At 38.3% G+C, this 64,027-nt stretch overlaps 3 protein-coding genes across 10 annotated transcripts in view; 2 read left to right on the forward strand and 1 right to left on the reverse strand.

Moving 5' to 3' along the window:
* The window catches only part of LOC122660814 (probable prolyl 4-hydroxylase 3), a 17,307-nt gene extending 2,014 nt beyond the window's left edge, over positions 1 to 15,293 (forward strand). Inside the window, exons 3-8 of one of the 3 annotated variants that reach the window (XM_043856052.1) lie at positions 8,238 to 8,335; positions 8,433 to 8,530; positions 11,365 to 11,494; positions 11,607 to 11,794; positions 12,004 to 12,092; positions 14,881 to 15,293. In XM_043856052.1, the coding sequence (XP_043711987.1) occupies positions 8,238 to 8,335; positions 8,433 to 8,530; positions 11,365 to 11,494; positions 11,607 to 11,794; positions 12,004 to 12,077 (588 nt within the window). In that variant the 3' untranslated portion in view covers positions 12,078 to 12,092; positions 14,881 to 15,293. Of the gene's footprint in view, positions 1 to 8,237; positions 8,336 to 8,432; positions 8,531 to 11,364; positions 11,495 to 11,606; positions 11,795 to 12,003; positions 12,093 to 14,878 lie in introns of all 3 variants that reach the window. The other 2 variants (XM_043856053.1, XM_043856051.1) reach the window with 2 other exon arrangements.
* Positions 15,294 to 19,516: 4,223 nt separating this feature from the next.
* Positions 19,517 to 39,187, reverse strand: LOC122661047 (INO80 complex subunit C). 6 transcript variants are annotated; one of them, XM_043856354.1, is made up of 5 exons: positions 34,531 to 34,535; positions 32,314 to 32,318; positions 28,972 to 29,153; positions 23,230 to 23,297; positions 19,517 to 19,856 (listed from the first exon to the last, which is right to left on the reverse strand). In XM_043856354.1, the coding sequence occupies exons 3-5, from the start codon at positions 29,144 to 29,146 to the stop codon at positions 19,725 to 19,727; spliced, it is 375 nt and encodes a 124-aa protein (XP_043712289.1). In that variant the 5' UTR covers positions 29,147 to 29,153; positions 32,314 to 32,318; positions 34,531 to 34,535; the 3' UTR covers positions 19,517 to 19,724. The 6 variants fall into 6 exon arrangements, with proteins under 6 accessions (XP_043712289.1, XP_043712290.1, XP_043712284.1 ...); XM_043856355.1 differs by lacking the exons at positions 32,314 to 32,318; positions 34,531 to 34,535 and adding an exon at positions 39,183 to 39,187 and having other exon boundaries at positions 28,972 to 29,165; XM_043856349.1 differs by lacking the exons at positions 32,314 to 32,318; positions 34,531 to 34,535 and adding an exon at positions 29,269 to 29,399.
* A 6,255-nt stretch (positions 39,188 to 45,442) lies between these two features.
* On the forward strand, positions 45,443 to 52,497 carry LOC122662057 (zinc finger CCCH domain-containing protein 40-like). The gene is made up of 4 exons (XM_043857614.1): positions 45,443 to 45,701; positions 47,222 to 47,491; positions 48,925 to 49,148; positions 51,486 to 52,497. Exons 1-4 carry the CDS (start codon positions 45,597 to 45,599, stop codon positions 52,306 to 52,308), a joined length of 1,422 nt encoding a protein of 473 aa, XP_043713549.1. The 5' UTR covers positions 45,443 to 45,596; the 3' UTR covers positions 52,309 to 52,497.
* Positions 52,498 to 64,027: the final 11,530 nt, after the last annotated feature.

A 64,027-nucleotide genomic window follows, 5' to 3' on the forward strand; every position in this document is an offset into this window, starting at 1 on the left:
CGACATAGCTAGATAGCTGGTTTGGCATGCGAGCTGCCTTTAGAGTTGAGTTGGTAGTTGAGGAGTTCTGAGTACCTCTGTGATGCATGGTGATGGTGTAGAGCTGCTGTGAGGTCAGTAGGCATGGTTATGGGCTGGTGGCAAGTACAGTGGTTTGCAGTTGCTCTTTGCATGAGCATTACCCTAGGGACAGTTCTAAGTAGATGGTATGGCAATAGACAATAGCAGTGAGTGTCAGTGTCAGACAGACGTCTTAGTTGGCATAGCTGGTGAGTTGGTTGATAATCATGGTTGAGCTAATACAGTTAGTAAGGCATTATGTACGATTGTCGGTGTCAGTGAGATGGATGGCTTAGTTGGTATGGCTGACAGTTTGCAGTAGGACTGATATAGTTGACATAATCATCATGGGTTGCCCGTTGATAAATGTTTTGGCATGATGAGGAGGCAGGTTCAAGTCTTAGTGTGTCTGATGCAACATTACCGAAGGTGAGAAGGTGTTGCTGAAGGTGAAGGTTACTGTTGTGTGGGGAAGACTATAATTTTATGTTGTAGCAGTGGCTTCGTGGATTTTTTAAGCTATCTTTTTGTTGGAATTTGGAGGAGCTCAAAACATGAGAAATGAAGATCTCTGAGTTAGCTTTCCAAGAAAATTTGAATTAGATCAATTGGAGGAGTGGGAATTTATGGTGTGATCTTCAGACATGACGCATAAGTTAAAGGTAGCAGTGTCTGCACATCAGTTGGGTTCAAGCCCCGTTTTGGGGTCTGTGTACTGATTTAGGGTTGATGGTAAAATTCATAAAAGTTGTAGCGCTTTGAGTTGGCTTTCATGTGGAAAAAGAACCGGGTCAATCGGAGTTCACACAAGGAAGATATGGAAGTTTGAGTGGACAGACGTCGGATAATGATGAAGAAAAGGTGCTATTGGGTTCTGATAAGAACCGGCTCAAAAATGGTTTTGCCCGGCTCCAAATGGAGTCTGGCCAGCACTGTAATCTGGGCAGTGATATGAGTTCGGTTCATATGAATTTGGATGGATTTTTGAGCGTCTTCCAGGCAGAATTAGAGGAAAGTTGTAGATATTCAAGTCTTCTTTTTAATGCCGCCAAAATCTAGTCAATCTGACTCCTTATGAAATTGTTGTATAGTCAACTGGTCGAAACTGGGTGGTTGGACCAAGCACGGTTCAGTCCATTTTTGGCCTTTTTAAGGGGCTTTTAGGGCTCAAAATCATATCTCTTCTTGCACATTATAAGGAGTATGCTCTCAAGAGATTGATGGTTCAAACCTTCATGTGAAGCTTTGGTGTTGTGCTTTCAAGAAGACATTTCAAGGGTTGAAGAGAGAGAGAGAGAGAGGACCTTTGAGGATTACCTTCAAGCCGATCATCGATTTGCTCCATTGGAAGGATTCTTCAAGCTTACAAGACATCATCAAGGGTTTTGATTGAAAGAAGAGAAAGAGAAGGAGACGAAGAGTGTACAAACCTAGTAAAATGGAGCTTGAAGGCTTGAACCATCAATGGAGTCTCAAGTGACGACTTGAATGAAGCTTCGTCGGTGAAGAAGACTCGAAAGGAGTGAGCTACATAAGAGGGATTCAACGTTGGTTGGAGGTAACCTGTATTTGTATTCCCATTCATATTCATATGTACTAGTGTATGGCAAGGTGTTTGATAAAATGTCTAGACTAGTTTGGGCTTGTATTTGGGGCATTATTTATAAGCCCATTTTACTTATCGTACTGTGGTGTTCAGTGGGCGCTGGACACAAAGGTTGTAGCTCCTTGATAGTTGTAGCCTACTCAAACTTTGGCGTTGTAGCACCCTCCTAATTGTATGCTAGGTAAACCAGGTGTTGTAGCACTTTCACAGTTGTAGCTGTGTAAAAGCAGGGGTTGTAGTTTCTGGGTCATTGTAGAGACCAAAAGAAAAGTGTGTTGAGCATAAACGAAGCCCATTTGAGGCATTGCTCTGTGGATGTGGGCATGTGCCGAACCATGTAAATATTTGTGTTGTGGATGTATGCTTGTGGATATATTGGAGTATCTTTCCTGCAGGATGGGTATGCACACCAGGTGGACCTTGCCACAGGATTGAGAGTACCTATGGTTGATAGCCAAGGTGTGCCACATGATTGTATGTGTGAGTGTGTATGTATGCACTTGTAAGGTTGTATGAGAATGATGCCAATGACTGAGTTAAGGAAACGAGCGAATTGGGTTCAAGTTTTTGAAGGTCACTGATTCACCCCCCCTCTTAGTGATAACCATTGTTCAATAGAAGGCTCATAATTTACAATTAACACTTTATATGAAATTAACAAAAGTTAAGAATAAGATGGGTTGCAAGTCCATACCAAAGTCTAGTAATGTTCTTGTTCTTTATTGCACTTACAACTTTGCTTTGACTTGGGAGAAGTTTGATTAGGAGAAACCCATAGCAACCTTCTATCTTCACCACTGAAAGAATCCAAGAATTCAAGGAAATCGCCAGATTCTAGGACTACCATGGCTTGCCAGCCTTTAGAGAGGTACGAAATGGGAGAACTTATTTTACGCTATTATTTCCCTCTGTTGCCCCCACCCTCTGCATCTCACCTGTTGGATTTATGTGTCCATTAAACCCGGTTCGGTCCGGTTCAATCCTGTTTTACTTTGTATTGAACCTTTATACATTTTGGTTTAATATTATCACATGCGATATAAACTTTTTGAGCATTATGTGTCTGTAAGTTTTACTTAAAATGGTAGTCAGGACTAGGGTTTGGGCTGGGCACCCTTATCATATGGTTGTCACATTGGGTTTGCCTAGACATGTGATGCCAGGGTACGAATGCGAGCACTCACATGATCGATGTATGTATTAGTGAAGAATCTATTTTGTCGATTCCCTCATGTATTACTGCTAGATGTAGGAAGGAATAGATATGTGTCACCAACACCCTTTACCTGAGGGAACCCTGTCGTTGCAAAGTGTGACCACGTTCTTTGATTCATCAATGACTGAGACTCAAGTGAGTCAAAGCCGGTATTCTGGGAATGCGCGAACACTTTGTGAGTGAAGGAGTTACTCAACATGGTCACCACTGCCCGATTAGGAAACACCAAGATTGAAGATGTCTATGTATGGTCGGATCAGAATCTGGATCCGGTGCCGTTTTGGAAATGGTTTTTGCAAAACCTATTTTACATAAAATAATAGATTATATGAACTTATTTGAATAAAGTGTTTTATCGAGTTTTGTGGGGCCCGATTACATACACAGACACTCTTTTATGGACATGTACTATGGAATGGGGTTTGGCAGTACAAGTGTACATGCCCTAGATTCCATAATGATGGTGTTGATTAGTGGGGGGGGGTTGTACATGATAAGTTATTATCATGTATGGAGTTATTTGGAATTTGCTAAAATAATTGGTTCTTTATTTAATTAATGGATATGGTGCTAATTGTAATCATCCATAAATTAAAATAATTAATTAAGTATAACATTACCTATTAGATTCTGCTTCTTCACCAATTAGAAGTACTTTGAGTTTAAACAGGACAGCCAAACAAGGAGAGAAAGAGTCTGACTCTCACTGGGATTTTAGTTTCCCATCTAGGATTTTTGAAACCCTAGTATTATATAATAACAAAAAACGCAGGAGGGGGCAGTGCTCCATGTTTTTGGCTGCCCCCCCCCCCTGTGGATGGTTTTTGGTTTCCCTCTCTCTCGCTTGTGATCTCTTCTTCTCCTTCTTCTTGCTATATACTTTGTTGGAGAGTTAGGGTTTTGGAAACCTAGATTAATGCTTGAAGAACTGAAGAGCATCTAGGATTGGCTTGAAGAACCTTGGTTGCACCATTGGAGGTTCAGATCTGTTTGCTTGGAGTGCTCATCGGGGGAAGAACCATTGTCTATTGGAGGAGCAACACTTGAGGCTCATCAGGTTAGCAATTCTATGTTAATTCCTGTTGATTTAATTATATTGATGATTCATGGGATGTGAAAGTATCCCGAATCGATTATTTTCCGCTGCGCATTTGGGTATGGGATGGATCCTTCTATCCATGAGATGGAATAAGGATGATTATTCTCTATGACATGAATCCCAATAATTTTATGGGACGTCAAAGAGAGGGACTGGGCATTGGTTTGTCAAACCAAACCCTAGTAGGGTTCCTGTAGGGCACCATGGGCGACCATGGATAACCCTAAAATTAAAAATAGGATGCCTAAGCCAGGTTAGGGTGCCCTAGGGCAACCCTAGGGTTCCCTAGGGACAACCCTGGAGTTCCCTAAAACGGGGAACTCGAACTTATATTACTATTGGTTTACCATGGTGAACCATTATGATCCCATGGACCGTAGGATCAACCTACATCACCTGCCCTCTACTCACTACCCTGCCTTCGCCCCCTCCCTTGCTTGCATTTCCCTGCCCCTAACCTGCCTCCACAACTTTGTAATCCCCACTGCTCTAGTAACTCTAGTGTAAGACTAAAACTAGGTCAGAATTAGTCCCAAGTAAACCCACAATAACTAAGTAACAAACCCTAGTAGATGGGTATGGACCAACACAGGTTCATAATAGAGGTAAGTGCTGGAACACAGGTTTTGGCCAGTTGAAGGGGTTAATATTAGGGTCAAATTCAAGTCTGGGCCTGCACAAGTGACTCCCAAAATTTGAGCCAATTCTGATGGCTAGAAACAGCCAAAGAGAAAAGTCACCAAAATAGAAAGTAGGGGAGTTAGGTGTAGAAACCAAACCAAGCAGCAACTTGGACCAATACTTGGATCCAGTGGGGGTCCAGTTGAGGTGCACCTTTACTGTAAATCTTGTGCAATTTTGATGGCAGGATTGAGAGTTGCAGGGGTGACAGCAAACTAGAAGGTTTGGATGGAACTTGCAAACCAGAGGGAATCTGGCCTCCAAACCAGGAGCGAGTGTAGGGCCTGGTGAGGAGACTTTATGCTCCAAATCTCTGCAGAATCTGATGAGGAGTTGTGGAGTTGTGGGGCCTTGAAGTTTGCAGCCAAACTGGAACAGATCCGGAATCCGCAGGGGGTGAAACTCTCCTTGTTTAGTCAGCAACAGTAGCAGCAGCACTCAGAATTAGAGGGGGTCTCAGTAGTCTTCAGTTGATGTCTCCAGAAGCAGCAACAATCACAGGCAGCAACAGTCACCAACAGGGACGCGAGCAGGGTAATGAAAAGGAAGAGAAGAGAAGATAGAAGAAGGGGGTAGGGGGAATGGCTCTCTCAGCCTGGGTCTCTCACCCACAGCTATCTCAGCTGTTGAAACAAGGAGGAACTCCCATACTTGATGGCTAATTTGGCCAGAAGATCCTTTTCTCAACTTCTGTTCCTTTAGTAAGATGTGATGCCTATTAATAGCTTAGGCAAGCTTACAATAGAATAGAAACTAATCTAAAATAGAAACTACTAAATCCTAACTAAAATAGAAGGTGACTAAATTAAAACTACTAGGCTTTACAATTCAGCCACATGCAAGGAACAAATTAGAAACTATAAAATATAGAAACTACTTAAGTGCATCAATCCTAGCTGACTGGTCAAAGGAGAATCCTATCAAAACCATGGAACATCTTTGACTGGTCAAAGGGGGGGGATCCTATCACAATTGTGGGGTAAAATAGATCCCTGCTTGGCTGGCTCGAGCTGGTCCATCTCTGGCCCAAAAAGGGGCCTGATCCAATGGGTCTTTTGTCTCTTCCTCTGGTCAGAATCGACATCAAACTCCCCCTGCAACCTGACGCTACCCCTATCACTCCCCTGTTCTACAGCCCAACCCCCGCCCCAACCCCAGTTTCGACCCCTCTGTGACTCCCCCCTACAAACCGACCAATCACCACAACCTTCTCTACCTTAAAATCTGGCATCCGTGCCCTTATTCCACTCAGTTCAGAATCAGAGTGAGGAGAATAATTGGCTTGTCAATAATAACAGAGGCCCACTTTATTTATAATGAGAATTACAACCCCAAGGGCAAACTAGTCCATTAGGGAAAAAATAATAAAATAAGAAAAACCCTAATGTAAAGAGAAATTATTCCAATCCAACGGATCTCAACACTCTCCCTCCGCCTTCTACTTTCTCCTCTCCAGCCACTACCTCCCCTCTGTTGTGAGCCGTTGTCGCTCGCAGAGAAGGCTAGTACATTGTCCCTCAATCCATCGACAATGGCTTGGTATTGGCGTTGGCGTTCTCGAGTTATCCTTGTCAAATACTTGGACTCTACATCTCCCTCAACTGGCTTAATTTGTAATATCTTATCTGCTTCAGCCTTCTCATTTGTTGCCACCCTCAATCTAGCAGCTGTCGTGGCATTCAAAAGATGGTGGACCTTTTTTCTTCCTGAGCTAGAGGCCATAGTTGTCGGCTTGATATTGGGAGTTTAAGTCTCTGAAGAGCTCCCCCTGATTTTGGCGGCCTTCGCTCCTCTTCTGGTTTGATTATGCTGGTCCAAATTATCTTGTACGTCTCCTTAATTTTGATTATTGCGTATTACTATTTGGTCATATTTTGGGTCCTCAATGTTTGAAATACTCCATTTAGATGGTTAATTTGTCGCTTTCTAATTCAAGCTCCTAGGTAGGGGAGACAAAGTGGGGGAGGAGGTTGTTGTGGGGAGTGTGGGGGAGACAGAGCGGTGGCAGGAGAGAGAGAGAGAGTCCAGGGCCGGTGTTGGAGAGGAATGGGAAGGATTTGGTACAGTAATATTTTAAAGGTGATTTTACAAAAATTATACCTCCACTCTAACTTAACAAAAGTATTAATAAGGATAAAAATGTCATAGTGAATTGAACTACTTCACTGGACACGGCGACGTGAAAGATTACCCTATGTATTAATATTTATTTTCTAAATGTGTTGAAAACATTTTGAGATACCCAATTGGAAGTTCAGATTCTCTGTGTGAGATTTCGACAAACCTGAGTTGTGCCATTTTTTTGGCTAAAAGATTTGTGATTTGTTGTTAAGTGGAGAGACCAAGTCCATGGTTGACTACTGCAACTTTAGGAGTAATAAGAGTTATGTGAACTTGCGATGTATTTATTGGTTAATGTTTTTAATTGGGAATTGCTGACATTCCAATAGGCATCTGTGGTGGATGTTCTTATTGGGATCATACCTTTTCCCAATGTGTAACGGTAAGGTTGCTCCATTGTGAACAAGTGATCATGGTTTGAGTTTGGAAACAGCCTCTCTGCTGAAAGCAGGGGACCTCACAATGGCGGGAACCTCGTGCACTGGCTACGCTCTTTTTTTTAATTATTATACCTTTTCCCAATGTCGGCCACTGAGTGTTTTATATGCCGCATGATTTTTTAGTTATTCGAGAGAAACGTATTAATTAATAAGTTGTTATTAATTATTAGAGTTTGCATATTATTAGTTAATGAGATTAACTAATAATAAAAAAGGATAAAGATGAGGGAGCGCCGCCTTTTATGCATTCGTCGCATCTCTCAGCTGCTAAATTGGGGAAAAGCTACAGTCCCTTGGAGGTGTTGCATTTGTGACACTCAAGGTAACTGCTCTCCCAATCTATGAGATGGAATTTTGGATTTGATATCCCTGTACCTGCAAAATGGTTTGATCTTTAACTCCAATTAGATTAGAGGAACAAAATTTAATTTTCTCTGCACCCTGAAACACCTTCAGTAAAATACTATCATCATACTTGGATCTATAATGGAAAATTCAGAAAATTGTTTGCATGTTATGAAATGCAAAAGGAATTCGGTGGAACTGCAAAAAAAAACTGTTTGCTTTTAGTAGTCATGTATACCTGTTTGTTAAGCCTATACTGAAGCTGCAATCAGTATCATCCAGGAACTGTACTTCAGAGTTTCTAGGGGCCATGGAAATGCTTTGACCTGATTGACTGTTTGCTCTTGGCAGAGGCCATGGGTCTATGCAAGGTTTAGGGCCTTTTCATTTGAAAATTCACCATGGTTAATGTGCAGAGAGCTTGTGGCCAACAGTCTCCTTTGCTGACATTGACATTTTGTTGTTTGCGATTGGTTATGCAGTGAAGTAGTTACCACATTCTTATTAAAAAATATTCATCACCTCATGCAGATAATGATCTACTTTTCATTTATCAGTTAAAGAAAGATCCAAATCGGGGGATGAGATTCATATATATTACATTCCCTGTTTAGAGACATTATTTTAACTGTCCAACTCAAAGAGTTTTCTTTCTACTCCTTTGAACAGTCTAAGGAAGAATGCGACTACCTAATTGAACTTGCGAAGCCTTTTATGGAGAAGTCAACAGTTGTTGACAGTGCCACTGGCAAGAGTAAGGATAGCAGGTCTTATTTTTCCTCCCTCCGTCTCGCTCTCTCTCTCTCTCTCTCTCTCTCTCTCTGTGTTTGTGTGTCTGATGCTTGACATACCTTTGGTGTCTAGGGTACGCACTAGCTCTGGAACATTTCTCAGGAGAGGGCGTGATAAAATCATCAGAGACATTGAAAAAAGGATTGCAGACTTCACTTTCATACCTGTAGGTATGCAGTTTGGAGAATACTTATGCATTTTGATTTTGGTGATGGTTGACAGTTCCTATTCTTTTTCTCTTCACTGTATCTTGTTCTCGGACCTGTCATCGTTCTATGGTTTTGCATGCTTGACTGAAAGTTATGTATCATGGCGTTTGGAAGAAAAGTGGAGAAATTCCAGTACACAAATATAAAGAGAAGATTTTATGTTAGTGGAATACATATTTCTATTTCCATAGCTGTCTAATGAAATATCAGAAGGCATCTTAAGGAAAAGTGAAAAACTCTAAAGCTAATTTATGAGAACAAGATTTTATATTTAGCATTTTTTTCGCATGTCTCACTATCTACTTATATACGAATTAAGCTCCAGCTCCGATTGCTATATCTGCTCTGGTGGCTTGTAGCGATTGAAGTGGCGAATAAAGCAAGAGTGGAGGGTTGTGGTTGAAAAACATTTGAAAGTAATAGTCCTTCGGTGACTGACAACTTCTAAGAGTTCTAAGTTTGCTGCTTTTCTAATTCTGTCTCATAAGGTGAATGCTTGGATCTGCCTTGATTCTCTTGAAGTCTGTTGGAAGGATTACGAGAGAGGGACTCATTTCGATCTTCTAAGCCAATTATTATTTTTTTTTTCAAGGATGCGGCTAGGTATAACTAGTTGTATTTATTGATTACTCCCTTGGTATACAGCAATGCCGACTCTTCACCATTCTTAAAGTTTGGTTTCTGAAGCTGTTGACTTTCTTTCAGTACAGCAATGCTACAATCCACCTTTCCCCCTCTTAGTATCATTGATATTTTTCGTTTTTTATGAAGAACCAAGGAAAAGAGGAAGGAGATAGCTACAAATACCTTCACAAGCAGAACCCAAAAAAAAAAAACGGAAATCTCTATTACATTGTACTAACCAATATAAAATCATCCTCATATTCCCCTCTGCTATCTCCCCCCTCTAGTATCATCAAGGTTCCTCTTTTCCTTGTTTGAGTAAACTGATCATTCAGCTAATTGATATTAAGACTTGGAAGGTTCTCTGTTCCTTATGACCACTTGCAATCTGCCTTTGATCAGTTTCCTACTACTCCTATGTTTCTTATCCTATTATAAAAACTTTCTTTCCATGTAGACTGTACAAATCCCTCTATGGATCTCCTCCTCATTTTCTTTTCTTTTCCCCTCATTTTCAATTCAAGGAGAATCTTGCTGTGTGGGAAGATGTTTTTACGTCGTGATACTTGTTCTGTTGCTATGATTGTTAGCTTGTTCCAACAGGTACTAGATGTTGATCTTGTCTGTTATTATTTGCCAGTTGAATGGTCCACATTATCAAACATGTAAAAGTTAACTAAGCTATAGTATTATTTAAAAATTGGTTTTGGAGGTTCTGGAAGCAAACTTTGTTGTCAACCAACCCTTGTAAATGATTTTTTTACTGGATCATTCTAGATTTTGTTGAGGAATTCTGCCCCTACCTCCATAAGTGTTTTGATGATAACAAACATATTAGACATGGTCTTGTATGTGTCTTTATGTCAATAGGCCAATAAGACACAAAGTAAGAAGGCACAAAGTAAAGACGTTCAAGACAAACCTTGAAGATCAAGGTCTTGAAGACGTGACAAAGCTTGTCAAGTAAAGAAGATCTCGAAAGATCTTTTGAAGATTGACGAACGTCACATGAAGAAAGAAAGACAAGATGCTCGTGTGCACATACTTAGTAGACACTCACACTGCATGCTTGTAATTGCATTTGCATAATATAAATGAAAAATCATATGCATCATTTAAGGACCTTAGGATGTTAAAATTGAACCCCCTCTGACCTTAGAATATGTTAGAATTGGTTGGAGAAAGTCCCGGACCAATCCCCGCAGTCAAACTGTCAGAATCATGCCTTGATTGGGATCCGGTCTGTGATCCGGTCGACCAGATCACAGGGTATGGATCGACCGGGAGAAACAGTGGCCTCACTGGTACATTCCTATAATTGATCCGGTCGACCAGATCAAGTAGGACGATGATTTGGTCGATCGGACATCGACCGGATGCTCCTTTGGCCTTCCAACGGCTAGTTTCTCCAACGGCTATGATCCGATCGGATCAATCTTTAGGTCGACCGGATAAGTTAAAAATAGATCCGTTAGAGCACATTTTGCACATGTTCTAAAGGCCATTAATGTGTCTATAAATAGAGAACATGTCAGACCTTTTCACCTATCCACTACAGTCCAAAATCCAACTTTTGTGAAAGGTGAAAAGTAAATTATTGCTCTCATTATTGAAGTCTTCTTGTCCACATCTACATCACTCAAGGATTGACTTCAAATCTCAAAGGACCTTCACATGCTCACTCTCTAAGGAATAAGTCTTAAAGAAGGTCTTCATTTACAAGCATTCACTTGCATCATTTGACACTTGCAAGGAGTACACATCACACTCCTTGCCTAGGTAATCATTACCTTTTATCTTTTGTATTAGTTTATGCTTTTGAGTTTATAAAGCATTTTTGCATTAGCCTAGACTGTACTTAGGTTTTGCAAGGATCCTCTTATCCTTAAAAGATTGGGATTCTCTTATCCTTAAAAGATTGGGATTCTCTTATCCCGTAAAAAAAAATTGTAAAGGTGTTCTTCCCACCTACTGTACTGAAAGGAAGTAACTAGTGAAATTCTCTCAAGATTGAGAGGAGTGGACGTAGGCTAAGTTTAGCCGAACCACTATAAATTTTGGGTGTCTTCTACTTGCGCATTTTATTTTTCTCTATCTTATTTAATTCAAGGAAATTTTGAAAAAAGGACAACACTGATTTTGGTACAAAAGTAACACATTAGAATTGACAGAGCATGGGGAAGGGCTGCAAATTCTCCATTATGAAGTTGGACAGAAATATGAGCCTCACTACGATTACTTTCTTGATGAATTTAATACCAAGAATGGGGGTCAGCGAATAGCTACTGTTCTTATGTATCTGTTAGTCTCGCATCCCTCCTTGTACATCTTATGCATTTATTCGATCCCGATATTAGGATTCATGTTTTAGAGGCAAACTCTTTTACCTTCCTACCATTTGCTATCAATGCAGCTCTGATGTTGAAGAAGGTGGTGAGACACTGTTTCCTGGTTCCAAAGCAAATTTCAGTTCTGTCCCATGGTGGAATGAATTATCTGAATGTGGAAAGAAAGGTCTCTCTGTTAAGCCAAGGATGGGTGACGCATTACTTTTCTGGAGCATGAGGCCCGATGCTACTCTGGATCCTTCTAGCTTGCATGGTCAGTTTTTGTTTGCTTACCTAGTTGGTCAGTCCTCAGGCGTAATTTGTATTTTTCATTTTTTTTAACTCTGACAATTGGAGTCTGGTCCCTTCTGTTGTAGTTAATATTTTCCGATTCGGTGTTATTTTAAGAGCTTCAGTTTTCTTTCAGTCATTTGATACTGACTAATTCTAGGGGTAATTTATTTTCAACATGATTTATTTCAGGTGGTTGTCCTGTGATTAGCGGGAATAAGTGGTCATCAACGAAGTGGTTACATATCAACGAGTACAAGGTCTAAGCTACTGTGCTAAAGGTTCCTTTCTTTATCTACAAATTGCCAGTTCTATTTTGTGTTAAAGCTGTATTTTATTATCCTTTTCATTCTATCAATGCTCCAAAAGGATGGAATAAGAGGTCTGTCTTTTATATAGCTTAAGAAATGCACCTCAGTTCACTATGCCATCAGGATGGGTAAGGCTGATGTATTCAGCTACTTGGAACTCCATATCTTTTGGGAGTTGGAATTTAATTTTATATCAAGTAATATAGGAACTCTGTTCTTTGGTTTTGTTTTGTTTTGTTTTGGTGAGTATCTAGGAAAATATCTCAGTTTAATGTCTCTAGACCACAAAATAAGAGTCTAAGCTTTTTCTGCAATGTCGTGTTCAGACCATTTCATCTATTAAAAACGAGTAAATTACACTGACCTCTTCTGACCTTTCTAACAATTACGCGAACCTCTCCTGTGTTTCTGACATCTATTCAAACCTTCCCTACTTTACAAACTTTTTTGCACTCAGCCCCAGTCCGTCAGTGTTTTAAGGTTATTTAACGGCTTAATTTGAAAATCAATTTTTTATTGATCATACTACCCTTGATAGGGTTGATGTTACCTTTTTGCCCCTTAAGGAAGTTACCCCTTCAACCTTAATGGAATGCTAACTCAATCCATCGTCACTGACCTCTTGTCTCTGCTACCTTTCATGAAATCTCTCAACCCTAACCTACAAAACCAATCGATCTCCCATCGTTCTTTCACCCTATGCACCGTGGCCAGCACCTGCTGCTGCTCCACAAGGTACTCCCTGTCTCCTGTTCCTCTTCCTTAAACCCTGTTTCTTCTCTGCAAACCTATCCCAAAACCAACAGCCCTTGAAATACCGAAATACCGCTGCCTCCTCCTATCTGCAATCTGCATCCAAAACCCCTACCGCACAACCGACCATTTCAAATTTTCAACTTAAAGAAGGCTTCTGGTGTTGCATTGATAGGGGCAGATTTGTAGGGGGTTGTGCGCAGGGTAGAAAAGGAACCCTCCATTTTCTGAGCATCATTGATCTCCTCCAATCTTGCTTCGGAAGAACCCCTCCATCCCACCATAAACCTGAGTCCGGAAAAGATAAAAATAAACCTCTTCAGTAAAAGCGCAAGAACAGACTATCTACCATCATGCAATTGGAACCTACAAAGACATCTTCCCAATCTCAAAAATAAAACCTCGTTTGATCTTTCCATATCATGTAGTTGATGCTTCTTAGGTCAATCAGTTGATATATCATTAATGATCTTGACAGGGAGCATCAGAAAATTTTCCCTTTCTAATTCGGATATTGTTGGAGGCTGATGAGTTCAATGCCACTGATGATAACTAGTGTTTACTTTGAATTGGATGGATTTCCCATAATTTGAATCTGTAAGTTGGAAAAAATCATTGTAATAAAATGCACTTCTTAAGATCACTGGATAACCAATTAACCCAATCAAACAAACCATATAACCAAAACCCAGAAAATGGGGCAAACTTCTGGAACACAGGAGAAAAATCTCTGAGCACTTCGGGTGATGATTCTGGAAGTTGGATCCACAATCTTCGAAAGCCATCTATTGTTGTTACCTCCTTCCACAGGGTTCCTCAGTGCGCTCACTGGTCGATCATATGGCGTTGCTTGTCTTCAGAACGGTCATTTTCGAAATTTCCCACCTGCTCCTCCTTCATATCCGTCTGCCGCCGCAGTAGACATGAAAGAAAGCTCAAACTTCGCAGCTCAGGCATAAAGAAGATGAAACAGAGAAAACGAGAGCAAGAAATGTGAGATTCGAATTTAAAGGCATTTTATCTCGCCGGACGACCATGCTGATTCCCGTATCTGAGTCACAGCCGCAGGGTTTAGGGTTTCTCTGATCAGGAGAATGAAGGAAAGTGGAAGAGGAAGAGTGGAAAAACCAAGTTTTGTTCGTTTATATAAAAGGGCGTTTTAGTCACCGCAGATTTTTTACTAACATCGTTAGCCTTTAGGGGGTATGAGTAATTGTCAGAAATGCAGGGGAGGTTCGTGTAATTGTCAGAAAGGTCAGGGGACGTCAGCGTAATTTACTCATTAAAAAATGGTCCATATCGAGCAAGCAAAAGAATGCATCCTAGGCCTAATTGTTGTCTACTGTTTCTATTGGAGAGCAGTGAGCATATTTCGATAGATGGTTCCGGTATCTGTGGCTGATCTTAAAATGAGCGAGAAGATGGTGAACTGAATACTGCAATCCTTCTGTGTCAAATATTTTGTTATGTAGATAAAACTTTTCTCAATGTGATGTATGGTCCCTGGGATTTGTGACTGGTGTGTGTCTATGTGATGGACCAGTTGAGGTATGTGATGTAGCTAAGCAAATGTGACTTACTGCATCCGGAAAAAAAAGAAGCAAATGTGATGTAGATAAACACCTTCTTTATGTGATATATGTGCCCTGAGACTTGTTATGTAGGTAGAAGCCTCCTTTATGTTATGTGGATAATAGCCTTCTTTGTATGATGCATGGCCTTGAATTTGTGTCTATCATGTGTGTGTGTATGTGTGTACATGATGACGGACCAATAGAGGTATGTTTTCTTTCAAGTGGTCATGTACATATTTACTTTGCTTATGACGAATATTTTACTTTGCAAAGAATACTACTTTTTGCTGCTTTAATAAAACGGCTTTTAGACTTGTCTCGCTGCAAATAGCGTTGTATAAAACAAGTACATTTATCCAACTAATAAACTTTCTCTACCTTGATTTATAACTAGATAAACATTTTTTCTTATTTTTGTATCCATTTGGCAGGTTTTGGGATGAATTTTCCCGGATGGTTATTGCTGTAGTGTACGTAACAAATGGTGACAAAATTTTCAGCCACAGCTCATGTCTTGTTGGGCCCTGAAATCCATGATGTATCTTACGACTCAGGTGGCTTTAATTTTGATAGACTACTATATCTCTCCTAACTAGCATTCAAGGTTGGTTGACGCCAGCCCCTCATCCAACTAAAGAACAAGAATTGTTATACTTCTGGAGGTGTTGATCTTCATCAGAGTTAATTTTTGAAAAGACTTTAGGGGTTAGGGTGCTGATAAACAATACTCTAATACTGAACTGTAAAGCCACATGAACTTTCATATGAAATTTTTACAATTTGATGTTTGATTTGTTTCTTTTGGCTTCTTCCTCGTTAGCCTACACTGATTGCTTGCCTTCCATTTGTGGGATGTAATGTTCTTCCCCTCCCCCCCCCCAGTGCATCAGGAACACAATAAAGGATAATAATTGATTGATAGGTGAAGGTTTCCTGGTGATAGGCTTCATGAGGCAGTGTAGTCTATCAAGTGGCTCTAAGTCTCTGACTGTTCATTTGATTTAGGTAAATAACAAAATCTTGATACGGAGATTGGCCCGGAGCTCGGAGTAACATTGTCCCCTAAGTGCTTGTCCCCACTATTCAGTGGCTACTCTCAAAAACTAGTCACACTTCATTTTTGCTGTTGTGAGCTCATGCTAACCTTGTTTTGGTGCTCTTTTGTCTGTTTGAACCCAGTTTCTGGTTCCTTGGTTGTCCCAGATATTCAATAGGCATATGATCTCTGCCACAAAAAGATGGAGTAGCTGGTCCACTGTTTCATCACGGCGCAGCAAGGTGATGTTGATGCTAGGGCTGTAAAAGGACCGGTCTGACCATTCCATGCATTTACCTGGACTTGGATTTTGTAACAAGTCCAGTTTTGGGTTCCATTGTGCATGAGCTCACAGTAATGAAAATGATGGCACTCTTCAAACCTTGATAAATAATCCTAGAGTAAAAGAAAAAAATGACGTAAAAACAAAAAAACAACAAAGTCATTTGAAGAAGAAAATATTACTTTTTTGTTTGGGTACTTCTTCTAACCTTGATAAATGATAGCAGTCCTTAATCCTTCCACCGTGCTTTAACCCCAATTCGAGTTCAACAAGAGTACTCGATCTGGTTCTATGCACAGGAGACACAGAACGGGGGATGATAAGGAATCAGCAAGAAAAAGAAGTGAAAAGAAAAATGAAAAAGTGGAGAAGAGGAAGAGGAAGAAGCAACATAGTATAATGTGTTTCGTGATTTCCTGCTTTTTGAATTTCATGTTTTATTTTATTCTTTTTTTAAGTAGGAACTTATCTGGGTACCCTGGCCAGACCCTTAGATTTTTATTATGAAAAAAAAAAGAAGGGAGGGGGGGGGGGAGTTGAGCTCAGCTCCTCGATTGCTCCTCGGGAACCGACCTCTATTCAGATGGAATCCACTTTGAGGGGCTAGTGGATTCCATTTGAGTGGAGGCCAGCTCCCAAGGAGCAACCTCATACGAGGAGGTGAGCCGGGCTGGGGGGGGGGGGGTGGGGGACGTAGCCTGCCTTACCCTCACCCAGCCTAAACATTAAAACAAAAACCGTACCTGGAAAATAAACCAAATACTCTCCTAAGAAAAGATAAATAAAAGGACGCTGAGGGGGGGGGGGGGGGGGGACGTAGCCTGCCTTACCCTCACCCAGCCTAAACATTAAAACAAAAACCGTACCTGGAAAATAAACCAAATACTCTCCTAAGAAAAGATAAATAAAAGGAAGCTTTATACACCAGCCTCACATATAATTAGTTAAACCTAAAAGAAGGAACTCTTAACTTGTTATCTCATATTGCATGCTTAATAGAGTCTGGAAAAAAGCTGACTTCAATGTAACAAACATTAGTTTGATCCCTAATATCAAGGTTAGCACAAGCATTTGCCACTCTGTTAGCTTCACACATTGAATGATGAAAAAAAATCAAAATATTTTGCAACAGCTTGTTCAAAGAAGTCCACCAATACCAAGCCCTCCAATGAATATTTTGAGGTAGAAATGGACTGAAACAGTATGTTTAGAATTTGAAATAATAGCAAACTTGGTAATGTCCAAAGAAATACAATATTAATACCATCTAGAATTGCCCTTAGTTCAGCCACATTATTGGTACAAGAATCATAGTAGTGAGCAAAGATGAAGTTAACCGAGCCATTTCTATCTCTCAAACCTCCTCCTCCTCCACCTGGACTAGGATTACCTTTATGGCTTTACTTGCCCCATCTATATGTAGCGTGACGAATTAGTCATAATAGGTATCCATTTAATGAGAGACTATCTTCTTTTGTTTTACTTTGGCAATTGGAATCTTCAAACAAGATAGCAGCTGCAAATCTTGTTCATTTAAACCTCGTAAGAGATTATTAGGCATCAGGATAATGGACAACCATTTCAAAACCTTTTTAATCACCCGGCTTGAGGGATTTGCATTTCCCTCTAGCCATCTGAAATTGCGTTCCCTCCATATTTCTCAAAGAATAAAGTTAAGAACGATTCCAAAACAAAGTCCAATTGGTTGTGCTTTGAATATGCTAAGTAGTGTAAGGACCAAACTCTCTGAAAAATTGATTGCGAGTTGTGAAAAAGAATACCGAATGTGTAAAAATAAAAATCTATACCTTCTCATCAAGAACGCTGGTAATGAAAATATGATGGATGTCCTCTATCTTGTGATTTGCACAACAATTGCACTGCGATGCAAGATTTACTCCCCAAAATTGAATAGCATTGTCAATTGGATTCCTGTCTATTAATAGCTTCCAAACAGAGAAAGATATCTTAAGGGGAACTGAGGAATCCCAAACCCATTTATCCCAATCTATCTTTGTTGATCTCATTCTAACACTTTCTCAAGTAGACTTAATAGAAAAATCACCAGATAAGGAGAGCATCAAGATAATTTTATAATTTTCAATAGAAATAGGGATACTCATTGAATTCAACAAAACTAGTAGGCTGTTTGGAATACTGTGTTGTTGCAACAACTCACTGTTCCAAGAATCCAAGATCCATTATTGATAATGACATCCTTCACTTGTAGAGACAAATCAATATAATCGCTATTGTCAAGTCACTTAATAAAAGGGCCATCATTTGTCCATTTGTCCAGCAAATAATTTTATATTCCCTTAGTCCTTCACCCACCAACCATATGATGTTATCATGGAAAATATCCCACAGATCAAAGACCTTTTCAAAGTGTTAACACCATTAGTAGGGCATGTAGCAATAAAGAAGTGATTTCTTCGTCAATATTTTGCTTTGAAATAGGAGGACCAAATAGAATCATTTTCACGTTTTATTTAAACCACCCCCCCCCCCAAAGTAGAAGAGTCGGAGATCGCATTTTCCTTCGATTCTCCTACCATTGTGGTCACGACCCTATGGAGTTTCAACACTGGGAGTCTCTCTCTCTCTCTCTAAAAAAATGGCCTTTTGATTCATGCTTTCTAGGCAGAATAACAAATACAGAGATGAAACACAGCCCGAGGCTTCTTAAACTCTTAAATTCAAGGACGCATGCAAAATTCTCCTAGTGGGAGAAATGGTTTCTTTCAGTAGGAAGTTCACAAATTGTCTAAGGAGAGAGAGTGTCAATGCGAGATCCATAACTAAGGTGTGGCCATGTGAGAAGAGGAATCCCCACATTGCCTGCATGGAGATCTTTTTTCTCTTGAAATATAAACAGTGTAAAAAAAGATTTTGAGATCTCCTGATGTCAAGACATTGTTTGATCTATTTACGTTGGCATCTGCAAGTGATCCAGCAGTGCTTTTTCTACACTCTTGGTCAATGATACAACTAAGGGCCACAGTGAACACCAAACCCATCATATGGCTGGATTCTTTTCCTCAAAAAAATTCACCACTTATATACAGTACATCAAATAAACAAATGGCAAAGAAATATGTCATAACCTTTGTGGCAAAAGGTTTTATGCATGGTCATATACGTACACAGTCATATCATCGAGCATCAACTGTTGAATGGTAAGAGAAGGAATATATTATTACACTTCTGCCCCCCTCCCTCATCCAATGGTTGAAAGGTACGACCGTGAATAAAAACTGGGTACATTTTTATAACTAAAAGTTGGTTTTTTAATTCTTTAGGTTTTCTGTTGAAATAAACACAGCCTTAGGGGAAGAGGTTTTTATTTTGGGTGGGTGGGGGGGGGCGGGTAGGAGAGGGGTAGGGATGAGGTACTAGAGCAGATAATAGCCAAAACAGTTTTACAAAACCAGATCTTTGGCACAGACCAGAAGCCCACGAGAGTTCAGAAACCAAAAGCTGACAACTTCAGGATAGTAGTTTTATGAAGAAGATAACCAGACTGGAAGTTAAATTAATGCAATTGCAAGCCATTAGTCTCCAACTCCTAGTTCTATAGCAAAGTTGAGTTTACTTGACAGTATCTCCAAGTCGCTGTTTTGGTATAGAAGTTGAATGAAACCATCACCTCGAGTCAGTCAATGAATGGTGTAATGGTGGCAGGTTAAAACTGTGACTCATGTGCACGAAAGCCTGCAATTGTCAAAGCATTTGGAACAAGAACTTCAACACTATCAGATGTGTAAATTTATCATCCAGTTAATCTCTTAGTCATTCAAGCTTTTATTTCATATTACATAGTTCAGTATTACTTTACAGCAAAGGGACATCAGGTGATTCATAGCCGTCATTGCAAAATAACCAAACATCAGATCTCCCTAGTGATTCCCTCAAAAGATAAATTCAGCTAACTCCAAATTTCTCATGCCCTCAATCTACCTCAGGACAACTGCAGCATTTCTGAGAGCCAGGTACCTTTGAACATACTCATTGGGTAGTGATCTTATTCTCTTGAAGACATCCACATTTGCATAACGGAGATTTGTCCTTGGGTCAACATACGGTGCCTGCACACAATAAAGGAGGAAAAAGAAGTATTTTTGTAAACTCAGGTAATGGCATGAAAGATTGCAGTTTCTTTCAATAATGATTTGCAATAGGTTCAAGAAGGGTATTGACGTAGATAAAACACAATTGGGCTTATTTTAATGAAGGGGCGCTGTTCTCTGTGCCGCAGCGCAGCCTGCGCCCAGGCACATGGGGGTGGACGCAATGACCACCCTGCCCCCCCTGCACAGGCTGCGCTGCGGCACAGAGAACATTCTCCCTCTAATGAAATAATCTTTGGGTTGGATTATGTATGCGTTGGGCCTTTGATCCAATGTGTTTTTATTGTAATGGACCTATAATATGGGTAGAAGCTAGGCCTACGAAATTAGTTAAATGTCTTTATTTTTTATTTTAATTACTATTAAGTGTTTTAATTAGGCTGGATTAAGATTCTTTAAGTCTAGTCCTGTTTGAGTCAGTTTTCTTCACTATTTTAGTTTCCTACCCAGTTTATGTTCATCTTATTGGTTAAGTATCGGTTTAGGCCTTTCCTTTTTAGTGTTTGAGTATATGTTTTTGAGTCTTCTATATAAGTTTGTACGGGTCCAGCCTTGTATACATATTTGATTAATGGGATTTTGGCTTGAGCCTTTTCTTTATTCAGATTTGTTGTGAGATGCAGTGTTGTATTGTTGGGATTCTAGTTGAGACTAGGTGGGGTGCTTAATCACATCTTCTTCTTCATTATTCCTTCTCCATCAATATAACAACAACAACATAGCTTTATCCCAACTAAATGGGGTCGGCTACAAGGATCCTTGCTCTCCAATCAGCTCTATTCAATTATTCCTTCTCCATCAATATTCAAGATAAATTCACAACTCCTAATCTAACCATCGGATCTGCTTTATATTTTGGTATCATCTTGCCTATGCTTAATCTAAGAACTGTTGTTGACCAGAATCTTATCTCTATCAGTTCATTATTTGATGAGATATCTGAGTTCCTAGTTTTTAGGATCTTAAGTTACTAATTATGTATCATTGTTGATTCTTGAGATCCAACCATTGGATCGAGCCCATCTTTTGAAGAGTTGTTCCTTGTTATTTTATCAAACTTCATATCAGAAATTCACATTCACATGAGTTGTTGATCTATTGCTATTATTTGACTCAGGTTCAATGGTTAGATTCAAAGTAAATAAAGGAACTTCAGGTCTGAAACAGAGAACAGGACAGATTCAGGAGGATTTCAGATATCTCCAAATCAAAGGTTCTGATCAACCTAATTCTCTGGTTGAAGAGTACTCTTGGAAGGTCCTTCGAAACCCCAAAAGAAGGGAGGAATCTGATAATCAGATTCCTCTCTATAAGGAATCTCGTTTCTGACAAAAGAAGGTCAAAAACGGGTATCCGTTAGGTCTATTTAAAAGGGTTCTTGCTGCAATTTAATTCCCAGTATGAACAACATATAAACAGTAATAAAAGGAGATGAAAATCCCTCTCAATCTCAAATTAAATCAGATTTCAGGAAGCACACAAACAACAGATGATAACAGTAATTAATTGTAGGAAAAACTGAAAATAAGAAAGAAGAATGATAACTATGGCTTCCCACCAAAACAAGGAACATAACCCCACAGCCTTCCAAGGATCTCTCATCCTCTTACTGAATCGCACAATACTTTATTGCAGAGAATTAAACTTCTATTCAGCAAATCGTCTGGAGTCTTAGCAGTACAAGCTATTTATAAAAACTAAAGCACATTCCTAATCTGAATAGGAAAGTAAAATCCTATTGCCAAGCACCATAAATAAGAAGCATAATATTCAATCCCCCTCCCCAAAAGAAAAAAAAAAAAAGAAGCATAATAATAAAAGGAAACCTTCTCACGCATGGTGAGGGAATTCAAAGCCTTATTAAACAACTTAAAATAAAAAAGAACTAACTAACTAAGCCAAATCCCGTATGCTACCTTCTACCCATATTTTAGGCCCATCACAATGAAAACACATTGCTTCTACCCATACATAACCCAGCCCAATGCTTATTTCCAATAAAATAAGCCCTATAGGTGACTTATCTGGATTAGCTATTTTATCAACTTCATATAAGAATTTCACATTCATCTGAGTTGTTGATCTATTACTATTAATTGTTCTTGAATTCTGGTTGTTTGTCACATCACTGTGATACTGGTTAATCTGAGTTTCTGAAGGTATGCATCATTTACTAGTAAAAAATTTGGTAGAGTGACCCTCTTCTTCAATAAAAAAGTAAAATGACTCAGATAATTTGCTAGAGACTTGTAGTCAACCTTTGCTTTATTTGGCATCAAATTTGTTACCATAAAACGTATAGTCATTTAGCAGTTTAATGGTTGTGCATCGGATACAAGGACAAGATGATTAGTGCATGGGAAGTGCACCCACCTGTCGTTTGGGGATTTTGAAAGAAAAGGAGGAATTTTTTCCGAAGATAATTGCAAAGTAACAGTAAACATAATAAAACCAACATCTGCCTAGTGCAGTTGGTGAGCTGCGGTGCGCTTCATGCCCATGCTCACCAGGAGGTCTCGAGCTCGAGTCTCCTGGCTAGTACCTTCCCCCCTCCCTATTCCACCCCCCCTAAAAAAAGTAAAAATAAAAAAAAAATAAACATCATAAAAAACAAAATTGGTGGTTAAGATTTTTAAATGTGCCTCCCCAGTCCACACTAATTGGCAAGCTATTTTTCAATCATTGGATTGGTGGAATTGAATGGTGCTTCATCTAAATCGCAGCTAGTCAGAGTATGAAGATTCTTTTCAGGTCAAACTTGTTAGCAAGGGCAAAGAAGGGAGGGCTCATGATGACCTATTTTAAAGGTTTCAATATGCTTCACATATCACCAATGAAACTGATAAGATAATAGATATAGGTTATGGTACTCTTTACACATAAGCTAAGGGATGAGAAACTGCAATCAATTAACAGAGCTAATATTTTTACTAGGTAAGTATCTCCTTATCCCTTCCCTTTCTCCACCTCCTGCCCCAACAAAAAGCAAATAAGGCCATGTTGATAACTTAAAAATGTCAAAACTCGAAAGGACTATGACTTATATTTCTGTTTCCTTTGACAAAACAATTAGTTCTGAAATTGAGCTTGATGATGAGGTGGGTGTTGGAGGGGGAGAAAAACTGTCTTTCTATTACCACACACGATTGTTAAAGATAAGTCCATGGTCCATGTCGGACTAAACCACAAAAAGTATTTAAGAAGAGACCATATTATTGATATAGACATTAGGGGTGATGGGACCCATAGTTTAATTTGAAAGAGAGAGAGAGAGAGAGAATGAAACAAGTTTGCATAGTCATCAAAATCACCAAAAGGAAAACACACATACCTCAAATCCTGTTATATCACAGAATTTCTTTGATGGATACATAGAGGGAGGTGACTCAATATTAACATCTGAAAGTAAAGACCAGAAAATCAATCAAATCTGAATCTCTAGGCTGCCTTGAAGTTGATTCTCAAACATCATAAAACAATCCAGTCCATTAAGTAAAGAATGCTTTCTGCAACTCGATTAAGTAAATAATGCTTTCTACAACTTGAATGAGTAAAGAATGATTTCTATAACACTGAAAGTTTCCTGATGAGACAAAAGCCATCTTTTTTTTTTTCTTGTTTGAATAAGAAATTGAGTAATGATTCAGTAGACATAGATATTGATGAAGAACTACTTTTCATTCAGACAAGAAATGTTGTCACCATATCAGAGCTAACATAATCCCAGAAACAGAATAAATACATTCGTCAATCCAAACTATAAACCCACAAAGACACCTTCAAATTGCTCTCCTACAAAATAAACAATCAAAACCTTTGCTTATAATTTTTCATACATGGTAAGTAATGAAATCCTTCATGAACACTGTTATATGGTTGGAAGGAATCTCTTCTAAACTAGTACTCATACAGCATCTAAATGCTTGCACTATTGTATTGCCTGTTAGATTATTGAGTGAAATCTTATGGCTTAACATGAAAAGCATTGGAAGGAGGACCACAAACTCTCATAAGTATCAACCAGTAGCTAAAAGTCCTTGCATTCTCTATTTGAGTTCACTATATTCTCTTTTTGATGGTTAGAGAAAGGTGGACCAAAATCTCTTTTACACGATTTATATCAAACATCACCACCATCAAGTTTACTCATCATTAAAATCCTCCTGTCACTCACACTTAAGTCTCTAAATGAAAACGAAGCACAAACAATGATCTGTTTTACTTTAAGAATGCCATGTCATTGCATCAGTGTATGCAAGGACATACAGGCAAACATACAGAAGGTTTCATAGCTCAAAGTTATTTTTCACTACAATACAGAATTACTTGTGACTTAACAGTTAGGATCGAAATGTGTGCATCTGTAAAAAACTTAGCTTCAGACTACAGGTTCATTGCAGATGACAATACTGAATGACTTCGGAACTCGCAATATGATACTTGTAACTCATGAATCTTGACTACATGGTGGATGGTGTACTTCACCAACAAATAATTGAGCCCGAATTCTCAAGTGCACATCACCAAAGATGTTTAAGTACAAGAGATTTCACAAATCTTAAAGCAGTGAAAAATAACTACTTAACATGGACTTTACCATTTCCAGTTGTATGCTCACACATGCATGATGGGAATAGGAAGTTATCATATATACGCTTCTTTCCCCAGTTTACCAATTGTATATTCTTTGTAAGTAAATTTATCAGATATGTTTTTCTTTTAATCATAAATGAAAAATATGATTAAAAAAACTGTGGGGATCAAGGTAGTGAATTCCCAATTACAATTGGGTTACATCAAGGTTCAACTTCTAGCCCTTATTTGTTTGCGCTTAGTATAGATGAATTAACCAGAAACATTCAAGATCAGGTCCCTTGTGTATGTTTTTTGTTGATGATATTGTTTTGGTATATAGAGGGCGGACCTCGGGACAACGGTAAGATTGCAACATTGTAACTTAGTGGTCGCAGGTTCGAGTTGGAAAACAGACACTCCGCGAAGTGGGGTAAGGCTACGTACATTATGAACTTCCCCAGACCCCTCAGTGGCGGGAGCCTCGTACACTAGGTAATGAAACAAAAGCAGGTTTAATGTCAAGTTGGAATTACTGAGATCAACCTTGGAATCAAAAGGTTTTAAGATTATTAGAATGAAAACGGCATACATGGTGTGTAACTTAAGTTAAACTAGGACGGAAAATGAAGTGGTGACAATTGATGAAAGGAAGATTCCGCTAAGTGATTATTATAGGTATCTAGGCTGAACGATAAATAAAGAAGGAGAAAAGAGGATGATGTTACACAGAATTAAAATAAGATGGATGAAGTGGAGAGGTGCGCCTGGAGTATTGTGTGATAGAAGTATTCCTTTAAAACTTTAATGCAAATTTTATAGGACAGTCATATGACCGGCTGTGATGTATGGCGCAGGATGTTGGGTAGTTAAAAAACATCATATAGATAAACTCAGTGTAACTAAGATGGATGTGTAGCAAAACTAGGAAGGATAAAATAAGGAATGAACAAATTAGAGCTGATCTGAATGTAACTCCGTTACATGATAAGCCACGAGAAAGTCGTTTGAGATGGCATGGCCATGTACAACAGAGGCCTTTAAATGCTCCAGTATGGAGGAGTGATTTGATTTAGATTGAAGGAACTAAAAGAGACAGGGGCAGACCTAAAATGACTATGGGAGAAGTGATGAGGAAAGACATGAATAGCTTAGGCCTTGTATCAAGTATGGCTTTGAATAGAGCTGATTGGAGGGTAAGGATCCATGTAGCCGACCCCATTTAGTTGGGATAAGGCAGAGTTTAGTCAAGTTCGAGTTCAGTTGAGTATAGATGAAAAATATATACAAAAATACACATGTTAGAACTTACAAATACAGCTGGCATGGAAATTTCAGCATTTTAGATTAGGATACTTTGTCTGCAACATGAGCTGATCATTAAGAAAACAACATATCCATGACAAAGTCACGTCACTGCCTGACTCAGGCATAACAAACCGTTCCTACTACAAATCATAGGGGGACCACCTTATTGAAATGTCAGAGTACCTCCGTAGCATTACTGATAGTGGTGTCAGGTTTCTTTCAGTAGACAATAATATTAAGAGAGAATCCTAATTTCCCTCTTTTATGACCAGGGAGTTCCGCAACTTAAACATATTGAATTAGATTTTTAATGGGAATGAAGTCTAAATTCATTTGGTGATTTCTTTCTTTCATTTTTTTTCCTTCTGATTAACAGTGACTTCTCAAATTTTGAAACTCAATTCCTTGCTCGGATATAATATCTGATGAAATATTGTAGAAGTGTACTTTTCATTTCAGTTAGATAGTTTTAAAGTGAAAAAAGGCTGGGTCCTTGCTGTCAATTGGTCAGTGATAACTTATACTGCAATCTAATGTTTCCAGCAATGAAGTCAAATATCTGAAACTCCGTTTGTATTGTACATTCGACGGTTTCTCCGTTGTCTTCCATTTCTTCCTAATCCAAAGTCGACCTCAAACCAGGGAAACCAGTGGGAGATCGATTGCAGCAGGATCAATACAATAAAAGGAACAAACTGAATAGCTGAAACTCTTTTTTTATTGCTATTTTCTTTTACATATGAAGAAGAACATAAAGGATATGAAAAAAGGGATATAGAAGGGGGGGGGGGATAGGATCAGCTATCTCAGCCAGTTTATCTCAGCCCATCATCCTCTCACCCACGGTATCTCACAGCTTCATCAATAGCTCCTTTCTCTTCAACCTCTATCTATTTTCTGTTCAGCCACATACATGTATTTATAACTTATAATAAAACAACCCATCCCACTCTAAGTAAGAAACTAATTAATAAAACCTATAAAATAGAAACTAGACTCTAATTAGGATTCCTTACAGAACTAGGATTCTCAATTAGTATTACAACTCAAATAGGAAACTAAATAAGTGTCTAATAATAAAAATAACACCAAAAATCAACTCCTCTAAGCCAGCAGTTCATATCAGCCCTCAAATCACTGTTCACATGAACAATGTTATGTGAACAATGTCACGTCTCACGAGGTACAGTTCACGTGAAACAGTAACTTTATTTTTTTCCTGTGGTCCTTTTCATGCTCCAATCTACATCACTTCCCCTAGGAAAAAAGTTTGGTAGAATGGATTTGCACATCAAAAATGTTGTTAAAACCTAACTGGCAGTACAGGACCAAAAAACCCTTTCTTAAGATTTGCTTTCTCTACCTCAATTCAACAACTAGTCTAAAACTGTAACTGGGTGATCTTGAAAACAATCTATTAAAACAAAATAAGAAATGAACCTTCAAAAACTACAAATAACAGAAGGGGAGGAGATCACACGCCAGCTGCATGCGATGGAATCCCCATGCCCAGAAAGGGGGGCACGGGACGGGGTGCTGTTCATCAACAGGGGGCACAGGAAGGAGCGCTGTTCATCAACAGGGGCCGACATGTTAAGGAGAATAGAGAGTGTCAGGTGGAGTGATGATGCAGAGCTTAAGCACTTCCGCAAGAAGAAGAGGAACAAGAAGCTGCTGCCCAAGTAGTAGTAGAGTAGTAGTAGTAGTAGTACCATACTTGCCCAACCTGACTTAAGCGACTTAAGTCACCACTTTTATTTTATGTAATTTTTTCTTTTTTTGGGTCCACTCCACACTCTCACGATTTAGAGAGGGATGTGGACTAGTTGAGTAGGCTAGGGGTATTCATACTCCTTGGCTGAATAGGTGTAAGGCTCTTAGGCCATTATTTAAGCAATAGAAACCATGGAGCTCTTCATTCTCCACTTTTGAATTTAAAATTGCACTTGCAAGCTGCCGCTGCTTATCTTCCACCGTGAAGGATTGGTGTGCGATCTAATCGATACCTTGCGGTGTGAAGCCCAGGTGGTTCGTTCAATCTCTCCTTCAAGTTTTCAGTCCAAGCTTCGATTTTCATTCATGCTACAGCCAGTACAAGCTGCTGCCAATTATTCTCTGCAACAGCAAGTAAGTTTGCGACATCCCCAACCCCATATTTCTTCTCCTGATCCTTCACAGCCCCAACCCTAACATCCCCCTTTTGTTTTTTACTTTCTCCACACTCTTAGTTCTGTCCAGACCTATTCCTCCATCAGAAATAAACCAAACGTAAACCACAACACCTCCAGCATAGTCCCTACACTCCATCCACACTTTTGTACCCTTTCATCCAACCAAACCCTAGATCCTCCATCACCATACTAAAACCCAAAACCCTGATTTTCCCGCAGAACAAACCAGCCGGTCATTTTGCCCCAAATTTGGATCGAATAACCCTCTGCCCTAGAGGAAAACTCGACCCAAAGGCTTTCCCCATATACCCACTCTAAACCCTAGATCCCCTCACTTTACACTTTCTGAAAACCCGAAACCCTAACCTGCTACCATCCTAGTTTACACACTTCCGCTCATCAAACCATCTCAGGACCTTCAGTGATAGACTCCCCTACACTTGCCTAGCATAACCAACACCTCAAACCCTAACCCTAACCCTAATTTTAATTTTGACCTAAAATCATATTTTGCCCTAATCGGATTACCAGTTCATATTAGATCCTGCTGTACTGGCTCCTAGTTGGTCTCCTAGCAATTTAGGATTGCATTAAGAGAGAATCTAAGAGAACGATGTGCACAGCCTTTGTCCATGACAGCAATTTAGAAACGAATCAGAATTTCATTTTTCCAACCAAATGAATTGAGGTTCAGAATACCCCAATAGAAGTTCCTCAAGGTTTAACCAAGAATTCCCAACACAATTTCATTGACCAATATAAGCGTTTTTTACTATGGCCATAGTTCATTAGATTATTCATTATTGGTATGAATGTTGTTAACACATAAAGGCTAAAACTGCAGTACGAAGATTGTTCTATCACATATAATTGTTAAGCCAAAATATAGAACAAGAAGGAAGCTGGAATACAAGTCATAGTAAAGCAGAAAAATCAGGAGGACCCCCAAAAGAGGAAACCCAACCCCACCATCAACCCCCCCCCCCCCCTACCCAAAAAAAAAGGGAAAGACTTGCACTCACAGTTGGGTTCAATAGAAGGATAAGTTAGGTAATTTTCAGCTTGAAGTATCTGCTTCAAATGCTTCCAATGCCTGCCTCTTGCTTGCCCTTTTGGGTATTTCTCCGACATTTGTACCTTCTTGAAACTCAGATAATGAGGCAACAGAATGTTTGAATCTACGACCTCAGGCTCCATTTTCCAGCTGCCAATGTTACTCGTACGAGCCAAGGCGCAAACACATTTACACGTTTCAATTCAATAAATAATAGAGAATTGGATGTAGGGATCAACAATCAACGAGGTGAAAGAATACCCACCACCGATAGTTACCTCAGAAACTCAGTGATACAGAGATCCGAAAGAGAGAATTAAAGGAACAGATAAAGAATACAGAGAGATCTTCCCAAATAACGACCACGGCGACGGAAAAGACCAACGGCAGTGAGGGTTTTAAGAACTAAGGAGGCGTGGATTGGCTGTTTTCTAGCAAGCAGCATAGGGAACGGCGAACAAAACATCTACAATGACTTCATTGTCCTCCTTTGTAAATGGTGTGTTAGCACTTCTCTCTCTCATGAAATGACCTTGATGTCCTCCTATGCACCAAACCTTTTCGCCGCACCTCATTTGTGCGCTCCTCTATCCCGCTTGCTCACATACCCCTCACCTTAAGATACCTATGAGGAGACGTAGTGTAAATAAGGTACGTCTAGTTTTTAGAGTTTTGCATGCAACGGACACTGTCCTATGAGTCAAGGAGTCAGTCACGCTGTTAATCTCCCTAGAAACATGATGGAAAGAGTAAGGGTGGAGAAGAGAAGAGAGATGAAAAATATCTTGGGCAATATTAATGATGTCCAGTGAAGGAGACTTCAATACTGTTAGGCAGTGCACCAACTCCAAATTGTTGACTCCACTAAAACATCATCAACTGCTTTCGAAATACTTTGCAATATGTGCACTAGAGCCAATCCTTGAATGATAGAGCTGAAGTGGGCTAGTTTAGAAACCGCTACAGTGGATCTTATGTTCGAGTCTCGCAACACATATCTACAACCCCCTTTGTCTCCAGCAAGAGAGGCATCCGAGTTTAACTTGTGGCAATCAGGAGGAGGAGAGGACCAACATTGATGCCGAGCGAACACCTCTGAGGTTAAATGATGTCACTGAAAGCAAGGTTCTAAAACTTGGGTTTCGACTAGCCAGAAACTGAGTCATCTCGATTTTGACCATATCTCGGTCGAAACCTAGTACTTTTTTCAGGCTAACTCGAACCTTGGTTTCGAGGCCCAGCAGTTGTTTTTTTGCCCTGATTCTTGTTGTGTTGCCTATTTTTGACATTTTAAACCCAATCCATGCATTAGTTTCGTTATAGAACACTAAAAATATAACTTTTGATTTTGATCTAAGTTTGATACTGTATATTGTTCTTGGACATGGTATCGAATAAGGTTTGATCGAAACATAACTCCTTCAATATAAATGAGATTTAAGCAATCTTGGATTTGTTAGAAAGCTTTGTTTTGATAGCTTTCCAACAAGTCCAAGATTGCTTAAATCTCATTTATATTGAAGGAGTTATGTGCCGGTCAAACTTAATTTGGTGTGCACAAATACTGTCAAAATCGTTCTAAATGAAAATAATTTTTTTGGACATCAAAACAAATGAATATTTTACCTCATTTTTTGTTTTTAGTAATGTTTTACCATATTAAGATTTATAGAGTTTTTAGATTTGAGAAAAACCCCAGCTTTAGAAAGTTGAAAAATGCACCTATCGTCGAAAATCCAGTTTTTGTTCTTGAACTGGGGGGTTGACTTGTTTTCTTTTGGAATTTATTTTTTAACTATTTTTATTGGATTCAAATAGGGGGTATTTGCTTATTAATGAATAATATTTTAAGTAAATTACTTAAATGATATTACCCATAACTAAGTGTCTGTCCTGGTTTCTGGCATAAATAACTGTTTGTCCTAGTTTCGAGCCTAGTTTCCCCTAGTTTCGATGGGCATATGTGTCGAAACCACCAAAATATGGTCGAAACCATCAACACTCGTTCGAATCCAGGGATTTTATTAAATCCCCCTTCAACTCATCTCGAAAACCTACGAACCCAAGTTAACTTGGTGGTTTTGACAAGTTTCTGTCGAGTTTTCTTCCATGCCTGAAAGTCATGTTCCTCCCTAGTTTGCTTTGTTGCTAAGATGAATTCTAAAAAAAACTATTTTGGCTTACCTACCCACTTTGATTGGAGACCAATTCTTACCCCTGAAGAGAAGATCATTGCGAGCCTTCCATAAACACCAACAGATACAAGATGCAAGGTCTGAAATCTCCAGAGATGAGTGTCTATCTAATGGAAACAGTGTCATCCAAGTTTGAATCATTTTAAAGAGTTGGGGGTTCTCTGGAGTGATGAAAGTGAAACAAGAGGCGAACTAGTCCGCTTGTGCAAACTGGCAATCGAGGAGGATATGGTACGCCGTTTTAATACCTCCATACCGGTCACAGTGAGGGTCGATAGGGATGCGTCTACAAGCAAGGCCATCCGTCGTGACCAAACCATCTAAACAAGCTCTCCAAAAAAAAAATTTAATCTTAGGCATTGTATTACAAGACCGAATTCCTTTCCACACCACATCAGGAATGTGATAGCGTTGACCTTGAGCCGAGATCTAGGGTAAAGAAGTGAATGATTAAGCAATCACCAACCATAAAGTGGTCTTACCTTATGGTTGGACATGCTAAAAATTGACCTTTTCTGGTTTGGTTTTTTTTATCAATGTAGTGACCGAAAAAATTAAGAAAAACAAACACATAAGGGGAAAGTTTTCCGTGCCAACTGTGGAAGAGGGTTCACCCACCATCCTAGGATTCCCCACCCCTCCCAATGCCCATCCCAAGGCGCTAACTGTACATGGGTGAAGGAAAACTCGATTCAACTCATAATTGTGGGAAATTGGTTCACCCACAATCTGACAACTTCACATTGATAAAGACATTAATAAAAAAAAAAAAAAATTCTTCTTATTGAAAAAATTTTTAAAAAAAATTTGTTTAATGTATCGATACCATTATATGAACATTTATCACAATAACGTATACCATTTCACCCAAACAAAAGAAGAAAAATAATATCGTTTCTAGGAACCAGGTAAACTTTTGAGCTCTCTCTCTCTCTCTCTCTCATTGTTTTTCGTAATCTATCCATATTATTGATATTTTTCATTAAACTTATTGAAGTACCAAAAATATATCGTTTCTAGGACCCAAGTAAACTTTGAGAGCTCTCTCTCTCTCTCTCTCTCTCTCTAATAAAAGTTAAATGTTCTTTTTGGTAAGATAAAAATTTAAATGTCACCTCAACTCACATCTAAATGAATGTTCTTGAGAGTATCACATTCCATCCAAGTTGAACAAAACTCAAACCAAGACTGAGGGTAGGGCCTTGGGCCAATGCAAACCCAAATGAAGTTACATGCCTTATTTGTAATTTTGTTTTGGTTTTTGAACATTATTTCCATTTTGAACCCAAGATGAAATATTTTGATACTTCAATAATTTTAATGAAAAATATCAATAATATGGATAGATTTTGAAAAACTATAGATAAGAGAATAATGATAGTTTTAAATTGATTAAAGTATTATTTCTTGAATACATTACGTACTTTTCTACTTATCTAAAAAAAATTACGTATGTTTATATATTCAAAATTATTGGGTTATTGCCCAACCCGTAGCAATGAGCTAAGGAAAAACGGCATCTTAGCCTTAAGTTAATTAGGCTTTCATTTTTAGTTTGGCAAAAGCAAATAGATCAAAGCCAAAAAGTCTAAGCTATTATTGTAAATTGAGGATTTGTCCTCATATCAACCAAAACAGATTGCAATGGTTAAAGTTGTCGAAATTGACTAAAATTAGTGAAAAATGAAATGTTTCACTAATATATATGTTTCTTTGTTGATACTGAAACAAACATTTGTCATTTTAAGTTTAAATGAAACAAAATTTGACACAATAAGAAGTATTGGGGGCTAGATCTTGTTCTAGTGCTCACGATCCTTAAATTTACAAGGTAACGAAAACCCTAATTCCAATGAGGAAGAAGAGCAAAAAAACTAAATTGAGTCATAAACTTCAAGATGCCTTTATTTCGTCAAAATCGACCTTTATATAAGAAAGGTTGGATTACAAGGAAAGGAAACTGGAATAAAACAGTAAACGAAATAAGATAGGAAAATAAAATAGGAAAATATTATCCCCACATCGTGCGCAAAACATCAGAGGCTCAATACACCCCTTAAACATACAAAATTAACCCGATTGTGGTCCAATAAATTATTGGACAGCCTGTAGAGCACTGGCTACCGTTTTTAAAAAGTATCATCAATCACTCTCGTAATTCCACCTGACTCAAAGTAATGGCTCTCGAAAGCTGCGCTTGCAAATTAGTATTGTCGACATGATCGGTTGGACTGGCAGCCTGATCGAGTGGACTTATGCTAGTCCAATCGATCTAGAAATTCTTCAAAAATCTTCTCTACATTAAAACTAATAACTAAGACCCATTCTGCTTGGTATACATGAAGTTGAGGTCTTGTATCCATTCTACTCCATGTACCTTGAAACTTTAATAAATCGTGGCTTAATCCAAATACTCTTCTTTACTAGATATATGGGATTTGAACATTCTTTTGAAAAAACTAAGAAGTAACATTTTACTCCCTTAAGCATGGCCTAATGAACCAATTTTTGGACTATTTTTCCTTGATCCCTTTGACAATATTGTAGTCACAATTCATCTTTGAAAAACTCTTACTACATCAAATCATTAAAAAGAACTTGCATTTATAATGTTGGAAGCCACAATCTAAATATGCAGCTGCAACAATAACTTAAAACCCAATAAAATTAAAGGGTCATATGTCTGGTAAAGGTACAATAAATTTGTTGAGGCAAGCATGACAAACTATCATCAAGAACATATTTAATATTGTTTTAAATTTGTACTTTCAGACCCTATAATCATGTACAAAGAGTATTGACAGATTGTAGGAGGAGAAGAAAAGTGATGAAGTTTATAGGGGTGAAAACTCCCACAACAAAGACTTGATATTGTTATGATTTGAGCATAGAAAGATTTAATCATAAATGATAAAAAATGAAAGAATCCATGCACTTGGTATAGGATAATTCTCTTATTTTTTTTTGTTCAAGAAGATCCATATTAAGGAACCCTTAAGGCCTAAGAAATATACAAATATTAAAACGGGCACATCAAAAAAGGTCAAAAACTGTAAACAAGCGACAAGAAATATAAAAAGCTACAGAGTCATATAGTGTGGGACTTTCCAAAAAGAAGACAAATGTAGAGATTCCAAGAATGTATGATGTGATGATTACGGGGATTATTCGAACAAAATTCGACTGAAATGTCCAGCTTACCTCAAACATCAAAGATAACGGTTTTAATGATTTGATGAGGAGATCTGGTCTTAGAAGTCTTTCAAGTTCCTTTCCATCCATATGTGGTAGATGGAAGCACCAAACAAAAGCTTACTCAAAAGGGTCCACACAAGATTTCCCGCTGAGATGGATACTATCATGTCTCGTTTCCAACCTTGAATTTCTTTGTTTCCATTTGTTTTTTCCTTGATAGTTACCATTGAATTGGAGAGAATCCTTTTGATGTTGCCAAAACACTTAAAAAGCAAAACTGAATTGGATTTTGCCAATGACCATATATATCAAAACCCAAAATCAAGATTGGGTTTTCTCTTTAAACATCTTAATGATCTAGTCTTCTTGGGATGGGTGACTTCCAAAGGCTTCGTCTTTCTGTAAATGGAAGCAATGGATCGATACCGCCTTTTCTTTCGCTGGAAAATCACGATATCTTTACCAATCATCTTTTCTTTGTTGGTTGATGAACTTGAAAATGCATCGTTGTGGTCTTTCTCCTCCTCCTCACTCTTTTTTTGGGTCTTGCTATCATAGTTGTTGCTGTTGGTGCTATCATTTTCTTTATTGTATTCTTCTCCACTGAGCTGAACAAGATACTGAGCTACCTCTATATCTTGGTCTTTCAACCCCTTCATTTGTCCAGATAGAGATACTAATTTTGCCATTGAAAACACACAAAGAGATCGATCAGAAAAGAAGATTTCTTTTTTGGAGTTGTAGAGTTTTGGGTTTTGCATGATTTTTCTGGGCTTTATGGGTTTGCCGTAAAATGCATTTTACGGGGTGACATGCTGTAAAGCCTTTGGTTAGGCTGCACCGTGTTCGACCATTTAGGCATTTGGGTTTGCTTTGGGTGGGTATGGTACGATTTTATTTCGGTCGGTCGGTGTTCGGTCTTTAATCGGGGCAGCCTTATTCGGGTTAACCGGGCCTAAAACGGGCTAATGAGCCATTTAACTTTTACCGGTCCTTAAACGGTGTGGACTTACTAATTGACATGCAACCAGAATTTTAAGTTCAAATCATCACACCTTTGGGCACTCACTGTACACCTTAACTCAAAATCAAATAAAACTTATCCCAACTAAAATAGTAGCAGAACACCGAATAGAAGCACATCTAACAAAGTAAGTAGATGGAAAAATAATAACAGCACAACACGAAGAGACACTTGCGTGGGAGGTTCGACGAAGATGGGAAGAATTAGAGCGTTTCCCACACCAATTCTACTTTTTTATATTAAAATTGGTTAAGAGTAAATCTCATTCATGACCGATTGGTTGACCATTGATTTCTTTTTTCTTTTTTTGATAAAGCTATTGATTTCTTTCTTTGAAGTCATCATCTTGTAGCCCCAACCACCTATGCTTGAGTTTTCCATTTAAATTTTGGGCAACATATTGCTGTTTGGTCATGTAGGATCTGCATCAGTGTGGGGGCCAATAAGATTGTACACAGGGGCATCAATATTTACAGAGTTTTTTTTAAATTTCAAAAGGGGTGGAGAATTTCACGCGCTCTTGTGTCAACTCTTGTGTCAAGGCTTAGGGGCCACACGACCAGGTAGCATATTATAGAACAAACACCAATCAAAACACGAAAAAAAAAACCCTAGAGTAAGACGACACAGAGATTTAACGTGGTTCACACACCAGTATGGTGTGCTACATCCATGGGCGAAGGTGAAGCTGTTTCACTATGGAAATCGGAGAATGGTTACAATGGAGATCCCTCAATAACACCCAAACCGGCGTTGCTACTCTCTCCCAGAAACCCTAAATTGAAAAACCCCTTTTCTCACTCACTTTACATCAAAGTGGGTAAAGAATATAAATACTCCTCCATCGGATCAAGTCTGGTTGGGTCGAACCGTACCGTGAGGGCTTCACCCCCGCACCTCCAACGAGATCAATGTTGGGCTCCAGGCCCTTCGCCACCATCACAGATCTCAGAAAAAAAGTTCCATTCGAGTCGCCACCAAAAAATGTCGAAGCATGGGTCATTCTTCGAAACAGGTCCAAGAATTCGAGACATACATAACACATACTTTTTCCCTTAAATTTATAATGTATATATTTTGGGAAAATCTCTCTCTCTCTCTCTCTCTCTCTCTCGGCCCCTATTGACAAACTGTGCTTTTCCCCACTCTGTCTGCTTAGAGAACCATCTCCCATTTATTTATGGACTAGTTTTCTTAGATAGACATGTTTAAAACACGATCTAATGAAGACTTTCATCTTTAGTTGTAAAATCTAACATCCAGGATCATGACATGGATTAAGAAACATAAAACAAACACAATAAATTAAATACACGCGTACCTGAAGCCATGGAGATGAATACCACGAATTTCGATAAGCCGAGATCGATGAAACTATAACTTCTACCCTACGCAGCCTCGATTGCAAGAGTGATGGTACCTCTGTTTTGCAGTGTTACTATTAGGGTAGAGATCTGTCTTATTTATAACCTTAAGCCCCCTAACCCATCATAGATAGAAAATCTCTGACGAGAGATACATGAATATACCCACATTATACCTTAGACCAAAATTGAAGGCTTACCATACCGATGGATTTCCATATTGAACCGAAGAATAAATCTTGTGTGTGTACGCTGATAAGATTGACAACTAGACCAATAAGAAAACTTCTAAAATTATTTATTAAAGGTTTATCATATAAAGTTACTTGGTTTGTATATATTTACTGCCACATGATGAGTTGGATGAGGATGATAATTGGTGTACAAAAAAAAAAAAAAGTATATCCCGAGCTCACCTTCCCACATCTCAAGTTTCAGCCCGAATAGAATTCGACATATGACAAAATAAAAAAGGGCAGAGGTTTGTTGCCAAGTCATGTGGTCCTTGAACCAATGCAAGTGCATGCATGGGCATCCATACAAGGGGCAGGGTGGTCTTTTCACGTGGCCATGTGTCTAGGTGTAGGGGGCACGGTCGGGCAACGATCTTTTCCCCAATAAAAGATATTAAGAATTTTGAACTACAAAGAGAATGTATAGATAATTGAGAGGATGTACAAACATTACATATCCCACCCCTCTGAAGCTTCTCTTGCTTTACTTAGCCCTTGACCTCTTTCTTAATTAGTGGTTAAGACTCAGGTCGGCCTATGATAAATTTGGATCCTTAGTTTAAAGCACATTAGATTGAGAATTGGGGAAATTTTTTTTCTTCACCACAGAATTTCTTCAACCACCATTGTGATCTCATAATTACTCTTCCCTATTGATGACAATATGATTTTTACTATTCCAGGAGTCCCATCCAATCACTGAAATGGTTGGATAAAGAAGTTCCCTCTTCACCTTCAATGAAGGAAAACCTATCCTTGAAACTTTGAAATCATAGCTATTATATTCTTCAGATGATAGTCCATAACTTATATATAAGAGGTTGATGTAGTCTTTTACATGCTCAATCTGTCAGTGCTATTGGCAGGTAGCTAAGAAATTTTATGGGTGAGTTCGTTTTTCAGAAGCAACATGGTACTTTATCAGCACATTGAACTTTACTATTAGATTTATTAAAGATGAAAGTGTATATTTGCACCTCAATAGTTTAGTCATATGGCTCATAGGGCTATTCTCCGTGACTAGTTAGATAGAGGTATGAAAACCCTCTATTTAGTTTGTTGTTTTAAAGGAATGACTGGTGATAATCATTGGTTTGTTTTCATGTTAATGTACTTAGATTATTGTTGCGTAAAAAAAGCTTTAACTTGTTCATTGATAAAAAAAAACAACAATAAATCGCAAATATGAGTTGTAACCCATCATTATATGAATCCTGCCAATGAGATATCTAATATTCAAGATCAATAACAATTATTTTGATTTAGTATGATCAAAGATTAACATAGAAGAGTATAAATTACAACAAATCATCAAAGAATTTCTGTGGCCAAAAGTAGAAAACATGAATCGTTACAACTTCCATTAGATTCAACACCTTGACTATGTAGCACCCCTAAATCTGGGTTAAAAGGTTTGGGTGAAATAATGGTTTGTTTTTCATTTTTGTTACTTCTAAATGTAGAAACTATAAACATGCATCAGATAATATCAAAGACATCTGAATCTCGCAGCGGAATAATGGTAAATATTTCTATATACACCTGTAAATGCTGCCATTATCCATCTCATACTGTAAAAATCAATCATCTATTACGTCTTTGAAATTTGTATCTATGCATTTATATCAAAATATTGTCATTTCTAGGATATACACCTCAAAATGTGTATAAACATAAAAAAACATCTCTGATCTCTATCTCTGGCCATCTACTCAAAGGGTTTGATGTCCTTCCCTTGGCTCTCCTTGTGCAATCAGCACACTGACACTCCACATCAGTGTGCTCTGTAAAATCAATCATAACTGGGGTGAGCTAACTAGCTCAGTGAGAAGAACACAACTCATATAATACTCATGAAAATAAAAACTCATGCTATAAACATGTTGTAACTATAATCTGTAAATTTGACATACTATAACTGATCATACTTTAACTGGCATGCATGATACTCTTAAACAATGAAATCGTTGTTTATCTGTTACTCTTCATCTATGACTTACTATATCTGTTGATCTGTTATTCTCTTATGGTGACTTTATCTGTTATTCTCTTTTTGCTGCTTACTTAATCTAGTTATCTATTATTCTTTTGTTGTGGTTTACTTTGGTTGGTTCTTCCTGTGAACTACCATTGAGCTCTATAATGGTGAGGATATAATACTCTGTTACTTTACAGATCAGTGGGATCCAACTCAGTGTATATATAAGAGTCAATATTGCTCCTTGTTCTCAGCATCGTAACCCCAAAATGGCTGGTCTCAGAATATATACCTATCTTTGGGGATCAGCGAGGATCCAACTTTGTGTACGTGTAAGAGTCAATACTGCTCCTTATTTCGGGCATCGCAACCCCGGGAAGGACTGGTTTCATAATATACACCTATATCTGGTGGTACATGATCATGCCCCTACTTTTGAACATCGTAACTTCGAGGAGGATCATGTTCTAATCTCTGTATATCTCAACCAATACCTATACCCTTACTGGAAAGGTTTTGTAGTTATAGGTTTGTGCTTTGCTTTGTTGTACTTTGCTTTTCTTTGCTAACCTCCACTTCCAGTCCACCATTGCCTAACTCAACTGTAGGAATAACTGGGATATTGATGGAATCCATTATTATCCCTCATACTAGTGGGATGGACATTGAGGGATCCCATTACCCCTTTCATTTCTTTTGTTGAAGTAGACATTGATGAAACCTTCAATTTCATTACTTTTCTGTTCTTTACTGTCCTCTACTGTTCTATTAGTACTTAGCTTATTATTTCTCATATCCATAAAATAGCATTTCTTTTAGTAAAAACATAATCTTAGAGGAATAACAAACATACTATTTATCGGAAAACACACAAGGATATGATAGAATACCCCTCACCTGTCTATGTCTGTGCTATGTGTTTTGTCTACTGTCCTCAAACAGTGTATCTGGTACTCCTCTGTTACTCTTCGATCAAAATGGATCCTTACTTGTCATTTCATTAACATCAAGCTTTTCTTTTATACTCTTGGAATAGTGTGTAAGGTCCCCCACCATCCACACTTAACTAAACTTGTCTCCACAAGCTTACTTGGGCATCTAGGCACCATCAATTAATCCCTAAGTCGAACTAGTAGTCAAACATGGAAAACCTAAACCTTAAAATAGATTTTTATTATCTTTGTCCTCAATATACTATGGGATTTTATCCCCTTTCAAAATAAATCACTTTAAAGCCTTAACAATGCCATTAGGGAATTTTCTAACAGATCAAATCAATATAAAACACTCAAAGGAATAAAAAAGGAACCTAGGACTTACCTTTTTTAACCGAAATCTCTCTTTGAACTCGTTTTAGGTATTCTTCAACCCAAAGTGTGTTCTCCTCAACCATAGGACAAACCTCTAGACTCAAATCTCTCTTTTTCTAATTTTGTAATAACCCAAAATAAGCCAAATCCAAACTTAAATGGTCATGTTCACATCCTGACGGTCGATTGTCACAATTTTTTGGTCGACCGTTAGGCCACTGACTCATTTAAGTAACTCTGACAGTCTCTTATTGGTCGACTAAAGGTCCGACCGTCATGATTCGGTTGACTGGATGCTCGTCCAGTTTTGACTGTCAGGCTGCTGGAACCTATTGATCGGTGCAGGTTCGATGTACTAGTACCCACTAAATTTCTAATAACTTTCTTATCTTAACTCCGTTTGACCTGATTCTTTTTCCAAAATGGAGGTAACTCGATTACCCTCATTTTTTCGTCTTTGGGCTTTCCCAAATTCTGACTATATGATCTTCTAAATCTAGAGGTGAAACAGGGCTGGATGATCTTCTAAATCTAGAGGTGAAACAGGGCTGGGTTAGATCAGGTTTTTTTAAAACCCTAGCCCAACCCTGAGTCCTCTTAGCTCAATCCAGCCCTAGGTCAGGCTGAGATATCTCAACTCAGGCCAGCCCAGCCCGACCCTGATTGATCCTGATCGGGTTAGGCTAGGCCGATTTGGCCCTGATTGACCTTAATTTTTGCAAAGGGTTAGGTTGGCCCTAATTGACACTGATTTTTGCTAGCTAGGGCCTGGTTGGCCTGGACTTGCCCTACTCTTTTTTGTCATTTACATCATCCTATGCATTAAAAAATGAGACACATGTGATTGGGTATTGGTTTGTTTCATACTCAATTGGCTATTAGACTTTTCTTTGGTTTAAAAAACTTAACCCAATCTTAAAATTGTAAATATTTTCATTCAATAGATAATTAACCAATTTTTTTGGTAAACTAATAGATAATTATTTACTGAACAAAATTTGCAAAATGTAATCAATAAATTGTAAAACATAACCTAACACAAGGCCGGGCAGGGCCGGGCTAGGCTTAGCCTGAGGCCTCAACCCTAGCCTAACTCGACCCTGATCCATGGCCTGAATCTTTCAACCCTAAACTGCCCTCAAGGTTAAAAAATCCAGCCAGGCGCCCTGTTCGGGCTTGGGCTGACAGGGCCAAACTTACACCCCTATCTAAATCTCATGTGAAACCATCGCCGCTTTACCTTAAACTGTACAACTAACATTCTTTTCTCTTTACTATGGAACACCAGTAGGATCCACACAACTCTAGGATCAATCTAATCCGCTCAGTGCTTGTAAATAATGAAACTTCATATTTACCTATACTAGTAATACTTTTCCGTTGGGCTGACTCGAATAAGATTCAGTCAAAATGAACCCGTCTATGCCTGTCAACCATAAAACTCAATATTAAATACTTACTGGGGATGAGATATGACAGACTACCATGTATGTTAACTTTTAGTCTTCCTATGTCTGAGCATGATGTGTAGTATTCTCCCAACCCAGGAAACATCAAATACTCCTTTATTTCCTCCTTACAATCCCGCAGTTTCAACGTTTAAGGCCAGCAAGACATCCTCTTTGAGCTGGAAGTTTTAGCTGCTGTGAAAGATTACTTATTGTTCTTCAATACAAAGATATGCAGAGGAGCTTTGACATGTATCTCACTCCAATAATATACAGGCTAGCTGCAAAAACTGTTACATTTTATTGTATTGGAAGTAATTTTCATTTTCTTATAGAGTGCAAAATTACCCATAACTGCTACAACAATCATAATTTGCGACATAGTGTTCCTTCAAGAATATCTGTAAGCTCACAAATATCGACGAATGACGTACCCTGACATGACATAAGAAGAGTGGGTCTCTCCATAATAGGAACAGAGGATAGCTAGAAAAGAACCTTTGCCCATTCATAAACTACTTCAACAAGGCCAAACTTTTGATTGTCTTTTGCATAGTCCCTCAGGGTTTAATGGTAGATTGAAATTGTGCTTAGCCTCCCAAGTCTTATAGCCACATCAAACAGTCTAGTATTGATATAAAATTAAGGAAAAATGAAAACTAGATAGGAAACATCAATTGGATCCATATTGAGTCAAAAATATAATTTAAATGACTCTATATGGTTGATTATATTTTAGTTGGAGTGCTTCATCTGAAATTTGATATTTTAGTACATGAACTTTCTCCCTGTGTTTGCTGAACTCATTTGTTATAATAATGTGTTCCTCAAGTCTTTTGCATCCCTGACACTTGTTCTCAACCATCTTTGATAGTAGATAGTCCCATGCATGATATGCTTCCACAAGATCCATGTCTCATAGCTTCATATCTGAAATAGGTCACCATTACAAAGCTTATCGTCCAAATATGTAGATTATACAAGAAAGATAAAGAAAATTAGAATTAGTCCATTTTGGGTTTCAAAAACATGCATTTTGCAATAATCATATCTCCACTGATAATTAGTTGTTTGAAACAAGGATCTAATAACACAATACTCCAAAATTTAGTATTGGTTGACATTTGTTTTTATTATGTCCTATTTCTAATCGTATTTGGGCTACTAGACCATTGAGATTACGTACTAACAAAGTAATTATCTCCATTCTTAATCGTTGGTAACACTTATTGAATCTATGCTTTGCAATCAATCTATGTCAAATTTCAATTTATTATTGTTCCATCTATCTTTGTTATAACATGTTATTTTCTATGGATGGCTCGAAATCATGTTGCTTTTATCTACTCTTCTCTTAACTATACAACTATTTTGTATAATATTACAAGGTGGGTGAATTATTTAAGTTTGCTTTCTTTAGTGATTTTTTTTCTCTATCCTTTGAGGTTTACTAGCAAATATTCATTGGCAATCATCCTATCTAATTATTGATAGAAATTTAGAACCAATTAATGGGGCCTTTGGGTGGGCATTTGCTTGAATTATTGACAAAAATATTTGTTATGGCTTCCTTGGATTTTGGTATTGCATGATATCCTCAAGAAGCAAGTTACTACAAGGCTTGCAACATGCAATTGGGATGCTAGAAGCTAGAAGTATGGACTGATTACATCAGTCTTGTGGAATGGATGGATAAACAACATCATCTTGCATGGCCTTGGGAATGTGTTATATTTGACATTGATAATGTTGCCTTTGCTAAACATAATCGGTCTATAATATTGTTAACTCATAACTTAGCATGTGAAGCTATAAACATCTTAGAGTTGTGTTATTGTTTCCAATGATCCTTGAACATTTTTGTTTCCTTAACTTAGTTGTTTTGCTTTCTATCAAATAAAATATTTGCACCACGTGGAAATGTTATGTTGTATTTTTCTTGTGTTAGATTTACATGAAAATGGTCCCGATTGACCGTGGTAAAATTTCAAATTCAAAATTCGCAACAACTACAACCTCAGCATTATATCAACTAAATGGTGTCTGGCTACACGGAGATCCTTGCCCTCCAATCAATTCTATTCAACTACATGCATGGTAGAAGGCCTAGCTAATTAGGTTTTTCCTCACCACTTCTCTTAGGGTAATTTTAGGTCTATCCATGGCTCTTTTAGCTCCTTCAATCTATTATCAAATCACTCTTCCGTATTGGAGCATCCTAAGTCCTCCGTTGAATATGGCCATGCCACCTTTTATCAATGTTGGAGCTACACCCAAAACACCTATGATTATTCCATACTTTATCCTTCCTAGTCTTGCCACACATCAATCTCAACATCTTCATCTCCGCTGCATTTAGTTTATCAATATGACGTTTCTAAACAACACAACATTTTGCACTACACATCATAGCAGGTCGTATGACAATCCTATCAAAATTTTCTTCAAGTTTTAAAAGAATAAACCGATCACACAACACTCTAGACACACGTTTCCGTTTCATCATCCTATTTTAATTTTTTGAGCAACATCATCTTCTATATCACATTTTTTATTTATGATTAAGCCCAGATACCTAAAATAGTTCCTTTGTGGAATATCCCTCTCATCCATAATCATCACCATATACTTCATCTTTGTTCTACTTATTCTAAAACCTTTTGATTCTAGGGTTGTTCAAACTCAAAATTCAATCTTATACAAATGCACCCTCAATGTAGTCCATGCAATCCCCATGAAGTTTTTGATGTTTTTTAGTGCTTTGTTTTTGTGCCTTTTGCCATATGATCAACTTAATTTGGACTAGAACTTCAAATGTGAGTAGAGGACCTTGGGTTAATCATTCCGTAAAATTTCAGTACCCATCCATTTTATCATTTAGCAAACATAATACCAATCCAGAGTTTTTTCCCTGGATTCACTAGATTAGGAATCTCACTCCTAGAGAAAAAAAGAATAAGGAAAAAGAACTCTGTTCGAGAGTGTAGCCTACACCAGTACTCTCATGTGTCTATCTCTCTCCTCCTTAAAAGAAGGGAACAAAGCTGTCTTCTCATATGGGGGAGGAGAGAGATAGACTCAAGGGAGTGCTGACATAGACCACACTCTCGGACAGAATCCAGCTCTTCTCCAAAGAATATTATTTAAGAGGAGGGTTATCTGAGGAAAAGGATAAAAATCCTCTGCAGTACCACCGGGTGTGCGGTGCACATCCTGCAGCATAGCAGAGATCATGTGTGCCACGTGGCCTTTGCTGTGCCGCAGGATGTGCCCCGCACACCCGACAGTACTGCGGAGGATCCTCATCCTAGGAAAAGGCATTGAGTAGCGTACCAATGAAGTTTAACAAAACGGTATCATTGTTCGTTGAAGTTGAGAAAAGTCGTTTGTCATTTTATATGAGGAATAGAGAGAGAAAGAAAATACGAAGCCCTTCCCAAGTGGACCGTGCAAAAGTCCACTATTTTTTATTTTACATTTGCACCTCTCAAATGGTATCCATCCAGTGGTAGATCCCAGTAAGTCTGTTTCATCAAGGGGATTTCTTAGGATCCATGGACTTACTTGGTTAAAGGGTTGAGGGTCTATCGTTCATGATAGTTTGCCGACGTTCCTAGTAACACAGAGAATAATAAGCTTCTCATTTATGGAGAAACCCTATAAGATGCTCATCGTAGTTGCAGAAGAAGAAGCCTCAGCAAGTCTTGTTACTCCTTTTCGCTCTCTGACGAGCCTCTGCGTCTAGGCGGCAAGGCCGTCGTCTTCAATCCTGTTTTTTCAAATCGGGAAACGGGAGAGACGAGCAGAAGTATTTAACCTAATCTGAGATTCTAGGGCACGAAGAATATGGCGCATAGGTTGCTAAGGAATCTGGAGGCCGATGGTTGGGAACGCGCTGATTTCCCCATCATTTGCGAATCTTGCCTTGGCGACAATCCCTACGTTCGCATGGTAAGTTCTTTTCATTCACTTCTGTATCTCCATTTCTTTCTTTACAAGGGCTCAATTTATAAATTGGAACCTCGAATCCCGAGGTTATTAATTTTATTGATTCTGTAGCGCAAATTTATTATGTGAATTCATTTTTCTCGTAAGATAGAAGCGATTTGTCCCACTGTTATAGCAGCGATTGTCGAAAACATCATGCATCGGCCTGTAAATCCATCTCGAAGTTCATGAGTTTGTCGTCGGTGCAAATGGAGAAAACAAGCATCCTTTTTATTTTGGGGGTGGGGGGTAGGTTGAGGGATGGGTTTTTTGAGGTTGTCATCGACACACCGAAAGAGATATTACTGAAGGAACACGTCTAGCCTGGTAGTCAACATTTTGGGGTTGTAGCAGGGGAAGTTCTATATAGCCTAGTTCTGGATTCTTCTAACCTCCAAATTGCACTAGTTAGCTAATAGTGATCGACTTCAAACCCACTTCTTTGATTTCTTTTTTAGAACTTTCAGACCCTGTTTTACACTATATTGGGGGGGGGGGGGAAGGGATTACAAAATGAAAACTGGGAAGTTCTATATAGCCTAGTTCTGGATTCTTCTAGCCTCCAAATTGCACTAGTTAGCTAATAGTGATCGACTTCAAACCCACTTCTCTGATTTTTTTTTTTTTGAACTTTCAGACCCTGTTTTTCACTATATTGGGGGGGGGGGGGAGAATTACAAAATGAAAACTGGGAGTTTGTACAAGCGGACCTGAATGTTTTATCCGTTTTTGTAGCTGAATAGACCTTTTCAACATTATCTTCATCATTTATTGTGGTCAAATCTCGTCATTTTTTTATTTTAATTCATTTAGTATTGAATGGTGTAATTGTGGTTGCAAATTTACACATAAATTTCCCATCACATTGGTCCTGTTTTTTGGAGGTGAGGATAGAGGATGTACACATCATAATAATTTTCCAATCCCTTTCTTCTTTTCATATTTTGCAGAATTTCCTTTACTTACCTTTCTCTCTTGAAAAACAAAAGACTGGTAAACTCCAAGAAATCAGGACTCATCAGAAGCTAATCTGTAGCCTTGGAATAGCATCTCATTTATATTTCGGTTTTAAATTTCAATAGGCTACTTTGCCTTTTGTTATCCATTTAAATATCCAGATCCGGTAATTGGATATTCGATTATAATGTCCTATGTTATCCGATATCTGGAAAAAGTCTGATTGATATGAAAATCCATGTCCCCTCTTGGTATCCATTTAAATATCCAGAGCCAATCATTGGATATCCGATTATAATGTCCTATGATTTAACCCATTCTTTACCTGTTTTTAATTATTTACTCTTCATTTTAAATTGTTTCTCCGCAAATACCCCTCTTGTTATGTACTTATGTTGAATGCTGTTATAACCTTATATTACATATAATACTGTATTTCACATATATTTAACTTACAGGACATGGTGAAATTTTATTGTAAATTGTTTGTAACACACACAGCTACTTCTTTTGCTTTTTGCATGTAGACAAAAGCGGATTATGATAAGGAATGCAAGATCTGTACACGACCATTCACAGTTTTTAGGTGGAGGCCAGGTCGCGATGCGAGATTTAAAAAGACAGAGGTCTGCCAGACCTGCAGCAAGCTGAAAAATGTCTGCCAGGTGTGTCTACTGGATCTTGAGTATGGGTTGCCAGTTCAGGTTCGAGATACTGCGCTGGCTATCAATTCAAATGATGCTATCCCAAAAAGTGATGTCAACAGGGAGTACTTTGCCGAGGAGCATGACCGCAGGGTATGTTGGTTCTTGTCTAATTTTCTTATCATGTCAAATCCTTTAAAATGATCATGTTAGTAATATGAAACTAATCTTAAACAATTGACGGAGACTCTTGATGCATTCTAATCAGAGTTGAAAAAGATCAATAGATAGATACTGAGGACTCTTTACCTTATAAAGCAATTTGGCAATGGAGATTAAATTCTCCTTCCCCTTGCAGGAGTCTTAAGAAACACGAAGATTAAGTTTACCAAACAAACAGCAATATCAAGTAGTTCAAAGTTTACATGTCTTTGCTTGTTAACATATGTTATGGAAACTGTTCACTTATTCAATAATGTGATTGGAAACTCTCTTATCTGAAGCAAGAATGAATTTGAATTAGTTGTTTTTAGCTTACAAAGTTGCGTAAAAGAGTATTTCTATTTTTTCCCCACCTTCAAAAAATTAATATTGAAATTCATAATTCCATTTGATGAAAAAAGTTTTAATATATGAAAGAACGAATAGGGAATACACTAAATATGAGGGTTCAATCACCCCCAAGAAGCAATATCAAAATGGAAAATACATAGAAACTCCCCTAATAATTCCACAATAGCAATTCAAAAGAAGATCACATTCAACAGCAACCTTAGCTTGAGTGACACCTTTCCTAGATAATCACTGATGATCTTGACCTCCATCGGAATGAAATATCCACTGATAAAGCAAAATGTCACCAAAAAATAAATAAATAAAAGCTCATAAGGTGTGAGAATCCCTAACGAAGCTCCTCAAAGTTTTGAAGCCATCAAGCTAACATATCATAATAGCCATCGTTCGGTATTTCTGTTCCAGGATTCTAGTTACTTGTCTAGAAGCACCATTACGATCAACTTGTTTTTATTCTTTTTAACACCTGTTTGGACTTTAGTTACAGATTTTCAGTGTGGTTGCTAGTATTGCTTTTGGATTGTATCATCTTAAGGTTTTGAAAGGGGAAAGAAAGCTGTTTGGGTTATACATCTGCTCCGGTAAAGTATTGGTCTGTTTCGTGATAAATCCTAAGAGAAAGTTATTCCTTGAATGTCTCAAAATGTCTATTCAGAAGCAGACATACGAGCTCCTATTGCAATTTGTATATCTGTGCTATGGTCCTATACTCATTATGCTGTTCTTTCCCTATTAAAAATTCACTTGAAAAAACCAAGGCTATGTTTGTTTGACTAGAAATGGTGAGAAAAGAAAGGGAAAAAATTCTCCTGTCTTACGTGTCTTTCTCTTTCTTCTTTTCTCTCCATTCATTGTCAAACAAAAATAGCCCAAGGAATTTTGTGAGCACCTGGGTATTTCCTTTCCTATTGCTTGGGCCTAATGAGTGCGCTTTTATGTTCTCAGATATTCATAGGGATATTCTAGAGGCACCCTCCTCCCTGTCTTATTAAATATCATATTGTATGTTGCAGGCTCGGGCTGGCATAGACTATGAATCCTCATATGGAAAGGTGCGGCCAAATGACACTATATTAAAGCTTCAGAGAACAACACCGTATTACAAGAGAAACCGGGCACATGTTTGCAGTTTTTATGTACGGGGTGAATGCACAAGAGGTGCTGAATGTCCCTATCGGCATGAAATGCCTATAACTGGCGAGTTATCACAACAGAATATTAAAGATCGCTACTATGGGTATGTTCAATCCTTGAAAAGTTCCCTTTCCATTCTATGAGGAGACATACTCTCTTTTTAATTCATATGTCTGCCGTCTTCCTCTTCAGTATTTTAATCCCTGATCTTTGCCTCCAACATAAAAAACTAGGACACAGTTTATTGTTCTGATCAAAATGCTAATTGCTGCTGTGGATTTTTCCTTCAAGCCAATCGAGTTAAACTGATAGAACTAAGGATGTGAAGTGGATAATAAATTCCTTTAGGTAACAGCTAAAAATGTTGTGTTTGTGTTTGTCGATTAATATACAGTTTATGTATTTTTTTCTTACAAACTGCTCTAGCTCTACGCTACCTGCTATCTGATGTTGTTTATATATTTATAAGAACGTTATATTGATTGGAGGATAGAAACTTTGCATGTGAAGTTATAAATTCCTTTAGAGAGCACGCATGTATGTTCATAATTTTATGTCTGCTGATCAATATTGACCTTTCTGTTTCTCCTACGAACTGCCCAAGTAATGCAGTTTCGGTGCATCTTAGGGCCCGTTTTGATAATAGTTTTTGTTTAAATGTTTTTATTTGTAATGGGCTCAATTGTAAGGCCCAAATTTTAGGTCCATATTTGTACATGGAATTGGTATTTTAATTCAGTAGTTAGTATTAGTAGTGGGCCCATTAGCTATTAGTTATAAAGTTATCTTGTTAGATGAAGTTTATCTCATTTGTAGAGTTTGGAGGAGATATGTTAGTTTTGAGTTAGCCTAGGACTTTTTCCAAAGCATCTGCACATGGATTTCCCCCTTCTGTTCTTTGATTAGTTAGGAAAACCTCCAACAATGGCCAACGATATGTGTGTGAGAGAGATCTCCCCCCCAAAAAAAAATATATATATATATATATATCTCACACACAAAAGAATTGGGTTTCCCCCCCCTCTTCTCCAGCACTTGCGATCTCTCTCTTCTTCTTGTTTTTCTTATTTTTCTCTTCCCACCACCAGCAGATCCATTTTTTTCCGATCTGTTTCACTTAACTTTTTGCTCCGTGTTTGATCTTAGTTATACATATAATAACAGTTATATAAAGTCTAGTATAATGAACTGCTTGGTTTTTTTCTCTTTTTTTTAAGAAGGTAAGCTTGTATTGATTAAAAAAGAACTAACCTGCACATTCAGGGGCTGTACAGCATCATGACCCTCTACAAACAGAACCCAGCCCTAAGAAAAGAAACCCAAATACTCGCTAAAAACAAAGGAACTCCCCCCCCCCCCCCCCACCCAAAAAAACTAATTAAAAAAAATAGAAAACATACGGCGCTTTACTCCCTTGGAAAAATTTCCCCCTCATCCTGTGTACAAAAAGTGTTTACTTCATTAAACACAGGAATAATAGAAGACCAAAAAGAGAACCCCTAGAGCCCTTGCTGGTACCTTTGACACAGACATGTCTTTTTCCACAAACACCCTTCCATTTCTCTCCTTCTGGATGCACCTGGATATTGTAAAAGGGACCAGCTTCCATAAAATCTTCTCTCTCCTACAGTACTACTACTACTAGAAGTCTGATCAAAGAATTCAGGAAGATCCAGCTAGGTTCCATTGCAGAGAGACACCTCCCTAAACCTCAAATAAGAATATACACGAGATGAATAAACTGTTCACTTAATCACTTGGTAATGCTGTTGAGTTGGCTATTACCCTAACATGCCTAAATCTGGCAATCTACTTGAAGCTCAAGATATTAACTTTTGCAGATTCTCCTTCCACTTGGTGAAACCCTGAGGAAGATGGCTAATTTCTTCTTTGTGTTAATCCCTTCTTTTACCATCTTTGCTGTGGGTTTAGAAATGAACTGCAGGTTAGCTTCACTATGCCTACTAACTTACCTATGACTAATTGGAATCTAATTTTCCCATCAGATCAGGAATTAGTTTTGTTATCTTCACTGTGCGTGACGATGTTACCTATGCCTTCTGGGTTATACTTCTACTGTATTAATGTGTATGGTTCTGATCCATTTTGTACTCTCTCTCTCTCTCACACACGCACACACTGTGTGTGGATGTGTTGTGGGTGTGAAAATACACAGAACGATGGACTGGATATCGTATCTTTCTCTGTATCTTCTTATGAACTTTGTTTTCTTTATCAAGGTGGTCAGAATTTCATGGGTGGTCCCTTTGTTGTATCATTCCAATTCGTATCATAACAGAGAAATTCATTTGGTTTTTCTTGATTAAGCTTATGTTTATGTTTGCTAGGTCTTGATGGTCTTTCTGTTTAAGAGTTCAAATGTTCGATGGCTGCATTTTCATGATGTCTTATGCCTGATTTCTCTATACTTTGTCTGCAGAGTTAATGATCCAGTTGCCATGAAGCTTCTGAATAAAGCAGGTGAAATGACATCATTAATGGCCCCTGAAGATGAGAGCATTAAGACCCTCTACGTTGGTGGTCTTGATGCTAGGGTAACTGAGCAGGATCTGAGGGACCACTTCTATGCACATGGTGAGATTGAATCCGTAAGAATGGTACTCCAGCGTGCATGTGCTTTTGTAACCTATACTACTAGGGAAGGTGCAGAAAAGGCAGCAGAAGACCTCTCAAATAAGCTAGTCATCAAGGGTCTGAGGCTGAAGCTAATGTGGGGGAAGCCCCAGGTTCCAAAACCAGAGTCGGAGAATGCTGAGGATGAGGCTGTGAGACAGCAGGGGACTGTGGCCCATGGTGGTTTGCTGCCAAGGCAAGTGATATCTCAACAGCAGAATCAACCACCACCACCACCAGGGGCTTTGGATCAACAGCAACAACCCATACACTACTTCAATATTCCACCTCCACTTCCACCTGAGAGGAACTTTTATCCGTCGATGGATCCTCAAAGGATGGGAGCGCTTATCCCATCACAGGAAGGGGCGAGTAGTGCGTCAGGTGAGAACAAATCAGGTTCAGAAAAGCAACAACAGGGAGGACAGCATTATCCCTACCAAGGTATGCCACCACAGCCAGGCCATTATCCACAGTTCTATCCACCTTATGGGTACATGCAGCCACCACCACCACCACCATATCATTATCCTCCACCATATCAGTCTGCTGTGCCCCCACCACTGCCACCCCCAGCAGCTCAGCAGTATCAGCCAGCCGGACCACCAGGATCTTCACAGTACCAGTAATTTATTGTTTTCCTTGTCTCAGAAACCTTAGGACAAGACAAGTTTGGCATTTATGTAGATTTTTATTTTTCAGATCTTTTGCTTTAGGGTTTTATCCCCCCTGTAGATTCAACAATTTAATCATAAACACTTGTGTGTGTACCCCATGTACCGTATAGAGCTAATTTTTCATGATGAGGTTTTTTATTCCCTCCTATCTATTTTCCTTGTCGATTAGGAAACCTTGATCCAAGAAAACCAAAGTGTTATTCTGCCCCTTCTTGCACGCTGGACCACCAAGCTATGATGTTCTGTTCTTTAAAATTAAAGATGTGTTCTATCTTTATGTTTTCCACCCGTACTGATCATGGTTCGTGATCTCGGTATCGGCTGGATCGGATAAGCCGACACGGATCGGGATCGCCCAAACTTGGGCAAATATGACACTTTTGTCCCTGTTTTCTTATGAAAAAGCTATTTTTTTTACATTTTTACCCCTATCCTTACAGCTGGAGCAGATAGGTATTGGGATCGGTCTCGGTTGATACCGATTTGATCCGGCCAAAATCGGCTGATCCAATCCGATACCTCAAACCATGCTCCTGATAGTTTAACCAGAGGTAGTTGTATAGATAGATTCAATACCAAACTACTAGGAATTGGTCTGGTTTTATGTTGATGGGTGAAAGTAGGGGTCGCAATTGGTCTGGTTCTCGGCAATCGTTCTGGTTCGTTAATGGCTCCAACCTTGAAGGGGTTAGGACCGGAACCGTATCTATAAGCTAATCGGTTCCAAACTTGAGATCTAGAACCATTAACTAATGCCAAACTTGAGATCTAGAACCATTAACTAATGGGTAGGCCGGTTCCAGTTCCTAAACGGTTTCAAGTAGTTTAAAATTATAAAAAAAATCCCAACATATGTTACATATATTTAATAATATTATAATAAAACACTAATTTTAATCACATGAGATATGTTTCATTTTTCCCCCCTCAAATCAATGAACTAGTCTATATTACCTCTTGTTTTGTGTCAATTAATAAGTAAGAACACCACCACCCTCATAAGTTAGGATTATTTTATGGTCTGTTCTTAAGTTAGTATTCTTAAATGGACCTCTAAATTTATAGCCAATTTTTTTGTAAAATAGTATATGAGACTAGTGGTACCCAACAAAATTGAAAGACAAAAAAATAAAGGGTTTGACATTAACCCTCATGACCTTGAGTCTGAAGAATTATATAAATATAATATATAGGGTTAGAATGTGAATATGTTTCGGTTCTACCAGTTCCTAAATAGTAGATCTGGAACCGAATTAATAACTTATCGGTAGATCCAGAATCAAACCAATAAGCTATTGGGTGGGCCGGTTCCGGTTCCTAATGGGCCGGTTCTAGTCCAAAATTGACACCCTTAGATGAAAGTGATCAGGATCACTAGAATTTAATGATTTTATGTAGTGGGCAAAGTTTTCCAGGGCAACTTGTCTTGATAAGCATATGCTATAGTATCAATTTTGTCGCAAATAGAATCTGAAGTCCCCTAATTAGTGTCAAAATTTCAGTATAAGGGAAGTTCTTATACTTCAAGTAGCAAAACTAAGCTTTGAAAATCTATGGATCATCTAAAATTGTAAGGATGCATGGGTGGAAACTTGATTAAATTTATTGTCACTTGGCTAATCGAAATAATCCAATAGTCAACTGTCCACGTGGCTCAAAATGGTGGCCTTCTTGAGAATCCTATCATGAATCACCATCTAACAGAAGATTTTCCCTTAATTTTTAAAGTGAGGGCAGGCCTTGGTGCAACAGTACAGTTGTTCCTTTGTGATCAATTGGTCACGGGTTTGAGTCTAGAAACAATCTTTCTGTGATAACAGGGGTAAACCTACATACATTATGACCCTCTAGAGACCCCTCAGGGAAAATGCACTGGGTACGCCCTTCCTTATTTTTGAAGGAAATTTTCATACTGGGTATTTTCGTACAGTTTGTTTGAATATAATGGGTGCACCTTGTTGCCACCAAAATAGTCAAGTGAGAATTTTTCAAAAGTTTTAATGAAGTAAAAAGGGTTTTAAAATAATGACAGGATTTACCCAATTAAGATATAACTGCCACAGGTCAATTTGGATAGCACTTGAGCACTCCAACTTAGGGTACCATCACATTGTAATCAAGTCATGGGTTCATTTGTGGAGCATTTTGACATCAATATAATGGTTTTTCAGAAAGTCAAATTTTATGTGAAGAAAGGGGGAGGGTAAAGAACCAGCACATATGGCTACATTATGAGATATGAAATGGAGACTGACTCATCTATCTTTTAACCAAATCATCCTTTCACATGGAGAAACTAGCAGCTGTAGTAGATTGGCATCTAGAAATGACCAAGCTAGAAAACTTATCTCTGCAGGGGTGTTGGGAATACTGTGGTAAAATCAGCTAATGGTTTTTTTAAATTTTATCATCTATCAACAAAGAAATTACTAGTTGTAAAATTAAGATTTACTGAAGCATATTAATCTGGGAATTATATTTTCAGCTCCAAAATTTACATTTTCTATACAATTAGTATCACTTTATCAATCATATTACACCAACAACAACCCAGCCTTATCCCAACTAAATGGGTCAGCTACATGGATCCTTTCAAAAACCATGTAGGAAAAACTGAGGTCCTCATAAAAGAAAAGGAAAGTAAGAGAAACTTCAAAGAAATTGAATAAGCTAAGTAAGTAACGGAAATTCAGCTATTAGTAAGAGAAAAGAGGATAGCCTAGTAATTCAGGAAAATCTCAGCTACATGGTGTCGATAACGTGGATCCTTGCCCTCCAATAGGCTCTATCTGAGATCATACTCGGTACAAGGCCTGGACTATGCATGTCATTCTTCACAACCTCACGTATTTGTCAATCAGATTAACAATGATTATCAAACTTCATCCTTGTTATGTGGAAAATATCTTCAATATTTCTACACAAAAATATTGGAGCAATTGAGCCAAAATTGGAACACTCATCTTTTCCATATCTTGGGGGAGGGGGGGATGTTGGGTGGAAAATCGGAACAGCTATTCAGCTTTCACAAATGTACTTTTCCTACCAACTTTGATATATGTAGGATTTCACCTCTACAAGCTATTGCTTTTTATCTCTCAGAAAATTGATTTTCAGCCTCATAAAACGACAATCAGAGTTCAGAGGCAACGCATACTTCAGTAAACTCTCCAACAGATAAAACCCTTACTGTAAGCCAACACTTCAGCAAAGTGCTACCACATTCCATGACTAAGAAAACCCTAAAGTTACATTAAAAACCCATAGGGCATAGGGGAAGAAGAGCCTACATTTGCTACCAGAAATACATTTTCCAGTTTTCTTTTCCTCTTCCAGGAAAAAAAAATTACAACTTTGCAACACAATAATGAAGCACAAAAATCTGTCATCTGAAAAGTTTGCATCAGAAAATTCTTTGGGCAGATTCAGGGCCTTTTGTTAAAGCAGCTTCAGGTTCCTTCCAACGACATTCTCTCAAAGACATCCAATATTAGAGCGTGTCCCAGTGCATGAGGCTCCCGCCCCTGCAGGGTCTGGGAGGGGCAAACGTATGCAGCCTTACCCCTGCTTCGCGGAGAAGCTATTTCCATTTTTTGAATCCTCAACCTGACGTTCTCTCTAAGACATCCAATATAAACAAATAAATTCAAAGGAAGTAGATAGAATGACATCTGTTGCAGATTCCATCTATTCAGAGCTATCAAGAAGAAAGTAGAGAATCCAATTATAAGCAAATTTATTTCTAAATCACACAAACTTTCATTTGTTTAAGTATGCTTTTGTTTTGGTTTTTACTCTTCTAGTCAAGGATGGCCAGCTTAGTAGTCGACCATCAAATTGACCATTAAGTAGATGTATCTTTACAAAGATTGCTGGTTTTAAAAATGGGAAAAAGGCCAACACTGAATTTGAAATGAGAGGAGGTTAAAAGAACTGAGAGAAAATATAAGCTTCTTTCCCAGTACACTGAAGGAAGCATAAAAGATTCATTAAATGAAATAAAAGCATGAAATATCATTACACTAACAACATAGTTCTCAAAGTCATGAAAGATACTTAAATGACATAAAAAGCATGAAATATCATTACACTAACAACATAGTTCTCAAAGTCAAATGAAGAATTGGAATAAAAGTAATACCCTTCTTTCCCAGTATGGAAGGAAGCAAACAAAATCATACACTGGAGTAATGGTTGATACCAAAACAACATTCACTCCCATAAACACCAAGAGAGCACTCATAGGCCGTGTTCTATGTGGCATCTTTAACCTGCAATAACAAGATCATGGCTGAGAAACAAATTGCTCTGGATAAAATATAGAAACAATATAGAGTGTACAGAAAAGGCAAAACAGGATTCTTGAGTTGAATTGAATATAATGTACCACTCAAACAGATCATAGCCATGAACTACATAGGAAGGTACTTGAACTACACTCCAAAGGTACTTAGCAGGCAAATCATAATGAGAGAAAGTAGAGGTGGCAGGCAGATTCTAGAGTACAGGGTCACTAACCAGAATTCACAAGAAAATGACAACTAAGATTTCATCAGATAAATATAGCAAGAGGTCTAAAAAAATGCTCTGGCTTTACAATTTTCTACTTGAGGATCTAATAGTTTGCTATATTAAGAACTGTAAAGACTTTGCCCATATTTGCCATATGGTAGTTGGAAAGCTTTACAAAATCACCCACTGGGGTAAGAAAAGGACAAAAAAAAGTTCTTATAAGAAGCTTGAAAAGAAATGTTAAGATCACTAATATTCATATAACACATATAATAGTACAACAAGGCCTACCCAATGTCGCAACAAGACTGCAAGAGTTTGAACAAAATTATAAAAAGTAACCCAAATCTATTTTTTTTCTCTATAAAACACACAAAACAAGCCAAAAGATATTGGCTAACTCATATCTGATCATGCTTGATCAAGCTTGGTGATATTAATTACAATTCACCGACAAACAGAAAAATAAAAAATAAAAAATAGAGGCCAGAAAGCACAAAGCTAAATTTCTTATTTAGAAAGACAAATCTTTCTTCCTAAAACTTTTGGTCCACTCAATAAAAACCCAGGGTTTATCCCATGGTTGGCCAAAATAGGGTCTAATTAGAGAAAGGTTGGAAGGGCCAAATAATTTCACACATTAATTACATGTTGAGTCACTTTTTAAGTATATGGGTTGTTGTACCTTAATTAGGTCTACGATTTAATCAGTCCTTCACAAATCCATATAGAGATGATCAACTTCATTTTCTTATGCAGGTTTGTGTCAATTGAAGAGCCTTCATGAGTTATATCTTAGTTGGAATAATTTTCAAGGGATTCTTCCTCCATGTCTCAAAAAATTAACAACTCTCAGGATGTTTGATCTATCCCATAACCAATTCAAAAGAAATATCCCCTCATCTCTCATATCCAGTCTTAGACTCTTAGACCCATCGTTCACATTTCTTTAAGCTATAATTATTTTGACGGCTTGTTCCCATTCATAGCTGCACAACAACAAATATAGGGTCTCCGAAGGAGTTCCCATTGGTCACCCCTCTCCCACCCTCTTTTTGATAACATCAATCCAGCAAACCAATTAGCACAAAGGTATCACAGTACGGTGCAGCACAAATGTAGAAAAGAAGAGAAAAGTGGGGGGAAAACCACAATTGTTGCTGGCAATCTTACAGAAACTTTGTTGCTAATATTTTTGCACTTCTATCCAAGAGAAAAAAACAGCCGTGTATCATACCTGTGTTCAACCTGAGAGATGCGGTATGATATGATGAAATTTTCCCTGAAAGATCACACCAAACCGTAAATTTAAGTGCTTAATCACAAAAGCCACAATTTTTGTGGATTCTAGGGTCTGCCATTCGATTCTTCTGTTACTCTGCTCTGCTTGCGTAGAGTTCTCAAAATGGCAGAGAGAGAGAGAGAGAGATTTAGGAGGAAGAACTGAGATAAAAGACCAGGGTTGGGCTAGGGTTTGGGGCAAGCCAAGCCTGGCCGGGCAGCCCAGCCTGTTGACACCCCTAGGGAAACATATGAGCTTAAAATGATCTAAAAAGTTTGGGAAAAGCCTGGGTATACTATGACCTATGTTAGCACCCTATGTCTCTCTCTCTTCCTCCCTTTGAAGGGTAAGGGAGTTGATCAATAACTATAATCTTTTATATCATTCATTTTTTTTTTTTGGTAAATCTTTTGAGAGAGGTATGAGTATGCTAGCACCCCCATGTGTCTATCTATCTCTTCCTCCCCTTCCCCTTCCCCTTCCCCTTCCCCTTCCCCTTTTATATGAGAAGTAGACAATTAATTAATAATCCAAAAATATTATATCCTGAATATTGGTTGTAGAGAGTTTCCTTAGTCCTCATCTCATCTCATCTGATAAGCTAAAATATGAACCGGTTGGATATAAAGTTTAGGTTGCTTCATATTAGTTACAGAACCAAATAAACTAAAGGAAGTTTTGATATCAAAAAGTAAAAGAAAAAGTTTCCAAGGACAAGGATAAGTATTAGCATCCGTTAGCCAATTTTGTAGCTCTACCGAGTTTGTCTAGATGTTCAATTCCTACATCCCAAAAGAAGTGCTCCTTCGAGCCCTTGTTTGAGTCCTTTGAGTTCTGTTTCCTGTGCATTCCCTGCAATTCCAAAGTTCATTGAGCCTACAATAAATTGTTTATTTGAGATAATAATAGATCCCCACCCTTCATTCACAGATGTTGTGTCAAAGCTACCGTTAGATATAAGAAGATGAGAATCTTGTGTATCCGATTGAATGAAAAAGGATGATGGTAAATAGTTGACCAAGGGTTGGGGCTATGCAGTATGTTGAAGAGACCCTGATCTGTTGGAGTTGATGTCAAGATCTATTTCCCATCTTTGAATTTGTTTCATGATAGAAATAGGATTGGAGGGACCATATTGAAAAATAGCTCTGTTCTAACTGATCCATATGAAGTACATTGTAATGGCCACAATACAAATAACTCTGTTCCCATCAATTTTTGACAGGTCCATAATTAACTTTGAGGTTAAATCGAAAAAATTCTCTCCTTGCAAGAATTCCATTCGAAGACCAAGAGTCTCAGCCGCCCAAATTCTTTTGGAGAAAGGGCAAGAGAGGAGGGCATGCTAAGAAGTTTCAGTTGCATCCTTACAGATAGGGCAAATATCAAATACTGGGTTCAATCTTTTCAATTTATCCCCTGTAGATAGACCGTCAGCAAGAACTTTCCAGAAAAATAGCTTAAACTTTGGGTGTAGTTTCAACTTCCAGATCTTGTTCCAAAGTTTGCTATTATCTCTCAATGTGAGATTAGAGGTACAAAGGTATGCAGCCGCACTCTTAGTAGAGATAATCCCAGATTTATTAATGGGTGTGAAAATATGATCATTATGAGAAGCTTGGAAGAGGGGGATGGATAAAATGGAGTTGGTAATGTGAATTGGAAAAACAGATGAGAGCAAGGATAACTTCCAAGATCTGCCACTAAGGAGTTCATTGACAATCTTAAAATAAGGGTTAGGATGAAGGTCAAGGGGAGTGTAGAATCCAGGCATGGTTGGAATCCAAGGGTCATTCCAAATATTAATATTGTTCCCTGTTCCAATTCGCCAACAAATGACCTCTTTGAATTCAGGTAAAATTGCAAGGATACTGTTCCAAATCCAAGAACCTGGGTTTGAAGTGAAGGATCTGTTAAGCAAAGACTTGTTATGAAAGTGCTTAGCATGCAAAATCTGAGCCCAAAGAGACCGTGGTTGGGTGATCAACCTCCACACAAGTTTGCAAAGAAGTGCTTTATTGTGAATTAGATGAGTTCTAATACCTAAGCCTCCAGCCCATTTAGGTCGACAAATCTTGTTCCAAGAAATAGAACAAAAGCCCTTATTGTTGGGGTGACCTCTCCAGAAGGAAGCACTAAATGGCATCAAGTGAGGCACAAATTGATTTTGGAAAAAGAAAGCAAGACATCTGGTAAGTTGGGATGGAATTGAGGAGAGACTTAATGAAGATAGTTCTCCCTGCTTGGGACAGGAGCTTACACTTCCAATCATTAAGCTTATGATGAACTCGGGTGAGAAGACTTGAGAGGGTGTTTTTTTTAGAATGTTGAGGGAACAGATAGGTACCTAGGTTCCCTATGTGTTGGTCAACAAATATATTTTCTTATCATTTTTTTTTTTTGGTAAAATCTTTTGAGAGAGGGATGAGTATGCTAGAACCCTATGTGTCTTTCTATATCTTCCACCCTTTGAAATAACTCACTTACCCTTCAAAGGGGGGAAGAGAGAGATAGACACATAGGATGCTAACATATAGTATACTTATTGACGAGGTACAGTCAATTGGCTGTTGTTGGAAGAAGTTTTTGAAGAAGGCCTAAAATGAGACAGTAGGATGGATAAAGTGCAAACGAAGTCTAGGTGATATTCCAGTCAACCGGAATTCGATGAAGTAATATTCATCCCTTATAATGAATAACAATGTTTATAATGCCTAATTCCCCGAGTATCAATCAACTAGACCAAGAGGTGTCAACTGGCTATGCTTTGAAAAGAACTATAGAGGTTTCAAACAACCATATTTTTTAGCCATTCCTCCCCCTCGATTCAAGAAAATTTTAGGTGAATTTTACAATTTTTTTCTCCTAATTGACATATCAAATCCTGAAGTCTTTTGAGCTTTATCTTTTGAACTTCTACATTTGTGTTTTTTTTTTTGTTACTCATACACCCAAAAATAACTAGGCAATGAATGATGAACGGGTGGTAGGATCCTACTAGTCGAATCATTAAAAGGGCAAGGCTTGCCTTGGGAGGCAAGCAAAAGATACAAGACATGACCCAAGGAGCAATTCAAACCAACATCACACAGGAGAAGATTCCATTTTCCACTAAGGAGCGATTCCCCTCATTTAGGTAAGTAACCGTCCCATCACTGTTACGTGTCAGAGGATAGAAGGCAAAAAGATTTCCAACCACCTCGATAACCGCTCCAGGTATAGAAGCTTAAAGAGGGACCCAAGTAAGAGGATCTGACAACTCACTTTCTTAATGCTGTCTCCGCAACCCTTCTACCAGAAATTATCAGTTCACCAGACTGACTTAAGCCTCGGAGAGTCCCCCCTCTCAATCCGCTTTGAGTCTCTTCAGTGCTCTTCACCTCTTTGCAGGACGTCCACGTCATCAGGAGGTTTTCCGACAGCAATAGATAAAAAAAAAGGTGCTCCATGGTAGTGATCATAGCCCCGAGGACAAAGCCCTCGTACAGCAAGCAGCGCTTTCGCATTTGTAAATCCACCTATTGGAGGTTTTGTGCTTATTTTGTACATTTGGTTATTGAGCCATTATAATTTTTTTTCATTGGATAAGTAATAGGGAGTAAGGTGTCTCCGAATTTATATAATGATAAAAATGATTTGTAAGGTGTGAAAGTTATTTGGTGCCATTAGGGTACCAATTCGTGAAAATGTTTAATCAATGCCATTAAAAAATGACCAAGATAGTGAAAGTCCAAGAGAGTGCTATTGGTAGTGGATATAGGAAATTGTATCAATTTGTATATTTGTCTCTCACCCCCTTCTCTACATTGTGTTCTTGTGATTTTATCAACACCCTTTGGGTTTCATCGATTGGGTAGAGTTAAAATTTTAATTCCGAATAGATTCGGATCGGACCGATCCCAACTGAGTTAATAAGGTTAGCAATCTATAGGCCGATTCTAGGGTTTTTCATGTCAATTTCGATTGATTTCAATCTGAACTGGATCAGAATCGGCCAAGACAAATCAAGATTTGATTATGAGGTTTTAAAGCCTGTTTAGGAGGGGGATTGGAAGTTTACTTAGATGAGTAAAAGACTTAACTGAAGTAGACGTTTATTAGCTTATGAAATGCAACTTCATGGAAAATTGAATGCTACAAAGTAGGACCTACTTGTGCCCTACCAAATTACAAAATTGGGATCTCTCCTGATCTGTTAGGTAGAGAGAGAGAGAGAGAGAGAGAGGGAGAGTTGCATACATGATTCAAAGAATTGGGATCGAATCGGCCTTGCTGATCCTGATTCCGACTCATTTGATCTGACGATTCTAGGACATTTTATCCGATTATAGGTCAGTTAATGACCAACTCGTGCCGATTCTTGTCGACTCAGATCAGGATCGGTGTCGATTTCAATCTTTTGAACTGTGGTTGCATACTTGCATGCCTATTGGGGGTGGAGAGAGATGGAGTGTTTATTTATTCATTTATTGTGAAAGATTTATATGGAGTTGAGATGAATCATATTTATACTATTTGTTACGAAAAGTATATTAAATTAATTTTATTGTTTTTCCTTTATCATTACCTGAAGGGCATATTTGGTAGTTGAGATAAAAGTCAAGCCAGGATCTTTATCCTCTCAGGTTCTGTGCCCGGTACAGTTGTCCGGTTCCTCTCATAGGGGGGGGGGGGGAATGACAACCTAACCTCCTGCCCGAACACACTGCCCGAGTGGGGTCCACCCCTTCTTATTAGAGGCACCGGACAACTGTACCGGGCAGAGAACTTGTGAGGATAAAAATTCGCGGGTCTTTACTTAATATTTTCAATTTGATATACGAGTATCCAAAATGTTGCTGTACTTGCTAAGTTGGGATGGCAACTCTTAACAACCCAAGCTCTTTATGGGCCACACTATTCAGGAATATTTACTTCCCCCATGATGTTTTCACTTGTGCACACTTGGGGACCTAACCTTCATGGGCGTGAAGAAGCATCTTGAAAGGTAGAAGCTGTTAGAAAAAGATCTACCATGGATTGTTGGAAATGGCGATTCTATTTAGATTTAGGAGGAGCCCTGGATTCTGTTGTTGAAAGGGTATATGGTGCATTCCCTTAGACCTCCTGATTGTATGGATTAGTGGGTCTCAGACCTTATTACTTCAAATGCTCATTGGAATGTTGCAAAGCTAAGACTACTCTTAAGTTGATATGGAAACTATACTTCAAATTCCTCTGATCTCTCAAGGTTGCTAATACTGTCTTTGTTGGGGACCTCACTCAAAGGGCATGGCCTCTCTTATTCCCCTTTTGTACCAGTCAAGTGCTAGAGTGAGCTCTACCCACAAGCTCGTGTGGGAAATTGAGGAATTCCAAAGTTCCAACAAAGATGCAAGTGTTTGTATGAAAAGTCCGCTTAGATGCTATTAGAGTAATGAAAACACTCAAGCACAAAGAAATTGTTTAGTCAGATGTATGCTCAGGTTGTGGACAGACCCCAGACCCCTGAGACAGTTGAGCATGCTCTCTTTGATTGTCCTTATGCCTAGCAAGCTTGGCTTTCTTCCTGTGTATCTTTAAGTTCTTCTTTTAGATCAAGCTTGTCACTACATGACTGGTTGTCAAATGGGGTAAAACTCATGGTTTGACAAAGTTGGAGCAACAAATGTTTTTTTTTATCGCATGTAGTCATTGTATGGGAGATTTGGAAGCAAAGAAATACAAGAGTCTTTGGGTCACTTTAGCTCCTTTCAGATCTTGGATATCTATAAATAACATAAGGGGGAAGTTTTCATACAGAGCTGTGTAAGCCGTGCATGTGAGAGGATAGGAGTTTCGAGGCATCTTATATGGGTAGGGGGTTTATGCTTTTTCCTACTTTTTGTGAGAGGGAAC

This window comes from Telopea speciosissima, chromosome 5, assembly GCF_018873765.1.
Source record: "Telopea speciosissima isolate NSW1024214 ecotype Mountain lineage chromosome 5, Tspe_v1, whole genome shotgun sequence".
Lineage (NCBI taxonomy): Eukaryota > Viridiplantae > Streptophyta > Magnoliopsida > Proteales > Proteaceae > Telopea > Telopea speciosissima.

Excerpts from the sequence above, each read along its gene's own strand:
- LOC122661047 (XM_043856355.1), bottom strand. The coding sequence starts at position 29,146 with ATGGAGCCTGAGGTCGTAGATTCAAACATTCTGTTGCCTCATTATCTG. Across the intron at positions 23,298-28,971 it reads TCCTTCTATTGAACCCAACT|ATGTTAATATTGAGTCACCT; the intron begins GTGAGTGCAAGT and ends CTTTACTTTCAG. Across the intron at positions 19,857-23,229 it reads GTGATATAACAGGATTTGAG|GCACCGTATGTTGACCCAAG; the intron begins GTATGTGTGTTT and ends TATTGTGTGCAG.
- LOC122662057 (XM_043857614.1), top strand. The coding sequence starts at position 45,597 with ATGGCGCATAGGTTGCTAAGGAATCTGGAGGCCGATGGTTGGGAACGC. Across the intron at positions 47,492-48,924 it reads CCGAGGAGCATGACCGCAGG|GCTCGGGCTGGCATAGACTA; the intron begins GTATGTTGGTTC and ends TGTATGTTGCAG. Across the intron at positions 49,149-51,485 it reads ATTAAAGATCGCTACTATGG|AGTTAATGATCCAGTTGCCA; the intron begins GTATGTTCAATC and ends CTTTGTCTGCAG.